The sequence below is a fragment of the Pinus tabuliformis genome, chromosome 4_2 (genome assembly GCF_031772625.1).
Source record: "Pinus tabuliformis cultivar Carrire ecotype Pingquan chromosome 4_2, CPIR1, whole genome shotgun sequence".
In the NCBI taxonomy this organism is placed as follows: Eukaryota; Viridiplantae; Streptophyta; class Pinopsida; order Pinales; family Pinaceae; genus Pinus; species Pinus tabuliformis.
Genome location: NC_142304.1, coordinates 443,225,079 through 443,297,167, shown reverse-complemented (window position 1 = coordinate 443,297,167; position 72,089 = coordinate 443,225,079). Strand labels below are relative to the sequence as shown.

At 38.3% G+C, this 72,089-nt stretch overlaps 1 protein-coding gene across 1 annotated transcript; it reads right to left on the bottom strand.

The window, feature by feature from the left end:
• Positions 1-35,405: 35,405 nt before the first annotated feature.
• LOC149169863 (cytochrome P450 750A1-like) lies at positions 35,406-37,358 on the bottom strand. The gene is made up of 2 exons (XM_089428840.1): positions 36,351-37,358; positions 35,406-36,265 (listed from the first exon to the last, which is right to left on the bottom strand). Exons 1-2 carry the CDS (start codon positions 37,302-37,304, stop codon positions 35,642-35,644), a joined length of 1,578 nt encoding a protein of 525 aa, XP_089284966.1. The 5' UTR covers positions 37,305-37,358; the 3' UTR covers positions 35,406-35,641.
• Positions 37,359-72,089: the final 34,731 nt, after the last annotated feature.

Sequence of the window (72,089 nt, the reverse complement as noted above, 5' to 3'; positions counted from 1 at the left end):
ACCACTCAAACTAAGTATTTTGGTGTCTACAAATTTTTATGTAATTTTGTTACATCTTAAGGATGCAAATTTTGCTCATATAATATCTCCAATTTCCATAAAAATAAATAGATGTTCAAAAAATATATATTATATAAAAAAAATGGTAGAATATTTCTAGTTATATATAATTATTTAACCAATTGGGTTAAATCATTGAGAGATAAAGGAGGATATGTTCAGCATGTCAACAGAGCACAAAATTCACAGGCTGATATATTATCAAAGAGAGGACTCCTTTCACAAATGGGTTATTGGAATATGGATACTGTTTAGCTTGCGCCTTATAGTATATTATGTATATCTTCTCATAGGTGGTAGAAGAGGCCACTTATCGGGGTTTTTGGACTTTTTCTAGATTAGCTATTTGCTATTTGTTTTAGGTTTTATCTCCCCTTCTGGTTGTTTGCTTTTCGGCAGCACATATACTTCTTTTTCTTCACTAGTTATGGAGGAATTTTAGCTACATGTCATATTGGAATTAGTTTTTTCTCCTCTACAGTATTGTACAGGTTTGGTTATATCTCATATCAGGCTATATCAAGATGTGTTTTGGATTTTTATGATTATCAAGTAAATACAATCAAGCTTTTTTAGTTCTAAAAAAAAAAGGGAAGATATCATTATACAAATTAAATGTGATATTAAAAATAATATTACTTCGTCAATTGCTCTTAGCTCCAGTAATTGGGATTGTGGGTTGTCATCCCATCTACCTAGATTGAAATGCTTTATCCTATATTAATTAGACTCAAATGAGCTTCATATTTTCAAGCTTCATATTTTCAAACTATATTGATTAGACTCAAATAAGCTTCTTATTGTTTATCTTATATATCATATAACATGGCCATAAAAATCAAATATTAAAAAATAAAAAATAGCTTTTGCTTCATATTTTCAAACTATATTGATTAGACTCAAATAAGCTTCTTATTGTTTATTTTATATATCATATAACATGACCATAAAAATCAAATATTAAAAAATAAGAAATAGCTTCTGCTTCATATTTTCAAACTATATTGATTAGACTCAAATAAACTTCTTATTGTTTATAACATAGCCATAAAAATCAAATATTAAAAAATGAGAAGTAGCTTCTTTAAAAACGTTTGTTTTATATATCCTATAACACCGCCATATATATTCCCCGTGCATACGATTGTTATTACAAAATCTAATATGAGCTACCCGAAAAGTCGCAAGCTGCGGTATATATCAGTTTGTCTGTTATTAATGATTTAAAATTAAATTTTAAAAAAATAATAATATAATTAAATGTTATTATAAATAAATTATACAAAATAATATAATTTTTAATATATATAATATAATTAAATATCTTAAAACCAGTCATATAAAAGGATCACGTTAAATTGTTCTCATTTTATATAATTTAGATATAACCATCAATATTTCCAGCCTGAACTTCTGGTTAGATTCCCGCGCGCGTACGATTATTATTACAAAATCTCCACACAATCTAATATGAGCTACCCGAAAAGTCGCAAGTTGCGAATATATATCAATTTGTCTGTTATTAATAATTCAAAATTAAATTTTAAAAAAATATATATATAATTAAATGTTATTATAAATAAATTATACAAAATAATATAATTTTTAATATATATAATATAATTAAATATCATAAAACCAGTCATAAAAAAGGATCACGTTAAACTGTTCTCATTTTATAATTTAGATATAACCATCAATATTTCCACCCTGAACTTCTTGTTAGTTTCCCGCGTCCTTACGATTATTATTACAAAATCTCCACAAAATCTAATATGAGCTACCCGTTGCACTAAAAGTCGCAAGTTGCGAATATATATTGCTCCGGCCCTCACAATATAATCGGTTAAGTTGCGTGTTCAACTAACATGTTAAAATGGGATAAATTATTCAAGAAGCTGATTAAATTTTAAAATGAATTATTTAGTAAAATGTATGCTATAACATCAATTTTGTTTTTCAAAAAAAAAAATCTCTGAGTTAATATTTATTATTTATTATTCAAATTATTTATTATTAATTTGAATTATATAAAATTGAGTGGTCATATGATAATTGTGGAATGTTCTCTATGGAGTTTTAGATAGATTGTGATCACATGCAGTGTTAAGTCACTCAAAGATGTTAAGTCATAAAAAGAATGTTTTATTCAACTATGTATAAGGAATTGCTTTTTAGCAAATGAAATGATGTATTTAGGTAAGGGTGCATGTTGCGGACTTGGTGGTCATGGAATAACTGTGGATGGTAATACAACGAGAGTTGGGTCTGCCATATTTGAGTGGGATGCTAATCTGCAGAGGGTATGTTGTGTGTGAGAATTTAACATTGAAGCTTGATGGTCTAACTTTGGAGCTTGGGGGGTCAAGGAAATTGGTATGTTGACCTAACAAAAGCGCTGCTAGGACCCTAACATAAGGAGCTTATTTTTTAAAACTTATCGAGGGACCATCGGGTTAGTAGTGTTGATGTGATTTTGTTTGGTGGAACATCATTCGATTTCATCTAAGGAACTCTGGCCCAGAGGAAGGTATAAAATCTTGATCCCTCTACATGGTTTTCTTTCATAATAGGTAAATATTTTGGCTATTACAATTTACCTCCACTTTGGGGAGCTCTAGATTCTTCTTGTTAGTTCAAGTAGGATTTTGCAACATTGTTGAGGCTAGGTTATTGAGGTTTAGTTGTTTTACTAGTGTTCCAGGGGGTTTGGCCGAAAAGGTCTGTGTCTATTCTCTCCCTCGATCGACTAAGCTAATTGTTTGGTTCTTAGAACAACAGATTCTTCATGAATATGGTGGGGTTTGAGGTCTCCCATTGTCTTTTTTTCTCAATCATGTGCATAGATGAGTCTGCTCTTAGGAATTTCAACATGTTTACTAGACATTATTGAGACTTTGAGGTTTTCTGTAGACTCCAGGGTTGAATTGGGGGTTCAGGGGTCATGGCCTATTACTCGTGGCATGTGGCTTGGCACTAGGGTTGGAGACATTTATTTTCCTTCTTGGTGGTGTTTGTTCAGTGGCCAAAATGTCTTTTGGTGGGTTCTGGTAATTTTCTCAAGGGATTTGAGAACACCATGTGCCTTGTTGTCACTCACTGCTTTACAAGTTGTCAGTTGTCCAGAATGCCTAACAACAGTGAAGTTGAAGCCATTTCTAATGCCACAAAGCTCTAAGAAATAAATCAAACCCTCTCCATTGCCTAGTGCTCGGAAAGAGATTTCAAACGGTATATGGGAGTCCAAAAATAGACTCCTGGAGCAAAAGTTACAACATGTTGAAGTACCATTGTAAAGCATGGAAAACAAAGAGAAATGACCAAGTATGAAGGAAAATCACAATATCGGCGACCCGGGAGCCTATCGCAATCGTAAATCGGCTATTGAAGGGGTCCCAGGCACAGGATTACGGTTTATCGACAGGTTATGGTACTGATCGCCAATATTGTTGTCCCGCCCTGCTGATATCACTGTCCTGCCCCCGCAGTCCTGCATCATTGACACATCCGCGTATCGATGATCGGTAGGGTCCTAACTTTAAAGCCTCACAATGTTGCGATTTGCGATATAGTGTAACATCGTTGGAGGAGGCCACAATGAGTTTATAAAGGAAATGAGGGAAAAAACAAAGGCAGGGTCACCCCCTTCTCTCTCCTCCATGTGGCGGTACGGCTTATCGGCGATCGGCGGTGGGCAATCCTGCATCCCGCAGTCCCGCATATCGGCCATGTCGCATTCCCGTAGCATCGCGATCCCATAGTCCCGTTGTCCCACAATCCCTCTATCCCATAGTACTGTATTCTCGCGATCCTGCAGTCCGCAGTCACGCAGTCCTGCTGTCACGCAGTCCCACATGGCCCCCGCAATACCCGATAGGCCATCCTTAAGGAATTGCGGGGGGAAAACACGTTGATAATGTTAAAGCGTTGGGGAGGGTAGAGGCCGATTTACACTGAAAATCACTGAAAAACCAAGGGCAGGCAGACCCCCCTTTCTCTCTCCTCTGGGGGGGCACGTGGCAGACTACTTGCAGTACCGCAGTCCCGCGGTCCCACAACATCAGGTGATATCACTGATTTTCGATCCAGTGTAAAAGTGTCAGGGGAGGCCAAAAAAGATTAACTAAGGAAATGCCGAAAAATATTTACAAAGGAAATGCATGGAAAAATCAAGGTCGGGAAAAACCTTTCTCTCTCCTCCACTTGGCAGTACGAAAGGTGATGCGGCAAGTACGAAGGACACATGTCACTCAGAATCGACATTTTTAGGGGTCCTACGAGGGCATTTCCAGGTGACACGTGTCACCACTCACAGGGTGACACGTGATAGTGATAACATCACCCCCCATAGATCGACACTCGTCGATCGCACAGGTTAAACCACTCCTACACCAAAGTCTCCCCTAGCTTGCGATTGCAATATGCGGGGCTTTTTTCCCAGATGCGATATTTCATGTGTTCCACCCTATAAGGATTTCACGTCCGGACACATCAGCCCACACTATGAAAATAAGTGAAAGGGTCTTCCTCTCTCGGGTTGTGATATCTTTGGTGGGGATGATCCTGGCGATCGACAATCGCCATGTCAAGGGGAAGCACCAAAGTTAAAGTTTATCAAGCGTCGAGATGTGGTATTCGAATTAACAAAGGAAAAATCTCCTTGAACATGAGCTTGAAAGCCTTAGCGCCCGAGGACTAAGCCCTTGGTTATAGCCCCCAGTCATATGATAAGAAAAGCAGAAAGGGGCTGAACCAAAGGGGGCCATGGAGCATCAGAGCTCGTCGTTTTGCAGTGCTTTCAAGAGTAAAAGTCTCATTGCCTTACAACCCCGATAGTAGGGTACGAGACTCTTAAGGCGGATGGGTCAGCAGCTGAAGTGTAAAATGAAAGTGTGGCGCAACGGTAGACTAGTAAGGGTGGCTCAGGAAAACTTAATGGCACGGCATGGAGCTCCACTTTGATACCCGGTAAAGTACTGATGAGACAGGCCCCCATTTCTACTTTGTGATAAGCACTTATAGTCGACTCACTCCCTACTCCAGAGAACGATTCAATCATGCAGTAAAGGTAGAAGCGACATGGAACCAGCTGAACAACCAGAAGGATACACGATGATAGAGATGTGGCTTGATTAAAGGCCTTCACAAGAACTGCAAAGGACCTCTTCCTCCATCTTCCTCCTGTTTCCTATTATTTTCTGTAGTTTCATATTTCCAAGAAAAGGAGTAGATCTTGATTGTAATCTTTGGGCAACAGAAGCAAGGGAGGAATGGAAGAATGATGAAGAAGTGTGGGCACTTATTCGAAAGCTACAACAAGATTCCAGTACGTCTGATACATTTAGCTGGAAAAATGATTCATTATGGTACAAATATCGCTTATACCTCTGTAAGAATTCCCAGCTAAAACAAAAGATTCTTATGGAATTGCACACTTCTCCCTTAGGAGGGCACTCAGGATTTTTAAAAACTTACCACAGGGTTAAGAAGGAATTTTTTTGGGATGGCCTTAAATCAGATATTCAAAAGTTTGTGGCGGAATGTTTGGTTTGCCAACAAAATAAAGTTGAAACAATTAAGACACCGGGTCTATTACAACCTTTATCCATTCCAAGCCAACGTTGGGAGGAGGTTTCAATGGATTTTATCACAGGTTTACCCAAGTCTAAGGGAAAGAGTGTAATCATGGTGGTAGTTGACAAACTTACCAAGTATGCACACTTTTGTGCATTATCACATCCATTTAAAGCCAGTACAGTTTCTACTGCATTTATGGAAACAATTTAAAAGCTACATGGAAACCCAAAGATTATTGTAAGTGACAGAGATCCCATTTTCACTAGAAATTTTTGACAGAATTATTTTCTTGTCTTGGTACTCAGTTAACTCATAGCTCATCTTATCATCCTCAATCTAATGGGCAAACTGAGATAGTAAACAAATGTTTGGAAGGATATCTTCGTTGCTTTGTATCTGATAAACAGACACAATGGGTCAAATGGTTGCCTCTGGCTTAATGGTGGTATAACACTTCCTTCCATACAACAACAAAAATGACCCCATTTATGGCACTTTATGGGTATCAACCACCATCCATCACATCATATTTAAGATAAAACTCTAAGGTTCAGGCAGTGGAACATCACATCGAACATCAACAACAAGTCCTCCAACTCTTAAAGGATAACCTCGTGTTGGCACAAAATAGAATGAAACAACAGGCAGATCAACATCGCAGTGAAAGAAGTTTTGATGTAGGTGATTGGGTATTCCTACGGCTACAACCATATAAGAAAATGTCCCTAAAGCAAGCTAAGAAGGATAATAAATTATCACCAAAGTATTATGGTCTGTACAAGGTGTTGCAAAAGATTGGTACTATGGCATACAAATTGGAGCTTCCTGCAGCTTCTCGATTGCACCCAGTTTTCCATGTTTCATGTTTAAAGAAGGTTATAGCTGACAAGCTCCCAGTTCAAACAATATTGACAGAACTTGACGAGGAAGGAAAAATTATATTGGAACCGGAAGCAGTCACAGAAACAAGAACTCGACAGCTACGAAATCGATCAATTTCAGAGTATCTTATCAAGTGGAAGAACTTATCCGCTAAAGATTCCACATGGGAGGATGAGAATTTTATCCAGAAGTATCCAGAACTACTCAAGCATTGAGGACAACACTTTTTTGAAGGAGAGGGGCATGTTGGGTCCCTATAATACTAGTGATTACCCCATTACTATTGTAGTTATACCCCTTATTTATATTGTTGTGCCCCTATTACCCCCATGTTGTTATTTCTGTGCCCCATGGAATCCCTCTATTGTTATTTTTGTGGCTTTATATTATTATTGTTAGGTCGGCTGGATTATATTGTGACTCCTTAGACTCCTATTTATAGAAAGGAGGTTTTGTCATTTGAATCATCCAAGAATTGTTCATTTATGTAATGTAAAGGAGGTTGCCCCCTCGAAGAGGCTGAATTCTAAGGCGTTGATCTATCTTTTCTATCTTTTCTTGAGCTGGTTTCATAACAGTCCATTTTTAAATTATTTTTAGAAGTTACACTAATTGTGGATGAAAAAGGTGTCACATCGTAATGTTGAGTTTTCTGCATAAGCTTCTTGTTGACCTACACATAACACCAATCTCATTTCACTTGTTAGTATATGCATCCTAACTTTTGCCCACAAATTCACAAAAATCCAACATACTTTTATTTCCCCCCAACTAGAAATATTGCATGTCCCCATGCAATGTATTCATTGATTGTGCAATACTTTTTCAAAATGTTTGTATGGGTTTGCAGGAAAAGTGATGTAAAGCATTTGAAAAGATTTTGTATTTGTTAGGGAACAAGTAGTTTGTTTATAAACGATTGAGGGCAATTTATTATTATTATTATTATTATTATTTTTAAAGTAAATTCCTTCCTCCCGCTTTCCTTGAAAATGAAAATAAATGACATTGTATTTTTCAACTGTTCAAGCAAAGCAACCGCAACACTTTCTCTCTTTCCAATCTACATTAACCACAAATGCCTCAGGTTATATTGTTCAATTGACTATTGACATCAGTACTTGCTATGATTAGAAAGCAGATAACGACAAGTTTTCTACTTCGTGTTTTAAATGTGAGCAAGGGTTATCCTTCCATCCTTGAAAACATAAAAATGTCCTAAGCACTCCGAAACAAAATGGAAGAAATCACTTTCTGTTCGAATCATGTTTAATTTGGTATTGGCCGCCCACGGTTCAAGGTTTTTCCTATTCTTTCTCGATCTTTTGCGTAAGCCACCATTCTATTTGTAAACTCGATATTCTGAATAATGTGAAACAGCGTCGCCAATCATCAGTTTGTATATTAAAATCAATCACCTCCTGGACTTTTGGCTCCTCATTTCCTTGAAAGCTAGTCATCAGCCTGCATACTTAGAATTCCTAAAACCACGCTGAAACATAGGGCTCCTTAGTTTGTTGCAAAAAACTGTAACAATACAATACAATCTCAAATATGACCTTGAACAGCCCTATAAGCAAAGTAATCGATGAATGAAAATGGCGTGATGGAGCGCCTTCCCAATTTAAATGTACTCTTGGATGGTGCAAATAATAGGAAAATCAGCGATACTTATGCTGCATGAAAATTATAAGTCAAATATGTCAAATGAATATGAGGGTAGTTCACTCTATCGACATGACAGTGGAACTGACTAATCATAAAAGAAATGTGAAGAGAGCAGATGATAATGTAATGTGACATAAACAAGGCTCAGATTCAATAACCCACGCTAGATTTGCACCTTCAAGACTTGTGAACGACTATTTCAGATCCCAATGAATCAAAGCAAGAAAATATAAATGGAAATAGAATATGGAGAGAATTCATGAGGCATCTGGCTGAAAAACGGAAGGTAGCTCCTTCAACCAATGCGGCTCCAAGGAAGGCCATCATCTTGTGTACGTTAGCGGTGGCCACAGCTCCGCTGTTCGGTGGTGAAGCGGTACCTAGACCGGCTGCTAAGGGGCCAGAGGCCGGATTCTGAGTAGTGTGTGACGAGGACGGCGCTGAGGATGAGGATGACGCTGAGGAGGGTGTTTTGGCATCTTCCGAAGGGAAGTGATCATATGATAACTTATAATTATTGTCAGGATGTATTTTTTTTTCACCACTCGCGCATCAACCCAAAAAAAAAAAACATGCCACCTTCCCCAGTCAACAGTATCGAGGTATGGAGGCTCAGTCAGCTGCCGGAGTGCACTGATAAGGGATCACCCAGACAAAACCACTGTAAACGAGTCGTTGCCCGCGGTTGCGGTCTTAGACAATCTTGCAACATAATCTGCAAGGGTAGCAGCCAGATCATCCTCACCTTCAAAAACTTGGAAATCTCCACTGCTGCTAATAGCCAGAGAATCTTCCGTGTTAGACGACATTGGCCTTGGTTCCTTCACGCTCTTGCACAACAATGGAACACCCACAATGCTTTTAAGCCCTTTGTGAGTTCGTGTATAACAACACGAATGTGTGGACAGATTACTCAAGGGTGAGCAGATCGAACTGGAGTGTGGAAATTGGTGTGCAGATAAATAAAAGCGAGTCACCGACTGGTAGATCGAATTGCGGGGAAGGAGTGTTACAGAGAAGAAAGGACTCCAGCAATGGTGGATTTGAGTGGGGTGGGTTAAATCACCACCAAGGTTAAGTGCGTTGTCCTCTTCGGGGATGCATTACAAAAACAAAACAAAAAAATATTCTTTTATTTTTTATTTTATTTTTAATTTTAGAAAGAAACAAAAAAATTAGTTACGTGTAATTAAACTTCCAATGAAGCCATTCACGTAGCAGTAACAACAATAGATTCAGTAGCAATTTGTCAAATGAAAAATGAAAATATTCAAGAGTGAATGTGTCTAGTTGTTGTAACTGCAAATCAAAAAAATAAAAAGATGAATCTAATCTAGTAATTACATGGAACCATTGTTCGATAAAGCTTTGATAAGAATAGTTTCTCTCACTCAGATCATGTTGTAACTCCTCTTCTTCTACTCCGATCTGTTGTTCTTCTTCCTTGATCTCTTGTTTGAATGATTGTTCGCCATCAGATACGCAGGATTCTTTAGATGTTGAATCTTCGTTTGTTTCTTGGGGAGTAGTTGAACCTTCAATTCTTGTCAAGATCTCCTTTTCCAGGGAAGAGGAGATTCCGACTTCTGCAAGGATCTGAGTGAGTAGTTCCAAGCTGACACTCATTGTTAAACCATGTTGAAAGAGATTCTAAAAACAAAAAAATCAGCACACTAAAAATTGAATTAAAAACAAAAGGACCACAGAAATAATCTTGAATTCAATACTCAATTAAACCATCTTACGAGGACTGCTCATTAATTGAGTAATCGAATGCTTCAATTACAACCATGAACCATGAATTCATCAAACATTCTTCACAGTTTCGAAAATCAAACACACTTGCAAAAATTGAAATTCACACTTGCATAAATGTAAACACACCCTACATGCCCTGATCCATAATAGGTCGAGCCCATTACGGTATCTCGAATGTGATGCGTAGGCTGTTCCCCACGTCTTACCGCCTTAACACCTCGAAGTTAGGAACATGTCTAAACACACTTGCATGAAAAATCAAACTAAACTTCAATCCATCGTGCCTCCCCGGCAACGGCGCCAAAATGTTGGGTGAAAATGTGTCTGTTTAATTCTGTTGTAGTACTTGCCCAACTATTTAATTTGTCATTCCGAGGTCCGTAGACTTACTAGACACATGCACTATATATGCAGGACTGAAGTGGAACTAATCTAATCTAATCTAAATTACTGAAATCAAGTTAATCTAGAAAAGCATTGAAACACTAACTATGAAAGCAGGAAATTGCATAAAGGAAAAGCAATACAACATGTGAAGAATTGAATGACAAACAACATATGTGAGCTCACAACAATAAAACTATGTCAAATTATATTACAAGAACCAAGTTACAAATCATGAAAGCATAAAAATGAAAAACTAAGAATTCCTTTCCATTATTCATCATTAAAATGAAGAGAGATCACTCTCTTATATACATGAGGAAGATAACCTTGTCATAATTACATATCCAATATTCTCTCAAGCACTCTCAACTAATTTCCCATTATTACAAGATATGATCCCACAAATCTCTCAAGCATTTTTAACTACTTTCCTATTATTACAAGATATGATCCCTTTGAATCCTCCACAAATCTCTCACATATCTTGGATAAGATATGCCAACCAAATCCTCCATGATTTTCTCCTTAGGAATAGGATTGCATAATTATCTCCTTAATATGGTGGAGGAGATATGGATAAGTCTCTTGGAATCAATTCTTCACATATTTCCTACACATCACAAAACTCACATATTCTTGAGATATATATAAAAATATGTATATTTTCTAATATTTAATCATAAATTCACTTGTAATACAAAAATGAATAAAATGGAAATTAAGAAGGTGAAACCCAAATGTATGTATGAAAATGATATCATAAAAGGTTAATGGGATGATGAAATGTAAGGAATAGTGAAGAAAAAGGTGGATGAAAATATGACATTTTTGTGTCCCAACACTAGTCATTAGTCTTTGTTACATCAAGATAGCTTTTCGTGGAGGTTGACGGCTTCTGTGATTGAGATGATTCTTCTGTATATCCAAGACCTATCTTTATCAAAGGAGAATGCTGAACTTTGATAATTTCATTTAAAGTTTCTGATCCTTTAGCAAATCTATGATTGAGAGATTTTGTTTTCTCAAGATCTTTTCTTAGACCCACAATTTCAGATTCTAGTTTTTCATTGTTTTTTTCTTTTTCAGCAAGTTGGTATGTCAAGGTATCTATGATCATATTCTTTTCTTCTAAACAGATTTTGAGTTTAGAGATTTCTTCATGAAAGTTTTCCTCTTCTAAAGCATCCCAAAATTCATCATTGTCATAAGCCATGAGAAGTCTATAATCATCACTATTAGATAAACCATCACTATCCTCTTCTAAACTATCCCAAAAATCATCGCTATCATAAGCCATGAGAAGTCTATAATCTTGATCAGTTTCATCTTCATCACTATTAGATAAACCATCGCTATCTTCATGAGTATAGTAACTCCTTCTATTCACAACTTGTTGTCTATTCCCTTTTGCATATTCCTTTCCTTTTTGATATTTATCTTTATGAGGACATCTAGCAGCATAATGATCGACTCTACCACAAGTAAAGCATTTGAAAGGTAGCTTACCTCTAAACCTTCCAAAACCCTGTTGAAGCTTCTTGACAAAATTTACCTCTTCTTCATCTTCTGAAATGTGTCCTGATTCATTGTGTTCTTCCCTTCCTTTTCCTTTTGCTGAAGCTTTAAATGTGGCTTCTCTCACATCTGATGGACCTCCTTTTCTCATCTCAAAAGTAGTTAGGATTCCGTGAAGCTGTGTCATAGTGATATTCAGCAGATCCTATTTTTATTCAGACACTTTGATTCAAATTTAGCAGACAAGGATCTCAAAATTTTCTCAACTAAGGTAACTTCCTTTATTTCTTCACCCAGATTCTTCATACAATTAACAACCTCATCTATACGTAAGAAGTAACTAGCTATATTCTCATCACTATGCATCTTAAGAGTTTCATACTGAATTCTGAGAGTTTGAAGCTTAGCACGTTTTACCTGAGAGTCTCCTTCGTAGCTCTGAACGATTTTGTCCCATATCTCTTTGGCTGATTTGAGCTGCATGACTTTGACAAACTCTGATTGTGACAAACTTCCTAATAAAGTATTGATAGCTTTGGCATTGGTTTCATATTGCTTTTTACCTGTCGTGTTTGTAGGAACTGTTGATGGAAATTTATATCCTCCTTCCACAATTTCCCAGACATCTGTTCCAAGAGATTGTAGATAGGCTATGGTTCTTATTTTCCAATAAAAAAAGTTTCTCCCATCGAAGATTGGCGGTCTGATGGATCCCATGCTTTCATGATTATTCATCTTGATGGATCTTCCTTCAAGCGATCAAGCTTCTTCTGAAGAACTTGGCTCTGATGCCAATTGTTGAAATAATACTGAGAGGGGGGTGAATCAGTATTATCAGATCAAGAATTTTTCTTTTTCATAATTAGATTTATATATGCTACTTCAGAGAGGGGAACTATCATGTACACGCAACTGTCTTTAAGGAAACCAACGTTTATGCAGTAAACTTATGATTCAATTAATTCATCATATGTTGATCTTTAATCAGTGCATCAATACTTCATCAATCATTAAATAGTAACCATGTGTAGTATAAACATAATAAACCATTACACATAAGCAACACACATGAACACCAAGATTTAAGGTGGAAACCCAATGGGGGTGAAAACCACCTGCTGTTGTCATCTTTGTCTTCTTTTAATAATAAGAAAATATATTTACAATCTTGCACTAGTGCAAACTCAGACCATTATGCAGGCTTCTACCTACAGAAGGTTACAACCTTCTCTCATTCTCTAGCTTCTACTGGAAGGGAGCTACAACCCCCTAGCTCTTGTACTAGCCAATATGTTTACTAGTATGTAGGTGCCAACCTACAAAAAACTCCACTCTTCCACCAAGGACCACGTTTCATGAATTTTCAGACTGGATGCCCTTGACTCATCAATAACCCATCAGAAATTTAGAAACTCAAACTTTATCAACCAAGATGCAGTTAATCTAAAACAATCAGATCACTGTCAGCAAAACACTGTGCTAAACCCAGAAACCTGTATCAACATTCAGAACCAACTGAAACCTCAAAAATTCATGTGGCAGACTGTATATGCTACTTCAATTAAGAAAACCTATGTGTATACACTACTTCCTTCAACCCAACCTGTGTATACCTCTAAAGATTATGAATCATAAAATCTTTGAATCACAAACTGTACCAACCAGGAGTGTACTGAACATCTAATGTCAACTTACAAAACTTTACCCAGGAAGGCAATAGAAAACACTTCTTCTCACTTATATAATCAATCAAATATCAACCTCCTTATGCATTCAGATTTACATTCAGATCTAAGAAGACTTCATTGACAGACAACAGTAAAATAGCAGTAGCAATAAATCAGCAATACTAATCTAATAGATCATTCATCTCTAAACATCAAGCCTTTCCTTTGTATATGCTACTTGCAAGAACAGAACCTGCATGTATACGCTCTTTTGCCGAGACGAACCTACGTACAGATCTGCAAATATTGACTTAGAACTTTGTTACAATTCCAAACTTCATACAAACCGAGATCATGATAGATAACGAATAAAACAGACGCAAAAAATCAGATCTAGCCTTAACCAATATCAGATCATTCAAGAATAAGTCATTTCAGGTCTCATGATCCTTATCCAATATTGAGCTCAAGGTGCACATAAATATTTCATATCTAGTCCCAAACATAACCCTGCAAAATAAATATACTTCAGATATAAGTATTCCTTAGAATCTTATTCACTTTCACATATGGCCTTATGATCCTTTCTTCTTTATATAGTATTTGGCCTTTCTCAATACCATGGACCGAATCCACTTAGGAACAATTCCTTGGATCAAATACCACAGACCGAATACCTCGGACTAAATACCTAGGGTCAATATCATGGTCCAAAGATACCTTGGACCAAATACCTCGAACCAAAACCATGGTTTTTGACATGTATGCACTTTGCCTTCTGTGGGAGTGCGTGTGTACATTATACTCTATTTTTGTTCTGAGTACCTCCGTGTATATGTTGCTTGGACTAAGTGAACCTATGTGTATCTCTTAAACTGCTCTTACATCATCTTCTTCCTTCAACTTCTTTATTCTGATCAATAGACCTTAGTTCCATCTTTCTGATCCTCTATACCACTGCCCTACTACCTCTAAATATTTCTGTTAGCCTCTTATCAAAATTGAGCTTACCTATAGAGTTTCCATCAAGGACAATACTTGTATCATAATGCCAACAATCTCCCCCTTTGGACTTGATGGCAACCATGATGGTGTTGACTACTGCAAGCTGTAAAGACTGTTAGAGATACCATACAACACCAAAATACCAAAATACTCTCCCCCTTTGACATCAAGGGCAAAGGGCGGACCACTCTACTCTCCTCCTTTGCATGATGCTATCCATACTCCCCCTGAGTACATGCCGAGTCTACAGAGAGATGATTCAATATAATAACATGACACTATAACTCAACAAAGTGAGTATGACCTCCCTATGACCATGAACTCATACATACATCAATCACCCAACCAAGTGGGGATACACCATATTTGACTCATCTGCCCAACCAAGTGGGGATATACCAAAGTTTATACATGATAGAAATACAACAATTATTACATCATCCATCCCAAGGATATTGGGGAAATAAATTACTTCATAAGACCAATAGAAATCATTGAAATATAGACCATGACAAAGGAAGTTATATCACACTAATGACTGATGCAACTAAGAAATAGTTGAGTTCAACAACCATAATGCCAACAATGTGGAATGTGAACGCTCCCCCTGAACCTGTGCTACCACTGTTTTTTTGTTAGAAAAACATATACGTGCTTTCAGCCAAGGAAACCCGCGTGTACCCATGCATATACTACATGAAACCAACGTGTAGTAAACATCCTCTGAAAAACTGGATTTAATAGCAGGGTGATGCAACAACAACTCCCAGCTTTTGTCTGAGATATTCAATTTTTTCTCTGGACAGTGGGTTAGTGAATATATCAGCAACTTGTTCTTTGGAGGGGACATACTCCAATTTGACCTTTTGTTCAAGCACTTGTTCTTGTATAAAATGGTACTTGATGGGTATGTGCTTGGTATTGGAGTGCATGACTAGATTGTTTGAAATACTGATGGCACTTGTATTATCACATAGAATGGATATGGGTGGAGTACATGTGATTTGAATGTCTTGTAGAGTTTGCATCATCCAAGGTAATTGTGTGCAGCAAGATGTAGCAGCCACATATTTTGCTTCAGCTATAGATAAAGCAATTGAAATTTGTTTCTTATTGAACCAAGACACTAACCTGGAACCCATATAGAATGCACCACCACTAGTGATTTTTCTATCATCAACACTTCCTACCCAATCTGCATCTGTATATGCATGAAGAGTAAGATCTGCATCTCTAGGATACCATAGTCCAAAGTCCTGAGTTCCTTCAAGATATTTGAAAATTCTTTTGACTGCCTGAAGGTGTGATTCCTTTGGATTTTCTTGGAATCTTCCAACTATTCTTACTGCATGCATGATGTCAGGTCGGGTACCTATTAGATAAAGTAGACTGCCAATCATGGATCTGTAAGTTGGTTGATGTACTGTTGATGATTCATCATTTGAGCTAAGACTACATCCTATCACCTTTGGAGTACATACAGGTTTAGAATCTTCCATTCCGTACTTTTTCAAGATCTACTTGAGATATTTGGTTTGTGAAAGAAAAATACCATCTTTAGTTTGTTGAACTTGTAGACCAAGAAAATAGGTAAGTTCACCAAGCAAGGACATTTCAAATTCTTGTTGCATTATTGAAGCAAAATTCTGACTCATGGATTCTTCATTGCTACCAAAAATGATATCATCAACATAAACAATAATAATTAGAAATTTATCATTTTCAATCTTTGTATATAAATTTCTATCTGCAGAACCTTTTGTAAAACCTTGTTGGTGTAGATATTTGTCAAGGCGGTAATACCAAGCCCTTGGAGCCTGTTTCAGACCATAGAGAGCCTTTTTGAGTCTGCATACAAGTTTTGCATCATTTCCAAGAATGAATCCTTCTGGCTGTTCAATATAAACTTCTTCTTCTAAATCTCCATTAAGGAAGGCTGATTTTACATCCATTTGGTATACTTTGAATTTACGAAAACTGGAAAGAGCAAGAAACATTCTTATGGCTTCAAGTCTGGCAACAGGTGCAAAAGTTTCTTCAAAATCTATACCTTCTTGTTGAGAATACCCTTTACAAAAAAGTCTGGCCTTGTTTCTAATGACTTCTCGATTTTCATTCAGCTTGTTCTTGAATATCCATTTAGTTCCTATAATATTTTTATCATAAGGTCTAGGAACTAATTCCCAAGTTTCATTCTTTTCAATTTGATCAAGTTCTTCATCCATGGCCTTGACCCAACATTAATCTTTGCATGCTTCATTTACATTTTGAGGTTCAGTGGAGGATAGTAATGCTAGATATCTTGAGGTCCCTGTAATAGTTCTTCTTGTCTGTACACTAGCCTCCCTTTCTCCTAAAATTTGAGTTTCTGGATGATATTTCTAAACATACCTGGACGAAGTCTTTTATTCTACCATTATATCTTCTTCTGGTGCTTCATTGGTTTCTTCTTCAATATAATTTTGATTTGATGTGGGAAAGTAATCCCCATCTTCCTAATTGTCATAATCTTCTGTTGATTTTATCTATTTTGGATTTCTGCATGCTTCATCAACTACAACATAAATTCTTTCAACAATTTTCCCAATTCTTTTATTATAACATTTATATCCTTTACTTCTAGAAGAATAACCAAGAAGAATCCCCTCATCTGCTCTGGGTTCAAACTTACCAAGTTTTTCATCAGTCCTTTTGATAAAACATTTGCTTCCAAAAACTTTAAAGTATTTTACAGTAGGAGTCTTACCATACCAAAGTTCATGTGGAGTTTGAGTGCTATTTACCCAAACATTTGATTTGTTGAGAATAGTCACGGCAGCGAATGCACCTTCACCCTAGAAGGTTGCAGGAGTTCCAAATTCATCTAACATGGCTCGAGCCATTTGTTGAACTGTTCTGTTCATCCTTTCTACTACACCATTTTGTTAAGGTGTACTTGCAGTGGAGAATTCCCTTTTTATTCCATGTTTTTCACAAAATTCAAAGAATTCATCTGATATAAATTCCCCTCCTCGATCAGATCTAAGGCATTTGATTTTTCGGTCTAATTCATTTTCAACCAAAGCTTTGAAGGCTTGGAACTTTTCAAATGCTTCATATGTATGCTTTAGAAGACCTATCCAACACATTCTGGAAAAATCATCAATGAACAAAATAAAGTATTCTTCTCCACAAGGTGACTTTTTCCTTATTGGTCCACATAAATCAGTATGGATAAGTTCAAGAGGCTTATTAGTTGACCCTTCTTTTTCCATGAAGTGAACTCTGGTTTGCTTACCGATTTGGCATGGTTTGCATATTGTTTTTCTGGGATGCTGATATTTAGAAGATCACGAACAGCCTTGAGTCTGCATGCTTTTCTTATTTGAGAAAATCTTAGATGTCCCAATATTCTATGCCATAGCCAGTTTTCATCACTTTTTCTTAGATAGCACTATTTTTGTCCTCCTTTGAGTATTTATAAGTTGTTTGGAGTTCTTGTACCTTTGATCATGGCCTCTCCTGTATCAAGCTCACGAACAACACATCCATTTGATCGAAATGCCACTTCATTTCCTTGATCACACATTTGACTGACACTCAATAGGTTATGCTTTAAACCATCTACATACATAACATTTCCAGCTTTAACCTTTTCTTTCAAGAAAACAGAACCTTTACCTTTTATGACAGCTGGAGTGTCATTTCCAAATGAGACATTCTTTTCCTTTTCTAAGGCATTATATGAGTGAAGTTTCTCTTTGTCACCTGTCATATGTTTGAAGCATCCACTATCGATGTACCACTAATTTTCTTGTCCTTCTGCATACAAGGCTATACCACATCTTTTTGTTTGAGATTCTTTCCTTCTCCATATCTTGGGATTTAATGGCATTTTCTCCTTTTGAGGTGTTTTCCGAAATTTTCTCCTGCATTCAGATTCTTCATGACCAAAGTTGTTACAAATTGAGCATTCTATTTCATTTTCAAGAGGAGAAAAGTTATTATAGGAACTTATCTTGATCCCTGTTACATTCCTTTGATTTCGTGCTTCTCTAGTCATGATGGTTTTGTAAGCAACACATTGAGCAGCTTTATGCCAAAATTATGACATGAAAAACATTTCCCACTAAAGAAGTTTCTGCGACTATCGAATCTATTTACCTGTTGATTGTAGTTTCTATTGATATTCATATTTGGTGCAAATTGAGTATGATTTGCCTGAGGTTATGACGATTGTCATACTGTTCGCTGGTCTTTGCTGCATCAAGATAGCTTTTGGTGGAGGTTGACAGCTTCTGTGATTGAGATGCATCTTCAGTGTATCCAAGACTTATCTTTATCAAAGGAGAACACTGAAATTTGATAATTTCATTTAAAGTTTATGATCCTTTAGCAAATTTAAGATTGAGAGATTTTGTTTTCTTAATATCTTTTCTTAGACCCACAATTTCACATTCTAGTTTTTCATTGTGTTTTTCTTTTTCAGAAAGTTGGTATGTCAAGGTATCTATGATCATATTCTTTTCTTCTAAATAGATTTTGAGTTTAGAGATTTCTTCATGAAAATTTTCCTCTTCTAAAGCATGCCAAAATCATCATTGTCATAAGCCATGAGAAGTCTATAATCATCACTATTAGATAAACCATAACTATCCCCTTCTAAACTATCCCAAAAATCATCGCTATCATAAGACATGAGAAGTCTGTAATCTTGACCAGTTTCATCTTCATCACTATTAGATAAACCGTTGCTACCTTCATGAGTATAGTAACTCCTTCTATTCACAACTTGTTTCCTATTCCCTTTTGCATATTCCTTTCCTTTTTCATATTTATCTTTATGGGGACATCTGGCAGCATAATGACCAACTCTACCACAAGCAAAACATTTTAAAGGTAGCTTACCTCTGAACCTTCCAGAACCCCGTTGAAGCTTCTTGACAAAATTTACCTCATCTTCTTCTTCTGAAATGTATCCCAATTCATTGTGTTCTTCCTTTTCTTTTCCTTTTGTTGAAGCTTTAAATGCGGATTCTCTCATATCCGATGGACCTCCTTTTCTCATCTTAAAAGCAGTTGGGATTTTGTGAAGCTGTGTCATAGTGATATTCGGTAGATCCTGTTTTTCTTCTAGGCAGACACTTGATTCAAATTTAGCAGACAAGGATCTAAAAATTTTCTCAACTAAAATAACTTCTTTTATTTCTTCACCCAGATTCTTCATACAATTAACAACCTCATCTATACGTAAGAAGTAACTAGCTATATTCTCATTACTATGCATATTAAGAGTTCCATACTGAATTCTGAGAGTTTGAAGCTTAGCACATTTTACCTGAGAGTCTCCTTCGTAGCTCTGAACCATTTTGTCCCATATCTCTTTGGCTAATTTGAGCTACATGACTTTGACAAACTCTGATTGTGACAAACTTCCCAATAAAGTATTGACAATTTTCACATTGATTTCATATTTCTTTTTACCTGCCGTGTCTGCAGGAATTGTTGATGGAAATTTATATCCTCCTTCCACAATTTTCCAGACATCTGTTCCAAGAGATTGTAGATAGAATGTGGTTCTTATTTTCCAATAAACAAAGTTTCTCCCATCGAAGATTGGCAGTCTGATGGATCCCATGCTTTAGTGATTATTCATCTTGATGGATCTTCCTTCAAGCGATCAAGCTTCTTGTGAAGAACTTGGCTCTGATACCAATTGGTGGAAATAATACTGAGAGGGGGGATGAATCAGTGTTATCAGATCAAGAATTTTTCTTTTTCATAATCAGATTTATATACGCTACTTCAAAGAGGGGAATTAGCGTGTACACGCAACTGTTTTGAAGGCAACCAATGTTTTTGTAGTAAACTTATGATTCAGTTAATTCATCATACGTTGATCTTTAATCAGTGCACCAGTACTTCATCAATCATTAAACAGTAACCATGTGCAGTATAAACATAATAAACCATTGCACATAAGCAATACACATGAACACCAAGATTTAAGGTGGAAACCCAATGTGGGTGAAAACCACTTGCTACTGTCATCTCTGTCTTCTTTTAATAATAAGAAAATCTATTTACAATCTTGTACTGGTGCAGACCCATACCAGTACGTAGGCTTGTACTTGCAGAAGGTTAAAACCATCTCTCATTCTCTAGCTTCTACTTGAAGGGAGCTACAACCCCCTAGCTCTTGTACCAGCCAATATGTTTACTAGTATGTAGGTGCCAGCCTACAAAAAACTCCACTCTTCCACCACGGACTATGTTTCATGAATTTTCAGATTGGATGCCCTTGATTTATCAATAACCCGTCAGAAATTTAGAAACTTAAACTTCATCAACCAACATGCAGTTAATCTGAAACAATCAAATCATTGTCATCAGAACACTGCGTTGAACCCAGAAACCTATATCAACATTCAAAACCAACTGAAACCTTAAAAATTCATGTGTCAGACTGTATACGCTACTTCAATGAAGAAAACATGCGTGTATACGCTACTTCCTTCAACCCAACTTGCGTATACCTCTAAAGATTCTGAATCATAAAATCTCTGAATCACAAACTATACCAACCAGCAGTGTACTGAACATCTATTATCAACTTACAAAACTTTACACAGGCAGGCAACATAAAACACTTCTTCTCACTTATACAATTAATCAAATATCAACCTCCTTATGCATTCAGATTTACATTCAGATCTAAGAAGACTTCATTGACATATAACAGTAAAATAGCAGCAGCAATAAATCAGCAATACTAATATGATAGATCAGTCATCTCTGAACATCAAGCCTTTCTTTTGTATACGCTACTTGAATTAACAGAACCTCCGTGTATACTCTCTTTTGCCGAGACGAACCTACGTACAGATCTGCAAATAATGACTCAGATCTTTGTTGCAATTCTAGGCTTCATACAAACCCAAATCATGATAGATAACGAATAAAACAGACTTAGAACATCAGATCTAGCCTCAACCAATATCAAATCATTCAAGAATAATTCATTTCCGGTCTCATGATCTTGATCCAATATTGAACTCAAGGTGCACATAAATATTTCAGATCTAGTCCCAAACATAACCCTGTAACATAAAATATACTTCAGATAGAAGTATTCCTTAGAATCTTATTCACTTGCACATCTGGCCTTATGATCCTCTCTTCTTTATATAGTATTTGGCCTTTCTCAATACCATGGACAGAATCTACTTAGGACCAATACCTTGGATCAAATACCACAGACCGAATACCTCGGACTAAATACCTAGGGTCAATATCATGGTCCAAAGATACCTTGGACCAAATACCTCAAACCAAAACCATTGTTTTCAACATGTACGTGCTTTTCCTTCTGTGGGAGTGTGTGTGTATGTTATACGCTATTTCTGTTCTGAATGCCTATGTGTATACACTACTTGAACTAAGTGAACCTGCATGTATCTCTTAAGCTGCTCTTACATCATCTTCTTCCTTCAACTTCTTTATTCTGATCAATAGACCTTAGTTCCATCTTCCTAATCCTCTGTACCACTGCCCTATTGCCTTTGAATATTCCTGTTAGCCTCTTATCAAAACTGAGTTGACCTATAGATTTGCCATCAAGGACAATATTTGTATCATAGTGCCAACAATCTCCCCCTTTGGACTTGATGGCAACCATGATGGTGTTGACTACTATAAGCTGTAAATGCTGTTAGAGATACCATACAACACCAAAATACCAAAATACTCTCCCCCTTTGACATCAAGGGAAAAGGGCAGACCACTCTACTCTCCTCCTTTTCATGATGCTATCCATACTCCCCCTGAGTACATGTCGAGTCTGCAGAGAGATGATTCAATATAATAACATGACACTATAACTAAACAAAGTGAGTATGACCTCCCTATGACCACGAACTCATGCATACATCAATCACCCAACCAAGTGGGGATACACCATATTTGACTCATCTACCCAACCAAGTGGGGATATACCAAATTTTATACATGACAGACATACAACAATTATTACATCATCCATCCCATGGATATTGGGGAATTAAATTACATCATATGACTAATAGAACTCATTGAAATATAGACCATGAATTGTGCTTTCCTGCTATTCCTTTTCCTTCTTATTCCAAAAGTCCAAGTATCTACACTACTCCAAGAGTGCTCCAAGAAAACTCTAAGTATCCAAGAGTATGAGAGAGAGAGAGAGAGAGAGAGAGAGAGAGAGAGAGTAGGGAGAGAGCTCCAAAACTGAACTGACAAAAGTCCGTGAACTGATCTTCATAAGACTTTTTATTAATGAGGCCTCTATTTTCTTCATTTTCCTCCTCACATGAAATCTATGACCTTTCACCTCCCTTTTCTCCTAATTTCCATTATTTTCATAAATAAATGTGCCAAAATGCCTTTTTGCCTTTCCAAAGCCCTTGCCATTTCCTTTTCCAATTTCCTTAGCCATTAATTAACCACAATTGATCCTCTTCACTATTTGTTTTCCCAACATTAAGCTCTGAATACGCATCCCATCAACCGTGGTTATCATTTTTCCTTTATTAACTTTTTACGTGGATTTTTGACCAGGGTTGTTACACTTTTTCATTACTAGGTCATAATCTCATAGCGATGCACCATTCAAGAACTTTTTCTAGATTCTGTAAGGCTTGGTCAAATTCATTGCTAGATGGAGTGAAATCATCCATCTATAGTTCAAGTCCTTCACTAATTAAATCGGAAAAAATACTCAAGATTTCCCTCTGGAAAGTGGTAGGTGCATTTCACAGCCCAAATGGTAAAACCCTATATCCAAATGTTCCCCATGGACAAGTGAACATGGTTTTGTCCTGATCTTTAGGAGCAATATGGATTTGATTATATCCACCAAAACCATCCAAGAAAGAGAAAAAAATATTTCTAGCAAGACTGTCAAGGACTTGATCTACAAATGGAAGAGGAAAGTGATATTTTTGTGTAGCTTTATTCAATTCTCTGTAATCCACACAACTTCTCCATTTTCCATTTTTCTTAGGGACCAAAACCAGTGGTGAAACCCACTGGCTGCCAGAGATAGGATATATAAAATTAACATCAAGAATCTTTTACAACTCTTATTTTACTATATCCCTAAGGTGTGGATTTAATCTTTGTTGAGGCTGGAAAATGGCATGGGCATCATTTTCTATATAAATTTTATGTGTACACAATTAAGGATCGGTGCCTCTCATATCGGAATATTCCCAAGAAAAAGACAGTTTATATTTCTGGAGGATTTAAATTAATTTTTTATGTTGCAGATCATCCAAATTAGCACTAATGTTCAAAGTCTTACCAAGTTCAATTTTGATGGGAACACTATTATGAATTGTAGTTGTGGGTATATGATCATTATTCAAAATCTCTAGTGGATCTCCCTGGGCCTCATTATCAAGCATAGCTTTTAACATTTGACATGTTGGATTCCCAACAATAGAAGGTTGGTGGATATAAGATGAGATTTTTAACAACAGTTCATTTTGCAATCATCATATTCCTTGTTTTTCATCCTATATATGCATCTGTAGTTTCCAGCCATGGTCTCCCTAATATCAAAGGATGTCCATCCAACCTATTTCTAGAATTGATAAACAGAAAGTCCATTGGGTACTCCCAAGAATAAACAGAAATGATAATATCATCCAGAGTGCCTTCTGGTTTTACTACCTGTTATCGCTCCATAGTTTTCTCTAGGATGAAAGGAGAAAACTCAAAGGTAACCACAGACCTCTTTTGATTGATAGATTTGTCTTCTTCAATCATACGGGGATCCCTCACTCGAGAAATATAAATACTTTAAAGCACAAATTTAGCAGAGACCATTTCTGACAATGAAACTCTAAAGATGTTTGGTTGAAAAATGAGTGGTCGGCTAGGTAATAACACATGATAAATTTTTCTTTTTATTCATTTTCTTACGCAAGTAAACCGACATCTATTACAAGGGATTTTCATTATGACTTGGGATACAATGAAAGGTTGCAGTTTAGAAGGGACAAACTGAAACAAAATAGACAATTTCTTCCTCTGAAAATAAACAATGTTTCTTTTACATGAGAAAGAAAGGATAGATGAAAGAGATAACATACATGAGTATAAGACATTCCATTTGCAACTAAAACGTGAAAACGGTTGAAAAGAGCAGCTTAATTGAAGTCTAAGTCAATTGAAATCATAATACTCATATAACACAAAAAGTCAATAGAATAACTAAGCAATAAACAAAAATAATCCAAGACATCATACCATAAGAATCCTTGTACAGTGGAATCAATATCCCTCAATACATAAGCACTGCACCATGAATCAATCACAAAAGAAAAAATTGTAGAAAAATGAAACCAACACAATGTTGAACCATCAACAAACTTTTTAATCTGTTTTTCTATTTTAAATAGACATCGAATAGCAAATCAAAGTGTTTAGATGCATCACATCATTGATCCAACAGAGGATCGAATCAAAGTAAAAAGAGGAAATATTTTTGTTGTTTTAAAGTCTTTTTCCTCTAATGATCAAAAATAAAAAAACATAAAGCATTCATATCCTCAACAAAAACACTAAATCATTGTAAAATCACTCTTGTTTTCGAAGCATATCTTCATGGATCAAAAGCAGCAAAAAGAATGACAGCTAGCTGTGGAATGCGCAGTGACTGAGTAACAGTTGGGCAGTGACTGTGTTGGCACGTTTTCTTTCAAACTTGACACGTGGATGGAAACTGATGGTGTAAATTGGCTACCACCTCTGCTACATGTTCACCCATTTAAACTTTGACATCTGGCATCTTCGTCGCCTCTATGAACACCTTCCACAAACTGAAATTAAATTGCGCGACACTGGTAACCTTAGAGAAGCACTGCATGAAACTAGTAAACTTAGAAAACACTGCACGACACTGGTAAACTCAGAAAACATTGTGCAACACTGATAACCCTTTATGCGGCACTGCGCAAACACTGGTAGCCTCTGCGCAACATTTTGTAGCATCCGCGTAGCGGGACAATTTTTTGAATATATCTCCCAAATAGTAATACTTGTGTAAAAACTAAAGGAGTTGATTGTAGACGATACTTTTTTCAAGATATAACTCTCTCAGTTTCTCCAAATTCTTCCCCATTTTCCTAGAAAATGATTTGCAAAACAATGACTTAAAACATGAAATTTACAAATTGTGGAAAATGAGCTTTGAATATGCATTCGAAGCTCTCGATCTGACACCTGTGCAAAATCTGGAAGAGGTTATTGTGCTTTTCCTTGTCCTTTATAAAAAACTCTTTTAGTTTCCCAAAATTCTCTTTTATGTGGTTGGAAATAGTTCTACCAAATGGTGACTAAAATAGAGTCCTTCATTTGTTATATCCATCCCTATTTCAACTGTATTGCTCTTGTAGTAGGCCTGCTAGACTCCATCTCAAGCTTCTTGGGTTGTTCTTCAAATGCAACCTACTTACCTTTGCCTTGTTTTGTGATTTCATAGAACGCCTTTTGTAATGATTTTGAAAATGATTCAAAATTATGCTAACATAGTTTGACTTGATGTTTAATCAGCACTCCATATAACAACACTTGAAAAGAAATCATTTGGAGTGTGGGGGCATAGCAAAATCTAGGGAAATGATGTGGTATGATGAATGATTGATTTATAATGGATATGGGCAGGGATTAATCATCATTCAAAATGATGTTTAGGCAAGGGAAATTTAGGTCTAGGAACTTATACTTAGGATAAAATGGGGGTATAGGCCTAAATCAGAAAATAGGGATGATGTGAATGTTTAGGAATGTTGTGTTGTGTTATATTCTTTCCACGACTACCTCACATGTGGGGGGATTACAGGGGGGCCAGAGACCCCCCATACATTGTGCCAGGTGCTACTGGGGTCACAGGGGGGTATGTAGGGGTGCGGTAGCCCCCCTGTACAAGGTCTAGGGCAGTGCCCCAGGAAATGTTTTTTTGGACCCTATATTAGTTGGGCGGACCTACCTATGGTTTTGTGCATGGATTTTGGACATGGTTTTGGGCATGATGGTTTTCATTCCATGGTATTTTGTAGATTCGGTCAAGGGAACTACAATTATGTTCTAATCCAGGGTTAATGGATTGGGGTTTATAAATGCTTCGGCATGTATATATATATATATGTATTGTAACATTGAAAGGAACATAATGAAAAATCAATCTAGTAGTCCCAATTTTGGGATCCAAGGGAAAATCTCTATTTATATCTATTTTATGTTTTATTCTCTCACCATTATTTATTTTCTGTTTTTAGAATTCATATGCAGGTAATTTATGTACAGGGTTAAAACCTACAAGGAATAGGGGAATTTAAGATAACAAGGGAATAAGGGGATGAGAATAGAGGAAAAATATTGGGATATTAATGACTATATTGCTTTAACATCATTCCGTTGACTGTAGACACACGACCAAGTAGACATCTTAACCAACTCTTAGTATCCTGACTCAACAGTCGTCATAACATCTCTCAATACTTAGACACCCCTTCCCATGGTTGGACTTTAATGATCAAGGTGATGACTAGCCTCAAAATGACTTTCTAGACAATACAAGATAAAACTTATAACAATGATAATGTTTATGAATTTGACCCCCTCCAAGACAACAAAATGATTGTTCGAAGACCTTCGACTAATCAATTAACCTACTCCAACACTACCAATTTGTCATCTAGTTCCATCATAATGGAGGTTGGTTTTAATGTTGTGATCCAAAATATCCCACAGGTTTCTACAATCAATATGTTTATTTTAGCTCCTAAGTCCACTAAGGTATTTGGGAAGTTATGACCCTAAATTTGAACAGTAACAACTGGGTTTCCAAGGTCATCATATTTAATAGGTATTTTCTTCCCTAAAATAAGATCAGAAAGTGTCCCCAAAACATGGACTCTAGGAGAGTCTTTTGGTTTTTTCCCAATATTTTTGACACAGGTTTATTTGATATTTTTAGCATATATCGGGACATCCCGAATGGCCTGGAGAAGAGGGATTTTAATACATAATTTTTTTAGTTCTCCTACAGGATCGAAATCAGAATAGACTACTGGTTTGATCACAGTAAGTCTCTCAGGGAATGGAGGAGCATCATTCATAGTTTTAGTAGACTCTTTTTGTTTGGTTGACTTGTCAGGTTCCTCTATTTCGGCAATAACTACGATGGGAGGAGGGTGTTCTGCTAAAGGCTACTATTTAATAATATTTTCATTGCCTACCTACTCTCGGTTTACTTTGTTGTCTTCAGGAAATATGTTCCGTCCAGATCTCGGCCACAACTCATTACATTCAAAGGAAGTAGAACCACAATATGAGTTTTCAAAAATCTCTAAATATTGGATGGGTCTGTTATTCAGATTAGGATTCGATTGAGCAGGTAATTGAGGAAGCAATCAAGGTGGAACATTTGGGGGGAATTGAAGTGGGGCTTGCAATGGTGGTTGTGACTGAGGAAACATTTTGACAGATGGATTAACCAGTCCCATGGGACACTGCCAATTTCGAGACCACATTGGTCCCTATGTAGATGAGTTTTCCCAATGTGAAGGGTATGGGTTATTTGATGGGTTTTTCCATGAATATGTAGGATACTATTGATTTGGCCACAAGGGTCTAGGGAATGGTTGATTTATCCAAGGTGGTGCAGAGTATGGCTGAGATTTCCAAGTGGTATTAAAAGGTTATTAACCCTACCACATTGATTCAGGAATCTATCGCTGAGCATATTGCTTGGAATAAAATAGAGTAGGAACAACATCATACCTGGAGGGAGAGTCTGTCACTACCGTCGTTGTTCCATGAGATACGTTGGCTCTAGATCTTCCTAAAGTTCCTCCATTACATCCTTCAATCCAAGGGGTGAGTTACAACGTTCGGTTGAGTGATATTTAGAGTAGATACTCATGTATGTTATCTCTTTCATCTATCCTTTCTTTCTCATGTAAAAGAAACATTGTTTATTTTCAGAGGAAAAATTTTTCTATTTTGTTTCAATTTGTCCCTTCTATACTATAACCTGTCATTGTATCCCAAGTCATGATGAAAAGCCCTTGTAATAGATGTCAATTTACTTGCATAAGAAAATGAATAAAAAGACAAATTTATCATGTGTTATTACCTAGACTTTTTAGCCAAATATCTTCAAAATTTCATTGTCAAAACTGGTCTCTATTAAATTTGTTCTTTAAAGTCTTTATATTTCTTGAGTGAGGAAGCCCCATATGATTTAATAAGACCAATTTATCAACCAAAAAAGGTCTGTGGTTACCTCTGAGTTTTCTCCTTTCATCCTAGAGAAAACTACGGAGCGATAACAGGTAGTAAAACCAGAAGGCACTCTGGATGATATTATCGTTTCTGTAGATTCTTGGGAGTACCCAGTGGACTTTCTGTTTATCAATTCTAGAAATAGGTTGGATGGACATCCTCAGATATTAGGGAGACCATGGCTGGAAACTGCAGATGCATATATAGGATGCCAAACAGGGAATATGACGATTGCAAAATGAACTGTTGTTAAAAATCTCATCTTATATCCACCCGCTAGACCCAACCTATCAGTGGGAAATTATCAATCATTCCCTCCCAAATATCATGAAGAAAATTTGCGTTCTCCTCTTACTTTGGATGAAGCTCTTATTTTTAAAAGGAAAACTGAGGATGATGTAATTAGTGGCTTTATTAACCAACCTTCTACTGTTGGGAATCCAACATGTCAAATGTTAAAAGCTATGCCTGATAATGAGGCCCAGGGAGATCCACTAGAGTTTTTGAATAATGATCATATACCCACAACTACAATTCATAATAGTGTTCCCATCAAAATTGAACTTGGTAAGACTTTGAACATTAATACGAATCTGGACGACCTGCAACATAAAAAATTAATTTAAATCCTCCAAAAATATAACAGTCTTTTGCTTGGGAATATTCCAATATGAGAGGCATCGATCCTTAATTGTGTACACATAAAATTTATATAGAAAACGATGTCCATGCCATTCGCCGGCCTCAACAAAGACTAAATCCACACCTTAGGGATATAGTAAAACAAGAGTTGTAAAAGATTCTTGATGTTAATTTTATATATCCTATCTCTGACAGCCAGTGGGTTTCACCACTGGTTTTGGTCCCTAAGAAAAATGGAAAATGGATAATTTATGTGGATTATAGAGAATTGAATAAAGCTACACAAAAATATCACTTTCCTCTTCCATTTGTAGATCAAGTCCTTGACACTCTTGCTAGAGATAATTTTTTCTCTTTCCTAGATGGTTTTGGTGGATATAATCAAATCCATATTGCTCTTGAAGATCAGGACAAAACCACGTTCACCTGACCATGTGGAACATTTGGATATAGGGTTTTACCATTTGGGCTCCGCAATGCACCAACCACTTTCCAGAAGGAAATCTTGAGTATTTTTTCCAATTTAATTAGTGAAGGACTTGAGCTATACATGGATGATTTCACTCCCTATGGAAACGGATTTGACCAAGCCTTACAGAATCTATAAAAAGTTCTTGAATGGTGCATTGCTACAAGATTATGCCCTAGTAATGAAAAAGTGTAACAACCATGGTCAAAAATCCATGTAAAAAGTTAATAAAAGAAAAATAATAACCACGGTTGATGGGACACGTATTCGAAGCCTAATGTTGGGAAAATGAATAGTGATGAGGATCACTTGTGGTTAATTAATGGCTAAGGAAATTGGAAAAGGAAATGGCAAGGGCTTCGGAAAGGCAAAAATGGAATTTTGGCACATTTATTTATGAAAATAATGGGAATTAAGAGAAAAGGGAGGTGAAAGGTCATAGATTTCATGTGAGGAGGAAAATGAAGGAAAAAATGGAAAATGAAGAAAATAGAGGCCTCATTAATAAAAAGTATTATGAGGATCAGTTCATGGACTTTTGTCAGTTCAATTTTGGAGCTCTCTCCCTATTCTCTCTCTCTCATACTCTTGGACACTTAGAGTTTTCTTGGAGAACTCTTGGAGGAGTGTGGATACTTGGATTTTTGGACTAAGAAGGAAAAGGAAGAGCAGAAAAGCACAAGTGGACATCGGAATCAACAACTACAGTGGGTTTTTCTTGCAGGAACTGAGTTGCACATATGTTTTCCTCACTAGTTTTGGCATACAAGGCATATGCATGTGTTATTGGTTATAATATGTCATTGGCATGAAGGATTTCCTAGATTGACAGTGGATTTTCATAGCCTTGCCATTTCCTACATATCCATGGTGTTGTGGGTTCATTTATTTGTTTTTTTGGTTGGTTCTCATGTTTCATTTAGCTTGGGTTGAGTTACTAGTTCCTGGAAGCCCTGGTTGGACAAACACTCTGGAAGCCCTATAACAACTTGGGTTGAGTTACTAGTCCTCTAAAGTATTTGACACCAGCATAAACCAACCTTATAATAAAACCCCAAAGAAAGTCAAAATTTCACTACTTAACCAATGAGTGAGAAACATAAACAAACATGAGATAAAAGGGAGTCATGGTCACAATAATACATCAAGGATCTGGGTCTTGAAACTCCATCATAAAAAACTAGGATATGTGACATGAGTCTGGTATCCCTACACAACCCTAGACCAGATAAGACTCAACACATATTTCCTTCCTCTTCCATTGAAGACACATGGATGATTGATACAAGGCAGGGGATAAATCAAGCAAGCATTCTAATAGGCCAACACAAAGAATGATTGAACGAGAAATTCCAAAGATCATTCACCCCAAATCGTCCAAAGACACCATAAAGGGGGATTATAATAAAGCTTCAATGAACATAATAGATTCACCATCAAGGCAATGGCTAAGAAAAACAAATTGAAAACTACATGAGACAATTAAGTGTTGTAATCATAAAAATATAGCCAGTCTCAGGGGCCTGAGACTTCACCATTAAACAAAAAGTGAGTGGCTAGATACCGGGTCCTCCACAAGCCTTGGAAAAACTTACCCAACAACACAAACTTCCTTCCTTACGCATTATAGATGCTGACAACCCTACAAAAAGAGAAATGAAATATAACAAAACTAGAACTAAGAAAATAAAGGATATTACGTACAAGCTAGTGCTTTTGCACCCTGTGAAGAGAAAAGGCCACCCCACTAAACTAGAAAATTGGTTGTTTTGCCTCTGTCTCAATGTACTCATATCCCAAACTAGCATAATTGCACCACCACTAAAACATAATTGCATCTCCTTTCACATTCACTGCCCACAGCAGGCTATGATAGGTAGGCAAGTGACAAGCCACAAGAAAGAATGTTTTGCATGGAATAAACCATGAGGGAGGTCTTGTTAACACCCTCTGCCACACAAGTTTTAGGGTTGAGAAACATGCGATACATCCACCATCTTTGTTCTTCTATATTTCACTTAGCCATATGATGTCCCATTAATCATAGGGTCCTACGAATCATCAATTTGCATTAAAATTTGTGGGGATGTTCTGCCATGTCCATCAGTTCTTGTGCAAAGTGGGATAGTGGTAGTTTAGTTCCCTCCCTTCCGCCACCGCCCCCTGAACCAGTGCAAATACATCACCACCAAATCAAAATCACATCTAAGTTCACCTTCACTTTCCATGTTGAGCTCTGTAGGCATTTAAGTGGCAAGCCACATGAAAGAATGTTGTGCATGGAATACACCATGAGGGAGGCCTTGTTAACACCCTCTGCCACATGAGTTTCAAGATCAAGAAATGTGCAATACATCCACCACCTCCGCACTTCTGTATTCCACTCAACCATATGATGTCCTATTAATGATATGGTCCCACAGACCATCAATATGCATTAAACTTCATGAGAATGTGTTGCCACATCCTCGGTTCTTCAATCAAGGGAGACAATGACAGTGTCTACCACCCTTATATGTCTTGAAAGTCACACCTTCTAGAACATTATTTTTATTTATTTTTATTTAATCAAATATATATAATTAATATTTAATCAAATATACATATAGTTAATATAAATTATTACTAAAATGTAAGATTAACCTATGATCTCAAAACTTGTGATATCTATTCTATTAAGAATGAAACCCTCAAATTTATTTATACAAAAGTTATAAAATGACTTAATATAGTTCAAAGTAGTGTCTTTACCTGTGTTAAAAAGTCAAATGTCTCCACCATTATATCTGTTCCTTAGTTATTTACACTAATTGATTTTTAGATGAACAAATCTACAGTTTCTTAAAGGTTGATTTAATTATTAAAAACCGAGTTGTGATTTTGATGATTAATGTTGCTTCGATTCGAAATTTGATAAACCAAAAATTGCTAATATGAAAACCCATTAGAATCTTTAGAAATCAAATTATGCCAACGTCAAAGACAAAACTTGCTTTAAGAAAATAAGATGCCTTACAGAACCTTTAATATAGTTCAAAGCAGTGTCTTTACCTGTGTTAAAAAGTCAAAAGTCTCCACCATTACATCTCTTCCTTACTTATTTACACTAATTGATTTTTAGTTGAACGAATCTACAGTTTCTTAAAGGTCGATTTAATTATTAAAAACTGATTTGTGATTTTTATGATTAATCTTGCTTCGATTCGAAATTTGATATACCAAAAATTGCTAAAATGAAAACCCATTAGAATCTTCAGAAATCAGATTATGCCAACGTGAAAGACAAAACTTGCTTTAAAAAAATAAGATGTCTTACAGAACTCACTGTATATATCCCTTACACTGTTCACTGTATCTACCCATGGCAGAGTCATATATAGAGAGAAACAAATAAATAGAGGATAATGACCTTATCTCGATCACTGCAAAAAAAAAAAATCAAACTGCAAGCATTGTACGTCACTAAGGATATGACCTTACCTCGATCACTTTGCGAAAAACCAAACCGCAAGAGTTGTAGGTTCATTATAAGAGAGTCCAAAATCCATTACAAAATGAGACACCCTGAGCACCGACTTCCTCTTACTTTTCATTACTGACTTTTGGTTCACAGTTAATGGGCTCATCATGAACTTGGCCCATCACGTGTTTTCAATATTCAACACAGAAGACGCCACGCTCTCCTCCATCAGGAGGTCAGAGGAATACTTATTGCGTATTTTTATTTTTAAGTTGGGAGCTTAGAAGATATTTTTTTATTTTTAAGTTTTTATGATGGGTAACCATTGTACAATCGAAGTGCATTAAGAGTATTTCAAGGTGCTGAATCCATATATACAGTAAAAAAATCAGTTTAAATAACAGCGAACGACTAGTCCCACCAATTTATGGACTCCCACAAGAGCATGGGATAATGTAAATGCCCTTCATATTCTTAGGGTCCACTGGATCTTTTACAGATCTAACGGAGCTCCCGATGGTATTTAAAGGCCTAAAGGTTGAAGTCACCTTATGCTTCCTTAGGATACTCGCAATCTTGTCATTGGTCCCTTGGATAAAAGAAAGATGAACACTAGAAAATTGATCCTTGATATCTTTCTTAGTACTAGGACCTTTTTCAGCTCTAAGGGAAGCCTTAGTACATTGGTGTCTACTATATCCATTATTAAAGAAAACACTTAGGAGATGTGCTTTCTCTTCATTGAGATGGTTGTCATCAGAAACACTTAAAGCTCTAGTCGCTAAGGTGTTGAGAACACCAAGCTTTTGAGCTGGGAAATGATGAGAATTAGCATGAAGATATTGTTCCGTATGAGTTTTTTTACGAGATACTTGATGAGAAAAAGAGCCATCACCATTCCTTGAGAGGAAAATTTCAAGGTAGGGCAGACTACCATTACTTTCAAATTCCATGATGAACTTTATGAAACTAGATTGATTGTTAAGATGAAGGAAAAATAGTTCCAACTCTCCCTTACCATGGGACCAGAGGACACAAGTGTCATCCACAAACCTCTTCCACATCTTAGGCAGAAGACGAGAAGAAGCCACTAATGCCTTTGATTCAAAATCATCCATGAATAGATTAGCTACCACAGAGGAGAGGGGGGAACCCATGGCGACACCGCAAGTTTGCTCATAGAATTCCCCATTGAATGAAAATAAAGTAGAAGTAAGACAAATACCAACTAAATTAGTTGTATCAAGATCCTTAATGCGCTTGGTGACTTCGGTGACCTCGTTGATAGGGATATTAGTGTAGAGGGAGACCACATCGAATCTCAAAAGCTTGTCATCTAGATCAAGCTTGAAACTCTTCAACTCATTGACAAATGATGCAGAGTCCTTGATGAAGGATTCTGTATGGTCAACAAGGGGCTTAAGCTTCTGGGCTTAGAATCGAAAGTTATTAGAATCGAAACACAAAACATGAGAATGTTCCAGCTTCACCCTAGATGGTGAAAAGGTGAGAAGCATTGTCAACCCAGGGTAAAAACGTGAGAAACATTGTCAACCCAAGAAGTAATAGTATTTTATAAGTGAGCACAACTTTTTCACTTAATTCAATTTGGAAATAATGTTTTTTTAATTAATTTATTTATTTAGAAAAAAATAAGTTTTTTGTTTTATAATTTTAGGAATTATATATTTAGCTTATAAAATTTTGAATTTATTTATATATTACATTCTAGAACATAAAAAATTACAATATCCATAACATTTATATTAATTAGACAAGTGTCATAATTACTTAGATTAATAATAGATTGATTTCACAAAATCATTACAAAAATTATATTAGTTAAACAACGCCCATAATTATTTAGATTAATGATGATAGATTGATTCCACAAAATCATTACAATAGAGAACTCAAAGCTGTTACAATGAAAATAGGCTGATACTGATTAATATTTGGACAATAGAGAACTCAAAGCTGTTACAATGAAAATAGGCTGATACTGATTAATATTTGGACAGAAAAATACAAAGTTACTGTTCTGTCTACATGATATCTAACAGAATCCCAAAAGACGGAGTTGATTATACTTATCACTGGTATCTTTTTACACTAGAAGCTTATGAGTAACACCTTTAGAAATTTGACACACGGTACAAATTAGAACATGTAAAGAAAGCATTGGTTGAGAAAGCGGCAGGGTGCAGCCTTGTCACTCCTGGGCTTCATAGAACAACTGTTCTAGAGTGGAAAGCTTACCCTCAATGTTGGATAAGCAATCAGCGGAACTTGCCTTGGAATCGAGGACCCACGCACTTCCGTCATATCGAGCTGGGAGGGATCACCTTCAACTCTCCAGTTAAAAATGTGCAGCAGCTGAGCCAATACAATTTCAATGGTTGGAATAGCCATGAGTGCCCCTGGGCATCCTCTCCTTCCTGCACTAAACGGAATCATACTGAAGTCTGATTGATCTGCTGAATTGACATGTTCATCCTTCATGAATCTCTCCGGCTTGTATTCGCAAGCATCTGCCCCCCACACATTGGGATCCCTTCCTATAGCCCACACATTCACAATCAACATTGTTTTCTTAGGGATATGGTATCTTCCGACTGTCACAGCCTCTACAGATTCATGAGGAACCGCTATCACCGCAGATGGGTATAATCTGAGCGTCTCTTTCACCACGCAATGGAGGTATTTCATGCTTGCTACATCAGATTCATTAACTTTTCGATCTTTGCCAACCACACATTCGATTTCTTCTTGCAACCTCTTCATCACATGGGGATGTCTGAGCAGCTCACTCATTGCCCATTCTAACGTAGTCGATGTCGTCTCCAAACCAGCTGCCGCCATGTCCTGCACAAATACGAATTTAATCAATGCAAAATATTGAAAGATTCAAGGATCATAAATGAGGATAGAATGGCCGAGACATATATACAAGCACGACAGCCTTCACAATTTCCCGCGTCATTTTGGAGTCGGCCTCAGCTTTCTCGAGCAACACATCGACGAAATCTTTTACATAGGGATAGGGCGCTTCCTCTTTCTGCTGATTCGAGGTCGACGACGCCATGTGATGAGCAACGTGGTCGTCTAATATTTGCTCTGCAAATGCATTGAATGCGTTATGCATCTTCTTCATGCGCCCTTTGATACCTTGCAGATCAAGCCAATCCAGACGAGGAATAAAGTCTCCGATGTTAAAAGCTCCTACTGTAGATATCAGCTCTACTATTAAATCCTTAAAACTTTCGAAATCGCCACCCAAATCATCGTCACTAAATTTCCTCCCGGCCACCACCCGCCAAATTATGTCGGAGTTGAGAGTAGCGATGGCCTTGCTCACATCCACGCCTTTTATTCCGCTCTCACTCTCCTTCCAGATTGAACGGATCACCGCAGACACCTCTTCCTCTCGCACGGGCCTGAAGGACTCGATTCTTTTGGCATTCAGGAGTTCTGATACGCGTATTTTTCTCATTTCCCTCCAGTGATCTCCATACTGAGCGAAGATCACATCCTGATAGTTGAAAAATATATATTTCCCGGAGGATGTTAGAGGCCGGCTGGAAAACACCAGGTCATGGGTTAAAAGAAAGAGTTTGGCCATGTCAGAAGAAGAAACGACGATAGTAGGGACAGAACCTAAACGCAGAGAGAAAATGGGGCCATATTTGTCAGCAAGGGCTTTAAGAGTACGGTGAGCGGGCTGTACCAATTGGTGGAGATTTCCGATTATTGGCCATGGAAAGGGTCCTGGAGGCAGTCTCGCCCTAATTCTTCTCTCCTGCAATAGCCATATGAAGACCAAACAGAAAAATAAACCAACAATTGCTGCTGTGACAGCGGGCAGACGGAGAGACAGAATAGCAGTAAACGTATGAAATTCCATATCGAACACACTAAGAGAAACATTGGTTGGAAGGAAGAACCGTATGGTATTTAAAGCCACCCGAGATTTATGAAAGCTCACTTTAACAATAACAATAATAACAATTTCAAATTTAATATAAACCGACACAGAATAACAATAACAATAATAATGAAACGATAATAATCTGCATTAAGGGAGAATACAAATAGTGTTGTACAGGTTTGGTTATATCTCATATTAGGCTATATCAAGATGTATTTTGGATTTTTATGATTATCCAGTAAATACAATCAAGTTTTTTAGTTCTAAAAAAAAGGAAGATATCATTATACAAATTAAATGTGATATTAAAAATAATATTACTTCCTCAATTGCTCTTAGTTCCAGTAATTGGGATTGCCATCCCATCTACCTAGGTTGAAATGCTTTATCCTATATTGATTAGACTCAAATGAGCTTCATATTTTCAAACTATATTAATTAGACTCAAATAAGCTTCTTATTGTTTATCTTATATATCATATAACATGGCCATAAAAATCAAATATTAAAAAATGAGAAGTAGCTGGCCATAAAAATCAAATATTAAAAAATGAGAAGTAGCTTCTTTAAAAACGTTTGTTTTTAAAGAAAACAAACGTTGCCAATATATATCAATTTGTCTGTTATTAATAATTCAAAATTAAATTTTAAAAAAATAATAATATAATTAAATGTTATTATAAATAAATTATACAAAATAATATAATTTTTAATATATATAATATAATTAAATATCTTACAACCAGTCATAAAAAGGATCACGTTAAACTGTTCTCATTTTATATAATTTAGATATAACCATCAATATTTCCACCCTGAACTTCTTGTTAGTTTCCCGCGTCCTTACGATTATTATTACAAAATCTCCACAAAATCTAATATGAGCTACCCGTTCCACTAAAAGTCGCAAGTTGCGAATATATATTGCTCCGGCCCTCACAATATAATCGGTTAAGTTGCGTGTTCAACTAACATGTTAAAATGGGATAAATTATTCAAGAAGCTGATTAAATTTTAAAATGAATTATTTAGTAAAATGTATGCTATAACATCAATTTTGTTTTTCAAAAAAAAAATATCTTTAAGTTTATATTTATTATTTATTATTAATTTGAATTATATAAAATTTAGTGGTCATATGATAATAGTGGAATGTTGTCCATGGAGTTTTAGATAGATTGTGATCACATGCACTGTTAAGTCATAAAAAGAATGTTTTATTCAACTATGTATAAGGAATTGCTTTTTAGCAAATGAAATGATGTATTTAGGTAAGGGTGCATGTTGCGGACTTGGTGGTCATGGAATAACTGTGGATGGTAAGACAACGAGAGTTGGGTCTGCCATATTTGAGTGGGATGCTAATCTGCAGAGAGTATGTTGTGTGTGAGAATTTAACATTGAAGCTTGATGGTCTAACTTTGGAGCTTGGGCGGTCAAGGAAATTGGTATGTCGACCTAACAAAAGCGCTGCTAGGACCCTAACATAAGGAGCTTATTTTTTAAAACTTATCGAGGGACCATCGGGTTAGTCGTGTTGATGTGATTTTGTTTGGTGGAACATCATTCGATTTCATCTAAGGAACTCTGGCCCAGAGGAAGGTATAAACTCTTGATCCCTCTACATGGTTTTCTTCCATAATAGGTAAATATTTTGGCTATTACAATTTACCTCCACTTTGGGGAGCTCTAGATTCTTCTTGTTAGTTCAAGTAGGATTTTGCAACATTGTTGAGGCTAGGTTATTGAGGTTTAGTTTTTTTACTAGTGTTCCAGGGGGTTTGGCCAAAAAGGTCTGTGTCTATTCTCTCCCTCGATCGACTAAGCTAATTGTTTGGTTCTTAGAACAACAGATTCTTCATGAATATGGTGGGGTTTGAGGTCTCCCACTGTCTTTTTTTCTCAATCATGTGCATAGATGAGTCTATTATGACCAAGTATGAAGGAAAATCACAATATCGGGGACCCGGGAGCCTATCGCAATCGTAAATCGGCTATTGAAGGGGTCCTGGGCACAGGATTACGGTTTATTGACAGGTTATGGTACTAATCGCCAATATCGTTGTCCCACCCTGCTGATATCACAGTCCTGCCCCCGCAGTCCCGCATCATCGGCACATCCGTGTATCGATGATCGGTAGGGTCCTAACTTTAAAGCCTCACAATGTTGCGATTTGCGATATAGTGTAACATCGTTGGAGGAGGCCACAATGAGTTTATAAAGGAAATGAGGGAAAAAACAAAGGCAGGGTCACCCCCTTCTCTCTCCTCCATGTGGCGGTACGGCTTATCGGCGATTGGCGGTGGGCAATCCTGCATCCCGCAGTCCCGCATATCGGCCATGTCACATTCCCATAGCATCGCGATCCCACAATCCTGTTGTCCCGCAGTCCCTCTATCCCATAGTACTGTAGTCCCGCAATCCCGCAGTCCGTAGTCCCACAGTCCTGCTGTCACGCAGTCCCACATGGCCCCCGCAATACTCGATGGGCCATCCTTAAGGAATTGCGGGGGGAAAACACATTGATAATGTTAAAGCGTTGGGGAGGGTAGAGGCCGATTTACACTGAAAATCACTAAAAAACCAAGGGCAGGCGGACCCCCTTTCTCTCTCCTCTGGGGGGCACGTGGCAGACTACTTGCAGTACCGCAGTCCCGCGGTCCCACAACATCAGGTGATATCGTTGATTTTCGATCTAGTGTAAAAGTTTCATGGGAGGCCAAAAAAGATTAACTAAGGAAATGCCGAAAAATATTTACTAAGGAAATGCATGGAAAAATCAAGGTTAGGCAAAACCTTTCTCTCTCCTCCACTTGGCAGTATGAAAGGTGATGCGGCAAGTACGAAGGACACATGTCACTCACAATCGACATTTTCAGGTGTCCTAACGTGGCATTTCCAGGTGACACGTGTCACCACTCACAGGGTGACACGTGATAGTGATAACATCACCCCCCATAGATCGGTGCTCGTCGATCACACAGGTTAAACCACTCCTACACCAAAGTCTCCCCTGGCTTGCGATTGCAATATGCGGGGCTTTTTTCTCGGAAGCGATATTTCATGTGCTCCACCCTATATGGATTTCACGTCCGGACACATCAGCCCACACTATGAAAATAAGTGAAAGGGTCTTCCTCTCTCGGGTTGTGATATCTTTGGTGGGGATGATCCCGACGATCGACGATCGCCATGTCAAGGGGAAGCGCCAAAGTTAAAGTTTATCAAGCGTCGGGATGTGGTATTCGAATTAACAAAGGAAAAATCTCCTTGAACAGGAGCTTGAAGGCCTTAGCGCCCGAGGGCTAAGCCCTTGGTTATAGCCCCCAGTCATATGATAAGAAAAGCAGAAAGGGGCTAAACCAAAGGGGGCCAGGGAGCATCAGAGCTCATTGTTTTGCAGCGCTTTCAAGAGTAAAAGTCTCATTGCCCTACAACCCCGATAGTAGGGTACGAGACTCTTAAGGTGGATGGGTCAGCAGCTGAAGTGTAAAATGAAAGTGTGGCACAGCGGTAGACTAGTAAGGGTGGCTCAGGAAAACTTAATGGCACGACATGGAGCTCCACTTCGATACCTGGTAAAGTACTGATGAGACAGGCCCCCATTTCTACTCTGCGATAAGCACTTATAGTCGACTCACTCCCTACTCCAGAGAACGATTCAATCATGCAGTAAAGGCAGAAGCGACATGGAACCAGCTGAACAACCAGAAGGATGCACGATGATAGAGACGTGGCTTGATTAGAGGCCTTCACAGGCCTCGCAAAGGACCTCTTCCTCCATCTTCCTCCTGTTTCTTATTATTTTCTGTAGTTTCATATTTCCAAGAAAAGGAGTAGATCTTGATTGTAATCTTTGGGCAACAGAACATTACATTGGCCGAGACATCTAGTCTAGTAGACAACTGGAGCTCAGGCCAATATATTTTTTTTAATTGTAACCCAAGCTCTTCTGCTCTTCTTATAAATAGGGGAAAGAAACATTATACAAAGGTTACGAAATTTCTCACCCATGGGTCTGACCTCTATGATACCAATTTGGTTCATAAATATGTAAGAAAATGACTTGTGTTTCAGACTGTACTATTTTACACAGGCAGATATTTTAGTAATAGTGTCGGGGCCTCCCTAGTGAAAAGCGAAAAACCTCCACTATAACCGAAACAACGACAACAAAGACATGGTGGTGATTTCCCCTTCTAAGGATTACAATATGTTATCCTCCTATTTAATTCCATTATGTTGATATTCTTCTCCGCATTCATGATATAATAGCTTCTAGAAATGATTCCATGCTTCCTTGCAGATCCATGTGTGTTGATTTATTAATGCATATGCCTAAATGAAGGGCTGAAAATATATATTTAAACTACTCTATATGAATCATAGCACCCATCCTCTCTTTAGTCCATTATCTCTTCTTGTAACTCAAACAAGTGTAGAATTTCCTATTGCTCGCAACTTTATGTGTTCACTATAGAATTCTAGATGTTTTGGGCTCTATATGATGAGTTATGTTTTCTCCTAATCCTCTCTCATTTAATCAACAAAGCCTATTAAGTTGTAATCCCATTTGAAGTAATCGGCCTTTGATGTTCTATGTGATACTTCTAGGAACTCTGTGTGTGAGGAAGTACCTGAAATACATAACTCATACCTTTAGAGCAATGAACCAAGCCCCCTTATTATCTTTCATTATGTCAGAATTGGAATGCTATAAACCCCTCACTGTTATAGACATTTTTGTGCCTTACAGCTATAAGCATGAAATGTCCATAATCCAAGGGATCCAAAGTCCCTAAACATGTTGTTCCTACCCCTAGAGGAACAAGGCCAACAAACCACAACAATTCACAGAAGTTCTCCACCAGAAACTGCTCAAAAACAAGTCAATTCAGGATCAATTCAGAAGCTCCACTAGCTGCCTGAGTTGAAATGCAGAGGCTACACTGGCTAGTTGCATTGCAACGCAGGTGGAAGCACTACCAGGGTGCGCTGAGTGGGAAATGACAAATGTCAGGGTCTCTTCTGAAAGGTGTCAAGACTGTGGAAGCTTCCAGAATCTTCCTCCATGACACTTGCCTTGATGAGTTCGACTAATTGATGAGTAAGAGCCTCTTAATCTCCAAGTGGAAGTAAGAACTAACAGAGAGAGAGGACACTAGTCAGATCACAAGCTGACTCATCCTCACTCTAAACATCTATGTATGGATCTCTTCTCCATGAGATCTAGAGGCTGGAATTTTGTTATTGCAAAGAATTGCTGTTGGTTTGAGATTGGAATCATTGGGTGCTTAATGCTTTGAAGGGAGGTGAAGATAGGAATTTCATTCGCTGGGAGGTAGATGCTGGATTGGAACTCTCTTGGTTGTATCTCCTCCTGAACCTTGTTATTTCATCAATAAAGCTATCTTGGTTTCTCCTATATGCTGATGTGTCTTTGATGTATGATTGCATTAGTATATTTGGTTTATTTCTAATCCTGAACTAGTTATGAATATGAATCTATGTCTTTGTGTAGTATTCCCTTCTTGTGATCTTGCAGGAACCTATTGAAGCTGGGTGAGTGAGAAGGCAAGTAGCTGGGAACTCCCAAAGAGAAGAGAAACCGGATCGTGGGACAAACTGAAGACATCGGTTAGTCCATCCATCTCTCTTCATTCTTATTTCATAAAGGAAGAATACTAGAATAGCTGTCTTTGTTTGTTGCTAAGGCACTGTCACACCTTAGGTGGATAGGATCGTCCTGCATAGGCATTTTTCCCCACAACAAATTGGCGACTCCACTGGGGAAATCTGTTTAGTCATTTTATTTGTGTTTCTATCATTGTTTGTTTCATAGACTCAAGAACAGCAATTGAACTGCATCTGTTATTTTCAGATGCAAAGTAGACAATTGCTGCTTTGATCCAATCACTGGATTTGTCTATGATCTGAACAATGGACTCACAAATGATTTGATGATCCTTTGTGATAGATCTTAGCCCTCCTTCAAAGCATCCCTTTGATTGTACCTTGCTTGTTGCTTTGATTTGGCCTGAAACTGTAGATTAAATAGCAAACCGTGACCCAGAACCCAGAGAAGAACTCTCGTTTCTTTTCCAGCGCAGGCTCTGTGAAGAGACTCTGCATTTCAACGCAGTTCCCGTGAAGGTTACCTGCATTGAAATTCAGTTTCCCTGTTATACAGGTGCGCTGATCCAGCTTTGCCCTTGTGCAGCTGGGGTTCTCTGCTCTGTTTTGCCTTGTTTTGATCTCTGATTTTTTGCAGCCTGTAACCAGCATAGGTACTAGTCTGATAACTCCTTTTCTCTGCTTAAATTCCACCTCCTTTTGTACAAAAAGACTGTGAGTGTTTTTATGTGTTTGTAGCGTCATTTACAGTTTTCCTTTGCAATAGTGAAATAGTCATCCTGTAGCCCTTGATTCAGATCTGTTGATTGTGATCTTAGGAGAGAGTTCATTGGCTGTTGACAGTTGATTATACGTTTACTTTTGCTTTTGGTTTGAGTTTGTCTCTTTTAAGTGTCGAAACAAGTGTTCATTTCGAAAGTCGCAAAGTGTTATATTCTCTTCTACCCTCTTTGATTTCGAAAAAGTAAACTTGTTTGTATTCGTCATTTAAAAGCAAATTCAAAGTTGTGCAAAAAGCTTTCTTTTTAGGCATCAATATTAAGAAAGAGGAAAACAAACACTTGCATTGTGCATTTGCATCTTGATAGTTTGCATGATTGATTTAGGAAAAGTGCATTTAGAGTGTGCTGATTGCTCTTTGAGAAAAGATGGTGTCTTTCTTTTCCCTTTGTAGCTAGGATTTTCATTGTTGAAAAAGAGATAAAATTTTCTTATCATCTTTTAGATTGCATTTAGGAAGTTGTATATACATCTCGTGGTGAACCTCAAAAGGCAAACTTCTAAGAAAGATCAACATAAAATAAACTTAATGAACTTAATAACGCTTTGTAACATAACGCACAACATAGAGGTCTAGGCTAGAGACGTGTTCCGGCGTCGTAAAACCTGGTATCTGTTGGCCTCGCTGATGGTGGGTGATTCCTCCTGAGGGACCAAAAGTGCCAGTACGGATTGTGCTCCCACGTACCGTCGCGTATATATTGGGAGACCCCTATAGGCTTAAAACCTTTATCCTTAGGAAGCCGTGTCGACCGCCCTATTGATCGCAATGCACCGAACACAGCATTCGGGAAGATCGACTGCCGTACCGTAAAACGTATTCTGCAGTTTTGTGATTGGTTTGGCACACCCTCTACCTAGATCTCCAGAGCAGTTCCTTTTGGCCTTTTTTAGACTCTATAACGGAAAAAGTCCATCCGAGCATTTGTCACTTCGGGCTCGTTAAAACATCGAAGGCTACTAGAGTCATCTTTTGCTTTTTCTCGACTCTTTAAAACTGAAAAAGCAAGTTGTGTCAAAAGTGTCTAAAATTCATTCAAGGCGGAAACAAACTTCCCCTTTTATTTTAGTTGATCAAGTAATCCGCAATCGTGGAAGAAAGTCAATTGAAACCCCGTCGTTCGCGGAGGCTTACGAGTCAACCGTCTTTGTCTCCGGAATCGAAACCAGTTCGGACAAAGCGAACTCATTTAACCGGTTTCAAATCTCCTCTTAAAGTTAGAACAAGTGTTCCGACGACATCGGAGGTCCTGGTTACTCCAACCATTTCTGGAAACCCTGCCTCTACAGAAGAAGTTCAACAACCACAGAGGGACAGTGATACTGATCCTAGTTTGAGAGTAAACACTTGTGTTACCAAACCAGTTCCATCAGTAACCGGTTTGGAGAGTCTTGCTCTTCAAACATCTGTCGCTGTCGATACCACCCCTTCTTCGGCACCAGAAATATTTTACGGACCTGACGGTCTTCCTCTTCCACCTGGTCTGATTGCGATTGAAGAAATTGTAGAAGACCCTTCAACAAGTACTCCAACTCACTTTGGAGTCGGGGTCACTCTATATCCTTCTTCAGAGGTTAGTCTACCACCAGCAGAAGTTCCTGTAGAATCGCTAGGTAATCTCCTGGATAGACTAAAAATGTCTGAACAACTGTCAACATCTAGGACTATGGCACCTAACACAGCGACAGCAGAAGTCCCTGCCGTCACTCCGACAATGTTCGCCGGCATACCATCTGTCCCAACTAGCTCTCAACCGCTGGAAGGATCCCATTCAGGGGCTATTAGGACAGTATGGTCTGTTCCTGCTTGTTCCTCCGGAATAATACCCGGAAACTCTTATGTTGAAACTCAACAAATTGATCCGTTTGGAGGTCAATTTGGGCAATCCGGTCCCCAAGGACTAACAATCCCCTTCAGTTCCGGATCACCACCGTATGGGGGGCAGTATGCCCTTTCATTACCCCCTCCGGGAGGTTATCCATACGGGAGTTTACAACAAAGTTCAGGTTACACTGGAATTACTTCAAGTGGTTGGGTACCTATGCTACCTCAACAACCAAGGGTTGTGTATTCTATGCAACAGTGTGTACCTATGTCGAACATCCCAACTACACAGGCCATTGTGACGGTATCGCAAGTTCAAACGCTGCCTGTTGTATGTCAACCTCAGATTTCTCAGGTTGTAATGCAACAGCCCCTTGACCCTGCGACTCAACCACAATCGCCAACTAGTGGGGCGACACAGGTCCAAACGGGTACAATAACCCCACACCTCGGTCCAACGGTTAGTATAGCGCAACAGCACATGGCTTCTCAACCATGGCTGGTGCAATACCAACAACCACAATTCCAACAAGTATACCAAGGTTCTGAGCAGCAGATCTTTGCCAACAATGGACAACCATACATTCAAAACGGTCAAAATCAACCATTTTACAATGGTCTTGTCCACCAACCTTACCAGTCATACCAGCATCAAATGCATTATGCTAGCATGCAAAGACCAACTGCTCAGGCGATTCCATCGTATCCCAGGTATGCTTCACCTAACCTGAGCCAACAGTTACCATTCGTGGCAACTCTAGAGTTACCTGATTTACACCGGTTAACAAACGATCCAATTGCTTACGCCCCTTGGTGGCCAGCGATTCCACACAAACTTCCATCAGATATTCCTAAGTTTAATGGAAATCCGGGTGAAGATCCATCGAATCACGTGATGACATTTCATCTATGGTGTTCGTCAAACACCTTAAATGATGATTCGATAAGGCTTCACCTCTTTCAGAGGACGTTAACGGGTCCAATGGCTAAATGGTATATTGAATTACCTAGAGCTTCGTTCGACAACTTCAGCACCTTAGCCACTACCTTTTTAACCCATTTTCAATTACCTATAAGGTATGAAACGGGAACGGAAATCCTTACCAACTTCAAATAGACAACGGCCACTCACATATCTGATCATATACATGAGTGGCAACGTCGTCGTAGGATGGTGAAAACATACATTCCCGATCAGCTATTAGCTGAATGGTTTATAAAGTCATTACTTCCTGCCATCACGGAAGATGTGGCGAAGGGGGGAGTCGTAACAGAAGAGAAAGTTATAGCTCGTGCGCAATATCTGGACTTAGTCTATACTCAGTCTGGCACGCTCTACGACAAAATACCTGACGCCCCTAGACCGGAATTCTCAATTCCTCCTCCTCCTAAATCAAACAATGACTCTCATGCCGGCGATGGCGTGATTGGCACGAAAAACGCGAAATCAACAAAGGCTACATCCAAGAAAGCCCGTAAGATTTCAGATCAAAATGCAAAAGACGAAATTCTTGCTTCGGAAGTAAATGCCGTATCAACAGATAAGGGCAAAGAAACCAAACAACCAGGAAGCAAGAAGAAACAAAACAAAGGGAAGAAGAAGAAACAGGGTGAGCCATCACCTGAAGAACCTTCTTCAAACCCTCCTGGAAATAGGAAATATCCATGCAGTATATGCGATGAGGAGGATCATTGGACAAAGAATTGTCCATACAAAGCTGAGCTGAAGAAATTCTTTAAGAGTTCGAAAACCTCAGCAGTGTTAACTGATCCGTTTCCAAATCCAGGGACAAATCTGGTTGATAGTGGAAATGCTTCCCCGTCTCAAGTGCTAATGTTGTCGGTTTCAAAACAGCAGAATGATGCTTTGATCTCGACGAGGACCAAAGATTACAGGAATCCACAGCTGTCGAACAACAAGGATAAGGATCAACCGAGTAGTTCGACAACAACTTCGACAGAAGTTGTAACACCACCAGTAATACCTGAATTAACAACAAAACCGCCAAAGGGAGTAGTGCACAAGTCAACATTTAATCCTCGCGCTAGGGCAGTGCAGCATTATAATATAGTGGAAGAATTGGCCCAATCGCCATCCGCTATGTCGACTCTTGAAGTACTACAGAATTGCCCATCCCAAAGGCAGGCTTTGTTATCAGCTATTGGTGGGGTTGACCCAAGGGATTCCAATCTTGTATCCTTCGATCATAAAGGATACGATCCTCAGTTACTAGCTCAATTAGCTTTCCTTATTCAAGTGAAAGCCCTCAACAAAACCGTTCATCGAACGATTATTGATGAGGGGGCATCCACATGTATTATGTCGATGAGTTGCTGGAAAACTTTAGGATCTCTAACCTTGTCACGATCTTCGACAACATTAAAAGCATTTGATGGACGATCGTATACCCCATATGGTATCCTAAATAACTTGAAAGTTGAACTAGGAGGGAAAACAGTAGAAATAGATGTCGAAGTCGTTGATGGGAACCTTGACTACAACATCCTACTTGGAAGACCATGGATCTATGCCATGGCAGCTGTCGTGTCGACCTATTTTAGAAAGATTGCATTCCCTTTCCAAGGAGGGATTACAATCGTCGACCAGCAAAACTTCCTCCCCAATGGTTCTCAAGTTACGGGAAGCATTCCAATGATCCATGAAAGCCACCATCCGCTTCAAAATATCGGAGTAGGCCTACTGAAAGACCCCACATTAATGGGAACTTTCGCGCTTCCACCTCCAATCTATATAGGGGAAGTAGCGTTGGTAAGAGCCTGCAACATGATATCTTCTACACAAAAGATTTCAGAAGACGATATTGACATGGATCATGCAATGGTTTTTCCCCCAAGCCCAACGGAGATATTGTAGCAATCAATGTTCCTAGCTTGGGAGGCGAACCCAAATCAACGCTCATCGTGCGTTTGGGTAGATAGGTCTAGAGAGTATGGTACCCAATTAGATCCTTGGTCGCGAGTGCATGGAACCGACGAAGGAATCATACAATCTATGTTGATTGAGGGGGCACCATGGAATGATAGCCACCATCGTTCCTTTCTTCCGGATTCTGAAGAAAATACTCAAGATGACCTTTATCATCCTTCAGTCTTTGAATTCCTGTCAAATACTGTAAATACGGTGGATTCCGAGCGGAACCTATCCAATATAGAAGAGACTATAGCCATAAATATCTCGACCAAAACGAATGTTGTAGAGAATATTTATGTTGGCAAATGTTGTTCTCCTTCAGAACTGGAAATATATAACGCTCTTTTTCGCGAATTTAGAGATGTCTTTGCTTGGTCATATGATGAAATGCCAGGCATTGACTCGAGTATCATTGAACATGAAATTAAGATGTATCCTGATGTCAAACCAGTAAGACAACGGCTTCGGCAGGTGCACCCCAAGAAAGCCGCTGCCATTAAGGCAGAAGTTGAAAAATTTCTCCATGCTGGTTTCATCTACCCGGTTCCTCTAACCGATTGGGTATCGAATATTGTCCCTGTTATGAAAAAACCAGGAACAATTAGAGTGTGCGTCGATTATAGGGATGTAAATCAAGCTTGTCCAAAAGACAACTACCCTACACCCTTCATCGACCAGATAATTGATGAATGCGCCAGATGTGAAATCTTTTCATTTATGGATGGATTCTCCGGGTATAATCAAATAAATATCCTCCCATAGGACCAGTCGAAGACTGCATTTATTTGTCCCTGGGGCACATTCGCATATCGAAAATTACCCTTTGGTTTAAAGAACGCTGGGGCGACGTTTCAGAGGGAAATGAATTATGCCTTCCATGACATCAAGAACATCGTTCAACCATACCTTGACGACCTTCCGGCTCACTCGCGAAAGCGGACTGATCATCCGCAGCATTTAAGAGCGATATTTCTACGTTGCCGACACTACAAGATACGACTCAATCCACACAAATGTGTATTTTGTGTCAGTTCTGATCGTTTACTTGGCTTTGTAGTCTCCAAGGACAGGATTCGTCTCAACCCTTGTAAGGTTCAGGCAATCATAAATTTGCCTCCACTTGCAAATTTGCTTCAGATTCAGAAACTCCAAGGGAAAGCAAACTTTCTGAGGAGGTTCATTCCAAATTACGCAGAACTTGCTAAAGGTTATACTTGTCTTTTGAAAAAGGATGTACCTTTTGTCTGGGATCAGGTTGCGCAAGCTTCCTTTGATGCTCTGAAAGATTCTCTAGTAAAAAGCATCATTAATGTATGCCCCGGACTATCAAAGAGACTTTAACCTGTATCTGGCTGCAGCAGATACGACCATTGCAATGGTTTTAGTTCAAGAAGTCGATGGAATTGAACATCCTATATATTATTTAAGTAAAAACTTAAATGATACAGAAAGAAAATATTCTTACGTTGAAAAGCTAGCACTTGTTGCTGTTCAAGTGATACAAAGATTTCGACATTATGTCCTCTTTCGGAAAACTACCATTCTATCAGATTGCAACCCCATGACTTATATATTGTCGCGACAGTTGCTGGGGGGAAAATATTCAAAATGGATAGCGATCCTTCAAGAGTTTGATCTGGAATTTGTAAAATCCAAATCAAAGAAAGCTTTGGTTTTCGCAGAATTATTATGCGATCTCCCATCGTCGTCCAACGATGAAACATCCCAAGAATCAATCGTGGACGAAAGTTTGTTTCTGATATCCACAAGCGATGAGTGGTATGGAGATATAATTATTTATCTCCAAACCCAAAGATTTCGGCCAAACACCTCCCACTCAGAACAAAAACGTATTCGATACCAAGCAAAAGACTCCATGATCGTCGGTGATACACTCTACCGTCGTGGTGTCGATACGGTTCTGAGAAGGTGCCTCACCCATGAGGAAGCCGAAAAAGCCCTGAATGAGTGTCATTCAGGTGCCTGTGGGGGGCATCAATCTGGATATGCTACAGCACAAAAAATCTTACGAGCAGGATACTTCTGGCCAACCATGTTCAAAGATTGCATAACCGCATTCAGAAGTTGCCATGCTTGTCAGATTTTTGATAGCAAAACCAGAAGACCTCCCGCTCCGCTACAGCCAATAGTAGCTATGGGGCCTTTCGCCAAATGGGGCATCAATTTCATGACATGTAACCCCACCTCGACCGGGGGGCATGGGTATATTATAGTCGCGGTTGACTATTTTACCAAATGGGCCGAGGCGATGCCTACATTAGATAATACTGGTGAAACAGCTGCCCTATTCTTTTTTAATCATGTAGTCGCCAGATTCGGCGTACCACAGGCCATAGTTACAGATCATGGATCGCATTTTCGCAATCACATGATGGTCGAATTAGCTGCTAAACTAGGGTTGTCTCATGACAGCTCTACCCCATATTATCCGCAAGCTAATGGACAAGTTGAAGCAATCAACAAAGTCCTGAAGCGCATGCTGCAAAGGATGATTGGGGTTCACAAAAGAAGATGGCACCTAATCCTGTACTCAGCTTTGTGGGCCTATCAAACATCGGTAAGGAATGCAACTGGATTCACACCTTTCCAACTGGTGTATGGCCTGGAAGCAATCCTACCAATCCAGTGTGAAATCTCGTCTCTTAAACTCGCAATTGATCTCCTCCCCGGAACTTCAGAAGAAGAGGCTCATTTCTTGGAGTTAATACAGTTGGATGAAACCCGTCGTGATGCTGCATTGGCTAACGAAGCCCATAAGAAACGAGTCAAGGCGCAGTTCGACAAGAATGTCAAACCCCGTGTCTTCTCAGAAGGTGATTTGGTCTTGCTTTACGACCAAGAATCCGATAAATTGGGAGCTGGTAAATTTAAGTCTTTATGGATGGGCCCCTATATTGTTAAAAGGGTATTAGCAAAAGGAGCCTACGAGTTAATGGATTATGATGGAATTCCACTGACGCAACCTCGTAACGGGTTGTACCTCAAGCGTTACTATGCCTAATAGTAACCTGTATGCTTTTGTTACATTCTTGTTTTCGCTAAAGTGTTTATTTTGGTTAAATAATCCACTTTTTACATTTATTGCAGATTTCAAATCCACTGGAACCGTGTGTTGGATATGCCGACGGAGCGAGTCGTAGTTCGCGGAACCTATCCTCCGCAGCCTGGGCCATTTTTGATCCAAGCGGCGAGCTAGTAAGTTTCAGAGGTGTATGTATTGGTCAATCAACGAATAACATCGCTGAGTATAGCGTGTTGATAGAACTACTCTCTGATGCCATCACCCATGGTATACGCTGACTAATCGTCAGGCTAGACTCACAACTCGTAATACTGCAACTCACTGGTATCTACTCTGTCCGAAATCCAGCTATTTATCGAATGTTCCTAAGGGTTAAGATTTTGGAAAGACAATTTGATCTTATTCAATATCAACACATTTCCAGAAACTTAAACACATTAACCGACTCATTAGCGAACTATGTGTTAGATAGACATTTGAAAAATTGATAAAAAGAAAAGCATCATCAATGTTTCACATGTGGATCACATAAACCAAAATAAAACTCTGAAAATCAAAATGTATATAGCTGTTTATAGTTTACATATAATGTTCTGTAACCAAGACAAAATCGGTCATATGACCCAAAAACTCAAAATGCTAGGGGGCACCCTAGTCTAATGATGCTCGTGATAGCAAGTCACGGCCTGTGCGATCATGCGCAAGAGACGAGTCCATCGTCTGGGCACACCAGTAGTATGCCGCTGTAGCTGCAACGGCAACTCGTCAATCCTCACATCTGGAATACCGAGAGTAAGGCTCTCAACCTGCTCCTGCACAGCTGAAAGAGTCTCAGCCACATCAAGATCGCGAAGAATAACTCTCCCGGCAGCCTCTCCTACTGGGGCGACAGCTGGCACTCTCGGACGGGCTACTGGGCCAACAGGACCAACATCTGCATGTACACATGAGTTTGATTAAAGTCTTGATAGAATAAAGCACAAGAACATTATAAACAAAACCAATAAATAGTGATATGGTCAGAGATTTTACCAATAGCACCCCACTGCTCGCCAGCCGGCAGTACTAGATTTGGGTCACCCAAAGATCACCCAAGGATCGAGCAGTTTTAGCATACAGTTCATGCTCGTTAAAAAATAAACACAAGATCCGAGCAGTTTTAGCACACAGTTCATGCTCGTTAAAAAATAAGCATAAGATCGAGCAAATGTTTCCACCCGCGTTTAAGCTCGTTAAAAAATGAACTATTCCGATAAATAATCGCCGTGAATATAGCGACATCAGCCATTAAAGCCTTGGTCGTGTTTGCCCATCACCTCCACTTTTCCATTGCCCGATCATTCACCTCCATATGATTGTTTACCCATTTTGAGGAACAGCTGCGAAGAGTGATTTCACTAGCCATCCTTGTGACACTGCCGTGATTTGGAAATTCCAATCCTTCCCTGGAATCAGCTGCTACCCTTTTTATCACTCGTTCCTCAAAAGACGAGTCTTCTTTAAGCTCTTTTCATCTGACTCGTAAAATATGAAAAGATTGCCGAGTTTTGGCCTTCTAGCTCGTTAAAGTAACCAGAAGAGCTATCCCTCCTCTAGATTTTAATCTTTTTGGACCTGAGGGATTATTGCACAAAAAGATCGAGCGCTTGTTTTATTCGGCTTGTTAAAAAGATCAAAAATTCATCCCTTCTGTATTGTTTTATACTTTTTCGGACTTAAGGGATTAGATGACGAAAAAGGACTTTTGGAGTTAACTTTATGTACCTTTTCAGACTCTCTAAAAATGAAAAGGACCGAGTTATCCTTGTCGTTAGACTCGTTAAATGGATTAAATAGCGACAAACTTGTCTTTAGACGAGAACGAGTTTCACTATCGCTAGGCTCGTTAAAACATAGCGATGGGCTTGCCCGAAGGGCAAGTTATAGAACAAGCATATGTTATCCTCCTCAAGCTTGACAAAAATAAAGAGGTACTGGTCAGCAATGACTAGGGAAAAATGGGGAGAAACTCAAGAAAACTTTGATGGTAGCAAGTCGCTCTTGAACATGACACTTTTCCTCCGTACCACAATCGGGTTGGGTTGTTTCATTCACTGGTCACATCACCATGGTCTCGCCATACCATCCATATTTGGGGTAATGCTACCGATCCATCGTATGAGTGTCGCCATATGTTCAAGAGAAGTCGTTCAGAGAAGTCACCTGTGTCCCATCCACTACCATACATTATACTCTTTCATGACCGCCACCCTGAATCATATGTCATCAGATCGTTTTCACCTCCATCAAAATCATTAGCTCCGTTCCGTGTCATCAATGTGGGATTCATTAAGGCCCTACTTTGACGGATCACTTCTTGTCGACATCAGCTCATTATCCAAGAAGTTGATCTAGGAACACCCCCTTCAGTACTTTGAAGCTTGCATGCCTCAATGGCAAGTTTCTCACTTCCGGCGACAGGTATACATCAATGACCTTCGACCGAAAGATTTTGCGTGGTGTTCGACGCCAAGTCCTCTATTCACACCACGTGAATTGTACTGCAGTACCTTGAGGGTCATCATCATTATCGGTGATTCCTCTCGCGCTTGTTAACAGTTTACATCATTGACTGGTAATCAAGCGATGTCTTTCCATGTTCGACTTCAGAGCAATTCTCACATGGATCGACTTGTACTTAGAGTGAAGATCGGACGAGATTGAAGACCCCGGATCTAGTTTCATCCATCCGGGCTGCGATATATATTCAGAAAATAAAGACATGGAAATGTACATCTTTGCAGCACAGATAATCTTCCTACCAAAAGGATGATGGCTCTATCAGAATCATCAGTCTATCATCAGACGATTGTCTGTTATATGTACATGAAAATGAATTTATAAAGTTGAGAATGGGAATGCCCGCCTCAGCTAGATCATGAAAAAAGTATGAAAATAATGTATTGTATTGTATTGTATTACAGGTCTCCTCCCAGCATTGAAAGAACTTCGGATCCTCCTAATAAAGCATTTCACCCGATAAACGGCCTCATACTTTAGGGGGCAACTGTTATAGACATTTTTGTGCCTTACAGCTATAAGCATGAAATGTCCATAATCCAAGGGATCCAAAGTCCCTAAACATGTTGTTCCTACCCCTAGAGGAACAAGGCCAACAAACCACAGCAATTCACAGAAGTTCTCCACCAGAAACTGCTCAAAAACAAGTCAATTCAGGATCAATTCAGAAGCTCCACTAGCTGCCTGCGTTGAAATGCAGAGGCTACACTGGCTAGTTGCATTGCAACGCAGGTGGAAGCACTACCAGGGTGCGCTGAGCGGGAAATGACAAATGTCAGGGTCTCTTGTGAAAGGTGTCAAGACTGTGGAAGCTTCCAGAATCTTCCTCCATGACACTTGCCTTGATGAGTTCGACTAATTGATGAGTAAGAGGCTCTTAGTCTCCAAGTGGAAGTAAGAACTGACAGAGAGAGAGGACACTAGTCAGATCACAAGCTGACTCATCCTCACTCCAAACATCTATATATGGATCTCTTCTCCATGAGATCTAGAGGCTGGAATTTTGTTATTGCAAAGAATTGCTGTTGGTTTGAGATTGGAATCATTGGGTGCTTAATGCTTTGAAGGGAGGTGAAGATAGGAATTTCATTCGCTGGGAGGTAGATGCTGGATTGGAACTCTCTTGGTTGTATCTCCTCCTGAACCTTGTTATTTCATCAATAAAGCTATCTTGGTTTCTCCTATATGCTGATGTGTCTTTGATGTATGATTGCATTAGTATATTTGGTTTATTTCTAATCCTGAACTAGTTATGAATATGAATCTATGTCTTTGTGTAGTATTCCCTTCTTGTGATCTTGCAGGAACCTATTGAAGCTGGGTGAGCGAGAAGGCAAGTAGCTGGGAACTCCCAAAGAGAAGAGAAACCGGATCGAGGGACAAACTGAAGACATCGATTAGTCCATCCATCTCTCTTCATTCTTATTTCATAAAGGAAGAATACTAGAATAGTTGTCTTTGTTTCTTGCTAAGGCACTGTCACACCTTAGGTGGATAGGATCGTCCTGCATAGGCATTTTTCCCCACAACACTCACATATAAACTTTCGTGCACTCCTCTACTTAAGATTTCCTAGGCACTGGTCTACAATCAAACCAGAGGCTATCTCTACGGGGCTTTCTATCTCTCTTGCAGTACTTGTCTTGTTGGTGCGATCTGAAGCGACAACATCTTTCTGGCATCGTTGCCGAGGAATGGATTAGAATATTTTTCCCTGGGTATGACAAAAAATTACATTTACTCTGTTAGGTGAGCAGGGGAAGTGTGGGTTGAAGATATCTCACCTTGGTGACTCCACTGTTTCATTCTATGGTAAACATCCTGGCGACTCCACTGTCCATTTCTCTAGTTGATCATCCTGGATTTTGGGTAGCCCAATACTTACTCTGATGCTACAGCAATCGAAGGTTTCCCAACTTTTGAAACTGAAATCACTCATATAGGGAGGTTTCCAAGATGGCCCTTCCTACATTTCTGGCCAACCAATTTGCCCCACTAGATTTCTCTTCTATTGTTGGTTATCCCAATCATGTCCTTGTGTTTCATGAGAGGAATACCTATTTTCCTAGATTCAGTGGGATCACAGAGAGAGGACCTGACCAGCACCTCAAATACTTTCATGAATGCATGGAGCAACAAGGTATTCTTCTTGAAGATGTACAAATGAAGTTGTGCAAATTGTTCTTAGATGGCGATGGGAGAGTTTGGTACAGAACAATACCTTGTGGTAGCATATCTTCGCTAAGAAGTTTTCATACAACGTTCAATCACTATTACAAAGGATTATATCCACTAAATGCTCTATTTGAATATTGCTACGTTTAATTTAATGATGACGACATTCCCGAGGCTAATGACTCTATTGAAGATGTTTGTGGAGCTCCACTCCGGGAAAACATCTACTGGCATCAAGAAGCATCATCCACTAAGAGAGAAAGTGAAGAAGGAAACATCATTGAGCTTCCAACAAACCCTCTAGGGTCTGATTTGGAAGATTGTGATGTTTTCTCCTTCTTATGATGAATACGACTCTGATGAAGAGTCAAGTGATGCAAAGCCACAACGCTTCCAATCAGGGGAAGCTACACAAGAAGAGGAAGTCCATCGGGAAGTCAGCGAAGAGCCTCCAGTTTGCAATGCTCATCTTTTGCCTGGAGAACAAGATCAAGACCCTCCTCCAAAGCATGATTCATATTATTCATAAGAGGAAGATATGGTTGCTGGGGTCAAAAAGGGTTCATCTACCAGCAAGTGGGGAGAAGGCTCCCAACAACAAGTTTTTCAAGAAGAGCCCAAAGCTGAAAGATCACGTAGAGTCTATTGCTGCCTACTGCAGAAAGGTTCCTGTCAAGAATTTTCAATAGATTATCCAATATATGACTCTTACTGTTCATACAATGAAGAATATGTTGCATATTTCGAAGAGGGTTGGCCAATTGAAGAATGGGTAGTAAAAGATTAGCAACAAGTTTTTCTTGAAAAAGCTAAAGTGGAGGAGCTGGACAGTGTTTGTGGTTTCCTTGGCCAAGAGGATATTGGTCAACAGATTGCTCATGAAAAAGAGGCAGCTGCAAACTTTCCCTGTACATTCCATGACCCTGTGGCTGAGTACATGAGCCTATTCTTAAGCCAGCAACAGAGGTTATGCCAACAACATGCATCAAACTTTTCATTTGCAGATTTTTCATGTTGCATGCCTGTTTTAATTTTTAATTTACAGTAGTATGAAGGCATAGGTTCCAGTACTCAAATGTTGTCCTGGCTCCATTGGAGAGTTGAACTCACTTAGGTGAATTAAGCTCTCCTTCATAAGTAGGAATGTACATAACTAAGCTCACAAGCTGAGCATTTTCTTTTCAGTTATTAGATTTTTTATTTCAACGTTTTTTTATGAGGAAAGTCCCATGGAGATTTTGCTGGTTACAAAGTTCATATATTACTAACTCCATGCCCAATAGTGAAGGATTCTGGTTTGTAGGTTCTCAGCACCTTGCTAGCAAGGCAGTGTCCCCAGTTGGAGCCAATGTTGTCACTCACTAATTTACAAGTTGTCAGTTGTTCAGAATACCTAACAACAGTTAATTTGAAGCCTATTCCAACACCAAAAAATCTCTTAGAGATAAGTCAGACCCTCTCTATTGCCTAGTGCTCGAAAATAGCTTTCTAACGATATATGAAAGTCCAAAAATGGACTCCTGGAGCAGAAGTTACAACATGTTGAAGTTACCATTCTAAAGCCCCGAAAACAAAGAGAAATGACAAAGTATGAAGGCAAATTGCAATATCAGGTACCCGAGCCTATCACAATCATAAATCGGCTATCGGAGGGGTCCTCGGCATAGGCTTACGATTTATCGGTGGGTTATGGTACTGATTGTCGATATCGCAATTCCGCCCCCACAGTTCCACATCATCGACACATCAGCATATCGATGTATCGACGATTAGCGGGGTCCTAACTTTAAAGCCTTGCAGTGTTGCGATTTGCGATATAGTGTAACATTGACAGAGGAGGCCGAAAAGAGTTTATAAAGGAAATAAGGGAAAAAAACCAAGGTAGGGTCACCCCCTTCTCTCTCCTCCAAGTGGCGATACAAATTATTAGCGATCAGCAGTGGGCAATCCCACATATCGGCCATGTCACATTCCCATAGTATTGCAATCTCGTAGTCCTGCAGTCTCGCAGTCCCGTGATCCCACAGTCTCGCATCTCGCAATCCCACATGTCCCTGTAATACCTGATGGGCTATCCTTAAGGAATTGCAGGGGGAAAACATGCTGATAGTGTTAAAGCGCCACGAAGGGAAGAGGCCAATTTACAATAAAAATCACTAAAAAACCAAGGGTAGGCGGACCCCCCTTTCTCTCTCCTCTAGGGAGCCACATGGCAGACTACCCGTAGTCCCACGATCTTGTAGTCCCATAGTCCCACGATCCCACAACATCACGTGATATCATCGATTTTTGAGCTAGTGTAAAAGCATTGGGGGAGGCTGAAAAATATTAACAAAGGAAATGCATGGAAAATGGAAAAATCAAGGTCAGGCAAACCCTTTGTCTCTCCTCCACATAGCAGTACAGAAGGTGATGCGACAAGTAAGGAGGACACGTGTCACTCAGAATCGACATTTTTAGGGGTCCTACGGGGGCATTTCCGAGTGACACGTGTCACCAATCATAGGGTGACATGTGAAAGGGGTGACGTCACCCCCCACAGATCGGTAATCGACAATCGCATAGGTTAAACCGCTCCTACACCAAAGTCTCCCTGGCCTGTGATTGCGATATGCGGGGGTTTCTTCCCAGATGCAATATTTCATGTGTTCCACCCTATAAGGATTTCACATCTAGACAAGTTAGCCCACTCTATGAAAAGAAGTGAAAAGGTCTTCCTCTCCTAGGTTGCGATTGCTATATCTTCGGTGGGCCCAATCCCGACGATTGATGATCGCCATGTCAAGGGGAAGCGTATCAAGTACCGTGATGTGGTATTCGAAGTAACAAAAGAAAAATATCCTCGGACAAGAGCCTGAAGGCCTTAGCGCCCGAGGGCTAAGCCCCTAGTTATAGCCCCTAATCGTATGATAAGAAAAGGATAAAGGGGCTAAACCAAAGGGGTTCAAGGAGCATTAGATCTCGTCGTTCTGCAACGCTTCCAAGAGTAAAAGTCTCAGTACCCTACAACCCAATAGTATGGTACAAGACTCTTAAGGTAGATGAGTTGGAAGCTGAAGTGTTAAATGAAAGCATGGCACAACGGTAGACTAGTAAGGGTGGCTCAGTAAAACTTAATGCCACAACATGGAGCTCCACTCTAATGCTCAGTAAAGGACTGCTAAGACAGGCCCCCATTTCTACTTTGCGACAGGCGCTTACAGTCGACCCACTCCCTACTCCAGAGAATGGGTCAATCATGCAGTAAAGGTAGAAGTGACAAGGAACCAACTGAATAGCCGGAAGGACGAACGATGATAGAGACGTGGCTTGATTAGAATCCTTCACAGGAATCGCAAAGGACCTATTCCTCCATATTCCTCTTGTTTCTTATTATTTTCTGTAGTTTCTTATTTCCAAGAAAGGGAGCAGATCTCGATGTTAATCTTTGGGCAACATAGCCTTACACTGGCTGAGATAACTAGTCTAGCAAACAAATGGAGCTCAGGCCAAGATATTTGTTTTAATTGTAACCCAAGCTCTTCCCCTCTTCTTATAAATAGGGGAAAGCAACATTATACAAAGGTTCCAGAATTTCTCACCTGATGGGTTTGAACTCTATGATACCAATTTGGCTCATAAATATGTAAGAGAATGACTTGTATTTCAGACTATATTACTTTACACAGGTAAATCTTTCATACTAAGGAAATAAATGGTGGTGATTCCCCCTTCTAAGTATTACAATATGTTATCCTCCTATTTAATTCCATTATATTCATATGCTATAATAGCTGCTAGAAATGATTTCATGCTTCCTTGCAGATCCATGTGTGTTGATTTATTAATGCATATGCCTGAATTAAGGGCTGAAATTATATCTTTAAACTGATCTATATCAATCAAATCACCCATCCTCTCTTTAGTCCATTATCACTGCTTGTAACTCAAACAAGTGTAGAATTTCCCATTACTTGCAGCTCTATGTGTTCACTGTAGAATTCTAGATGTTTTGGTCTCTACATGATGAGTTATGTTTTCTCCTAATCCTCTCTCATTTACTCAACAAAGCGTATTAAGCTGTAATCCCCTTTGAAGTAATTGGTCTCCGTTGTTCTGTGTGATACTTTTGGGGACTCTGTGTGTGAGGAAGTACCTAAAATACATAACTCATACCTTTGGAGGAATGAACCAAGCCCCCTTATTATCTTTCATTACATGACAATTGCAGTGCTGCAAACCCATCACATATAAACTTTCATGCACTCCTCTACTGAACATGTCCTAGGCACTAGTCTACAATCAACCCAGAGGTTATCTCTAGGGGGCTTTCTATCTCTCCTGCAATACTTGTGTTGCTAGTGCGATCTGAAGCGACAACATGCCTAAGTTCACTATTTTTTCCATTGTGCTTCTATTTGAGCAGGGGGACCAATAGTACAAGTTCTACTGATATCTGGTGGTACGTTGGGAACAAACTTGTTACAAGTGGTCCAGGTCAGAAGCCCACAATCCCATAAGTGATTTTAATTAAGAGCTGACGTTATAAGGGGATGATAGATGGAAGTGGGTCAGGCTGGAATCCCACAAGCTTGTAAGGTTTAAAGGACACTATCTAAAAGAGTCTAGGCATCCGCACATCCGATCTCCACTCTAGTGAGATATATATATATATATATATATATATATATATATATATATAGAAGGGAGTGGAGGTGTGTTGGCCGCAATTTATAGAAAGGATCGATACACAGTTGGGCTACATTTTTGTATGTTATTGCAATAAACATTAGATAAATTTTGAGGTCTAAAATGGGCCTCAAAACAAAAGTGTATAACCAAAATCAACTTTATAAGAATAATTAGGGTTCAATATGATGATTTCAACCATAGGGGATGATTCACCATTTTTGGAGTAAAAAAATTAAAATGATTTAAAAAAAAGAAAACTTCTTTTTCATATCGTATTTTGAACTTATCTCCTTACAATTTTACTCAAATTTTGAGCAAGAGCACTCATTTGATTCATATTTTAATTCAAAGAGTACCCATGTTGCATACTTTCTATGGACCCTGCTCCGCGAAAAATGAGAAATACATGAAAAAACGTGATTGCAATCGTGTTTTTCATGTATTTCTCATTTTTGATGTAGCAACGTCCATCGAAAGAGTGCAACATGAGTACTCCTTGGATGAGGAATTTAATTCCACATCCAATGAGTACTTCTTGAAATTTCAGTAAAACCATAGGGAGATAAGCTAAATATAAGAGTTGAAAAATAGTTTTTCTTTTTTTCCCTCATAAATTTGATGATATCATCTAATCTTATTTTATTATTTCCACTATTATTTTATAATATTCCTTAGGAGGCCCATTTTAGATCTCAAAATTTCTCTAATGAGAGTTAGAACGTAAGGGAAAATTGCAGGCACCATTACAAAGGGCCAAATTAATATTAGGGCATATGTTTTAGTATATTGTGTGCCTATATTAGGTTAACATAAGGGTTGAGATAAGATAGAGGGGATTGTGTTGATTATAGAGGGAAAAGGTTGAATGTGTAACCCTTCCAACTCATCCCACTACTTTTTAAATCCTCCCATCGATTGCTTAAAGTCTCCCACTCTATTATTTATAATTGCATAAAGTTACAATGAGCAACAATTGAAGGAAGTGCTTGAAGAGAAACTAGGTACTATGGGTTGGAAGGTATATATTACGCCTGCATCAAAATGGTGTCAAATTTATTAATACCAGAGGAAAAGTGGTGATCAGATAAGTTCTTTAAGAGGGGGAAGTGGTATCAGAGCATTCAAAGTTATAACACCCTCCTCCCACACTTACCCAAGTTTACTGGTCCACTCGGATAAATATGTGTTGAAGAGTTACTATGATATGATTCAACCACCTAGGGACAATTAAGGAAGTGGAATAAAAAAACCAAAAATTTAATTTCCTCCCTTAGGTGCTAACCAGCCACTCCAAGTGCCCAACCTCTGAGTTAACTTAGTTTTTCATTGACCCGGCTCTCAGCCACTCCGATCACAAGGCAAGCCAATGACTAAGACCCTTCAGTCGCTCCCATAACCCTATATCCCAATGACTGTAGACTAATTCACTTAGTTCTATGCCAGCGATCCCAAGATTTTAGCCACTTTTTAAGGCTAGGATCCAGACCTTTGCCCAAATTAATGAAACTCTCAGGATGATAAATAACATAGAGGAAAGGCCTCTAATTCAAAACTTAAATAAGGACTTAACCTGACCCATCCCAACCATGAAAGCAATTTCATCAAACACATCATGAACATGTAATTTATAGGTCATAATTACATATTTGAACAAATGGGTCTCATACTTACCTGAAAATTGTCAAGAAGGTTTGATTCCCTCTCACAATAACTGTATTATCATTTATTAGGTCATAGATACATTAACCATTCATTTACTAATCAAACATGGTGAGTGACATAACTAAAGTCTATCATAAAATCGTTCCTATAAACAAGATATAACCAAAATAATAAAAATGATAGAACAACCATCAAAGCCACATAATAACAAGTACATTTATTCATGAAATACATGGGAAAAAGGAGCTCTTATTAACATATGAAAAAGCCAACCAAGTTAGGGACTTCCATGTACCACCCAACCATATATTGGGCTGAAACAAATCTTTCTTTCAGCCAATAACCCCCGTACCATATTCCAAGCATGAATGTGGGATTCACAACAAAACCAACAAGGGCTTCCTTGCAGCTGACCATATATTGGGCTGAAACAAATCTTTCTCTCAGCCAATAACCCCCGTACCATATTCCAAGCATGAATGTGGGATTCACAACAAAACCAAAAGGGCTTCCTTGGGCTTTACCACGTATTCCACCATTACCAGTCAAGGGATTTCTTGGTCCAAAACCCTCATCTATACAATCAGGCTTTACTGTGTATCCTACCATTACCTACAATTAATCTCGTTGTAAACGCTTGATCCAACTCTTCCTTACTTGATCTTTTCCTCCCTTTGCTTCTTTTTCCTTCCTTTTCCTACCTTTTCCCAATGCTAGAGTTCTCCAATAATTCTCTAAGTGTCAAAGAGTATGAGAGAGAGAGAGCTCGAAAACTAAACTTAAAAAAGGTTGTGAAATCATCCTTAGAAGCCTTGTTATTAATGAGGCCTCTATTTTCTTCAATTTTCTCAACTTTCCTTCAATTTCATCCTCACATGCAACCTATGACCTTTCACCTTCCTTTTCTCCTATTTTCTATTATTTCATAAATAAAATGCCGATTAATGCCTCTTTTCCTTTTAAAATCCCTTTTCATTTCCTTTGCCAATTTCCCTTAGCCATAATAAACCAAATGAACACCCATTAGGATGTTTTGCCCAACATTCATCTTGGAATATGTGTCCCATGATCTTGGTCTTATTTTTTCCTTTATTAACTTTATTACATGAAAATTTGACCCAGGGTTATCACAAACCCCTCCCCCTTAGGGGAACACTGTCCTTGGTGTTTTATGACACCTACAACCATCAAGACAGCTGAAAATTAAAATATACTTCCCATGGAGATTTATAACTTAGCTCGATACAATATTTATAATGATTAACCTATTGAAAAGAAAACCAAAATGACAAACATAACAACATGACACCCATAACGCTTATTGGAGATTTATAACATAGCTCATTGCAGTATTTACAATAACAAAAATACAAATATATGTACATATACCAAAACTAATTTTCCTTCATCGACAAATAATGAAGTATACATAGCCCACATTTGATCAGTCATTTCCCATGTAGCTTCATCGGGCAAAAAGTTCTTCCATTGCACTTTAACTTTCTTGATTTCTTGGTTCCAGAGCATGAGTGTAACACCCTCCGGGGTAAATGTGCATATAACAATAATAGTCAGAACAGAAATACAATAAGCATATCATCTATCAAAACCCATATATACATCAATACATTTGCACATGAAATCAAAGGAATGAATTTTTCATTAATAATGCAATGAACCAACTGGTGATGGGACTACCACGTTCCACCCGACCATAGATTGGCTAAGCCAAGTCTCTCTTTAGCCAATCACCCCCGTGCCATATTCCAATCATGAAAGTGGGACTCATAGAACACATCAAAAACATCAATCAATGTGGATGCCACCGGAGTTCTCCACCTACACTGTGAGGAATTTGAGTGCCTCCTAGTCTCTCAAGCTTTACCATGCATCCGCATTCTAATCTAGGGATTACTAGGCCCTACACCGAGACATACTCTCTTAGATTTATCGTGCATTCCATCCTAGAATCACTAGGCCCAACAGAGAGAAAATCCACCTCTTGGCTTTACCGTATATCCCGCCTTTCATCGGCAAGGATTCCTAGACCCACTAAGGCACACAATCTAGATTTATAGCAACCCATAGTCTGGTTCAGGGGTTACTAGGCCAGTGGCTTCATGCATCCTTAGTTTGGTTCAGGGACCACTACCACCATGTGTTTGTCAATTCGGAGATCCACCCCACTTAGATTCGAATCCAATCCGGCCATCCCCCACAAAATGCATGAGATTACCCATCTCATCAAAGCTATCAGGAAATGGCAAGGCTAGGCTGAAAATACTATCACACCTGGAAAAACCCATGCCATGCTAGAAAAGAAACACATGCAATCCCATGCATGCCAAATCTAGCAAGGAAAATACACATGCGAGTTGATACCTGCATTGAAGCTTGTTGTAGCTGCTTGATCCTGCCTTTCCCTGCTTGATCTTTTCTTCCTCTTGCCTTCTTTGCCTTTCTTTCTCCAATGCCAAAGTGCTCCAAGAAAACTCTAAGTGTCCAAGAGTATGAGAAAGAGAGAGAATAATGAGAGAGCTCCAAAGATGAACTAACCAAGTCTTGCCCACTGATCCTCAGAAGCCTTTTTATTAATGAGGCCTCTATTTTCTTCATTTTCCATTATTTTCCTTTAATTTCCTCCTCACATGAAACATGTGACCTTTCACCTTCCTTTTTCTCATAATTTCCATTATTTTCATAAATAAATGTGCCAAAATACCTTTTTTCCTCTTTAATGCCTCAGCCATTGCCTTTTCCAATTTCCTTAGCCATAAACAACCAAATGAACCCCACCTAGGATGTCTTACCCACCATTCAACTTGGTATACGTGTCCCATCATCCGTGGTATTTATAAATTTTTATATGGAATTTTCACGAGGGCTGTTACAGAACCCTCCCCCTTGGGGGAACACTGTCCTCGGTGTTCAATGACACCTATAACCAACATGACTTCTAAAAACAAAACATACTTCCCATGGAGCTTTATAACATAGCTCGTTGTAATATTTACAATGAAAGATCTACTCAAAATGAAAACATCATGACAATATGACCAAATAAAAACCATATCGTATATTGGAGATTTATAACATAGCTCATTACGGTATTTACAATGATATACACATACACATTTTCTTAACCAGCAAATAAAGGATACAATTCCTATATCAATCAACAAGGGAATCCAAAGGCTCACATCTCCACCCTCAAAGTAATACCAGGATTCACCTCCTTCTCAGGAAGTCCAGAATCCACTACAAAGTCAAATCTACATCCAATGTCCAGCGTTATATTCCTGTGCCACTTGTCCTCTCAGCGAATAGTTACCAGCTCATTGTTCTAGGACGCACTCCCAATGTGCATCTGATTCCATATGGAAATTCTAATGACCAAAAAAATCCATCCGTGACCTTCCCTTCTCTGCTACATAGTCCGTCGGGAATTCGATCACCCCTTCGTGCAGTCACTCACCTTCCAAGTTCCACTGGTACCCCCATCTCGGGTAGTCCATTCCTTGGCAAGGCTTCCTCACATCAAAAGATACAAAAACCAAACCGTATACCTGCCTGAACACATCATATCGGTCATAGGATGCTCATGGAAATCAATGGACACTATTGGGTACCAGTGTCCCATAATGGCCCTGCTCCTGAAGTGCTTTACCAACATACTACTGCATGTTTCAATTCCTTTGTTGTTGCTGCTAATTCTTGCAGTCGATTTCATCCACTCAAAAAGGTAATTTTCATGCATTCCTGTACCAAGCACATAAATTACATTAGATTTAAAATAAACTGAAATAAATTCACATCATACCTCATTGGTAGCTCGTTAATAAGGTACATTTGAAATCATGTTCGCTTCCTGTCACAACAAGTCAAACTAGCATATTTGACCAAATCAACATATATAAATATATCACATTAGGTTAGCTCAAACACAACCATCATAGATCAAAATCATAAATCAACCAAAATCATAGATTAGATATAATCATCATATACCATAGTCATAAATCACATGCATAATAAAACTAAAATAAAATGTTGATTCTTATCCTTTCATCAATCCTTAGCTTCTACCTTCGTCTTCATTCCATATGCACTCTAGCTCAGTTTCTACAACCGACAAACACCCAATGCCTTCTCCTCAACCATGTGCATAGACACATAGTGTGCATCACACACATACAACCACACCTGACACACAACACCATGAAATACATGCACCTACACCTGACGTATAACTCATACACCTACAACCAATGTACAATAGATTGCATCATCTATACCGGATGTGCAATACCACAATACCACACATAGTACAATACAATGAGTACACATGCCACAATACCATGACTACATGATGCACATACATAATATTGGATGCCCATAACACAACATTGACGACATGCACACAATACCACATGTACACCAGTACCATATGTACAACATGTACACAGTACCACCAGTACACTAGACCACCAGCACAACGTGTGAACAACATCACATGTACATGGCACCACCTGCACAATGTGTACACAACACCACATGTACACTACACCATTAGACAATGCATACACAATACCACATGTACATAGTACCACATACATGACATGTACGCAACACCACATGTACACAACGCCATATGCATGACATGTACATAGCACCACATGCACACAACACCACTTGTACAATGTGTACACAACACCACACACACATGGCACCACTTGTACAATCATGCACACCACACCATATGTACATAGTACCAATGTACCACATGCATGTAACACCACTTGTACGTAGCACTGCATATCCAACACGTACATAACATCATCTATACACAACACTACATATCCAACATGTACATAGCACCATATGCACACACGTCACATATACGTAATGAAGACAATACAATATGTATACAACACCCCATATGCAATATTCGCACAACCCTATTTGTACCATCCTTACATAACATTGCATAAATAACATGTACATGTGCTATGTATACACAACACCGCATGTGCACACATCATATATGAAACATGTACAAAATATACAGTATATGCACAACAATAATACCACACATCCAAAACCATATTGTCCTTACCAAGAAACCTTGCTTCCTGTGTCTTATCCATGCTTACCCTAGCATGTCGCAAACCACACTACTTTCACTTTGCTGATGTATCCTTTAACATTACCTATCATAACATAAACATAGGCATAATACAAGTACAATATCAATCCTTATCCATATGATATTGACCTCGTATATTTGTTGTGACTACTCTTCCTAGTTGATTCCTCGTAAGACCAGGAACCTCTTCATGCCATTTTCCTGCATAAGAAATCGTTCTTCCACATAATGATCCCTGGCGACCTTGTAAAACAATGACACCAATACATACATATATGCATATATAATAATTAGCATAAAACAATCATGGTCATGTCAAACAACGACATTCATACATATATATTCTGTATACGTATATAAACATCACAAAATCATGATCATAACATAATTACCAGATAACATAAGGTCTAGGTTAAGAGAAATTCCTTATTTATGCACAGGCATTGAGAGCAACAATTCCCAACATAGCCAAAGCATATGACACCTCTGATCCATTTACTTTACCTTTTCTGGTTACATTTCTTGTGTCTGCATTGCTACTGTCCATTTACCACAATGGACCCAACTAGTCCAACCGACTGTCATAGCACTACAACAAAAGCTTGTGATTAGCATCCCTTTTTGCTTCCTTTTTTGCATCTAGAGCCGATTTTTGGTGCTATTTGTGTCCATTTATAAAATATGGTGCAAAAATTGATGCAAAGTTTGCACCGAGTTTTGCACCAAGTCTTACATCAAGTTTAGCACCAGGTATTGTAATAGGTTTTGCACCAGATTTTACACCAAGTTTTACGCCAGGTTTTATGCCAAGTTTGGTGCCATCCTTTGCACCATGTTTTGCATCAAGTTTGGCATCTAATTTTGTTTCACCAACTTTTGTGTCCTCTATTGCATCCACTTTTTGCACCTACACTTACATCAACTTTTGCAACATATCTTGCATCCTCTTTTGCATCATTTTTTAAATCATTTTTCGCATCCATTTTTGCATATTTTTTTGCATCCCCTTTGTGCCAAGTTTTGCATCGAGGTTCGTGTCTAGTTTTGCATCTAATTTTGCATCAAATTTTGTTGCATTTACTTTTACATATTCTTTTGCATCCATATTTACATCCTCTTTCTCATATGCTATTGTGTCCACTATTGCATCCATTTTTCTTGTGCCATAATTTTCACCTAGTTTGACACCTCCCTTTGCACCCTTTTTTGTTTCTAAATTTGCATCCATGATTGCATCCTCATATACATCTAGGTTTTCATCGAATTTTACATCTATTTTTGCATCCCTTTTTATATCCACTTTTGCGTCAAGATTTGCATCAGGTTTTGTGTCTCATATTACATCTACTTTTGTATCGAATTTTGTTGCATCAATTTTTACATCCTATTTTACATCATTGTTTCACCCATGTTTATGCCGACTTTTAGATCACTTTTTTCATCTTATTTTGCATCTTCATTTGCTTCGTTTTTTGTATCTATCATTACATCCACTTTTGTTGTGATACAATTTATGCCATGTTTTGTACTTACTGTTGTACCCACGTTTGCTTCAAATTTTGCATCCATCTTCACATCCTCTTTTGCATAAAATATTGCATCTATTTTTGCATCCACTTTTTTGTTGGGTTTTGCGTCTCATTTTGTATCTTCTTTTGCATGTACTTCCATTGCATCCATATTTTGCATCCAATTTTGTTTCTCCTGTTGCACCCGTGTTTGCATCCACTTTTACATCCCTTATAACATCTTGTCTTGCATCAAAGTTTGCATTTTTTTGTGTGTCTATTATTACATCCAATTTCTCATCCACTTTTGTTGTTCTATTATTTGTGCCATATCTCATGCATATCGTTGCAACCCACATATTCTTCCACTATTGCATCCACATTTGCATCCTCTTTTGTGTCCAAGTTTGCATCAAATATTGTTTATGTTTTTTGCATCCCATTTTGAATCTACTTTTACATCCACTTTTGATTCGTCCAATTTTGCAACTAATTTTTTGTCCACTATTGCACCCATGTTTACATCTCTTTTTGCATACAAGTTTTCCTCGTTTTTGCATTCAAGTTTGTGTCTTTTTTTTTTTTACATTCATTCTTGTATCCACATTTGTTTCACCACAATTCATGCTAAGTTTTATGCCTACTATTGTTCCCATGTTTTCTTCCACTTTTTCATCCATGTTTGAATCCCATTTTGTTTTCAGGTTTGCACCAACTATTGCATCTACTTTTTCATCCACTTTTGTGTCAATTTTTATGTCTTGTTTTGCATCTACTTTTGTTGTGTCCACTTTTCATCCAATTTTATGTGTATTTTTACCCCCATTTTTTTGTTCACTTTTGCATCCCTTTTCTAACACACATCATATTTTTTGCATTGATGACATTTCTTATGACATTGAAAATTATGAACAACTGATCACAATGTCAATAATTATGATGATGATGACATGAATTACGTTTGTTATGATAATGACAATGATGATGACGATGCTAATGACCTTGGCCATTCTTCCCAATTTTTAAATGTTGTCATGGTCATAATCATAATAATTATCTTTGGTGTCATCTTCCAAGTCATCATCATCTAATCAACATTATCATTATTTTCATCTTGGTCATCATCAACAACAATAATGACATGAATGATGATTATGATGTTCATGATGAAGATGACAACAATTATGATAAAAATTATATTATTTATGACGATGGGGATGATGACAATTATAATGACGATGATAATGGTAGTGATGATGATGATCATCGATCATCTGTAAAAAATAAAATTGTTTTTTCTCCTTCATATATCATGTGTCCTAACAACCCTTTTCGAGAACTCGTAACATTTTTGGGTTGATGATATTTCTTACGATACCTATGATTATGAACAATTGATGACAATGTCCATAATCATGATGATGATGATGAAGACATGAATGGTGACTATGACAATACTGAAATGATGATAATAATGATGAAGATGATGGTGGTGATTATGGCGATAATGAAGATGATGACCCTCCCTCTAAACTAGGGAGGTACTCATAATGAGACCGAAAAGTACTCTCAAGTCGAAATATTCATATAAGAAGGGATTTGGATTAATAAGCATCAATGATGATTTACATCATCATAGCCAACATTGTCAAAATAGAAAGGCCTTGACTAATAAGTTTATCTCTCCATTAGATCAGAGCACAATGTTAGGAGGCATAAATTTGGACACCACTGCCTCTCTAGGCACTTACCCCACCAGGATGTTCACCAGTTATGCCCTCACATGATCATTTCCTAATTCACTATCATAATATTTGAGACTAGAAAATGTCAATCCTCATGAATATTCTTATCTTGGATTAATGTACTTGACTTATGGTGGTTAGTCCCCTAGTCAAAGTACAAATTATCAAGGAATATTGGTCCCAGATGTTTATCCATTACACCATTCTCCCTACTGGTGTATTTACTAGGCTTACGACTGTTAGTCATGGCCATAGTACATGACACATGGATAATATGGTGTCTACCCTCACCCCCTGTCAACCAGAGAGGAGACATCCACAAGCATAAGATTTTCGCAAGAATACCCATCATTTTCATAGAGAATAACATCATTAATTTGTTTTCATCTCATGATGCCTTTACGATTAAGCATTGATAGATTTGTGGCAAAATATTTCCCCTTTTGTCATTTGTGATGAAATAAAATCAAAAAGTAAAAGCCAAAATCATTAAAGATACACTATAATGATGTATCTAAGTATAAACTCTAAGGTTGAAGTGAAAATTCATGTAAATGTTATATCTATGAGTTGTGCCAAACTTATGAAAACCTTATTCCCTAATTCCTATATATAAGAAAAAGAAAAAGAAAGAAACATAAGGCCCAATGAATGGTATCTCATGTATTCACTCCTTCTTTGGAAAATATATGAATATATACACTCCTAGTCACACTTGATCACATGTTTGTGATGGTTAAATCATGAAATCCTCTTTTCCCCGTGCATTTTCACTTCATCATTTAAGCACCTAATTGAGGATCTATGGAATGTTTTTTGCCTAAGGTTTTCATGTCTACTCTTGGTTTACTTAGGTCACACTATTGTCAATTTATGTGACAAAGTGAAATACATAAGTTTGTGGAGTTATTAGAACAATGTATTAAGTTAGTCACCACACACACATGTATTATGTCTCATTGATCCACATGTATGGGTTGGATACTTATTGCTTGACAACTTTAATGGAGACTACTTTATGGCTTTAATGGTATAGCTTACAAAATATCTTGTTAAACATTGTGATTCATCCTTTCTTTT

Bases quoted from the DNA above. Each gene is read 5' to 3' on its own strand.
- LOC149169863 (XM_089428840.1), bottom strand. From the start codon at position 37,304: ATGGAATTTCATACGTTTACTGCTATTCTGTCTCTCCGTCTGCCCGCT. The intron at 36,266-36,350 runs GTATATATGTCT...GTATTTGTGCAG, and splicing joins TTGTGAAGGCTGTCGTGCTT to GACATGGCGGCAGCTGGTTT.